Below are 60,948 nucleotides of genomic sequence, written 5' to 3' on the forward strand. Positions count from 1 at the left end.
CAAAACCACTGAGTAAGTGACAGTCAGCTGGGCCTACAGTTTTATCCTTGTACGTCTTGGAAATGAAGAAATAGTAAAAATATGGTACTCAACTTCTTTACTGTTGTGAGTAGTACATAATTTGTCCTCAACTTGGGAATACCAACTTTCTGCCAGAATTCATGAAGTAGTAAGAAGAAACTCCCAAACTTGTCATTAGGGTATAATCAACAGACACACCACACACAAAAAGTATCTGTTCATTCACTGAATGCATAATTTTTCCCAATTGTTTTGTTTCTTCTTTCGCTAATATGTATAACTAGGGACACGTATTATTGTAAGGATCCTCAACTTTCTGTTTCATTTCCTTTCATAGAAAGGTCCAAATGATATGAAGAATGCAGCTTTCCACCAAATCTGAAAACTCTACGGTTTTCCCATAACAACTTTCTAATGACTTCCCTGTTGTGTTTTCTTTCCTAGTGTCGTATTTCCCTAGACAGACTACAACTACTAAACCTACTCAGTGTCCCCAGCTGTGGAGCAAACATTCAGATGCCTGGAAATATGGGGGATATCTCATCAAATCACCTTATCATCTATGTCCTGGCTCTTTGCAAATGTATTGTGTTTGTGCAGGTTAAAAATAATGGTCTACACCTGGCCCATGACCTGCTCTGGTAGAGCATGCCTGTCATACTAAACAAAGCCACACATCACTTGCAATAAATTCCAGTTAACAGGCTTGATAACAGGGTCCATGCTGATCTGCTTTCCATACTTTGACATTATCTTACACACTAAACACTAGCCACAGAGTTCTGCATTCTGTGCCTGAAGCATAGCTGAGCTCTTCTCACCTATATATACTTATCCAGCTATTGCTTTGGCTAGAATTCTCTATATTCATGGCAGAGTTACAATAAATGTCAGCCATATTTCATGCTGCCCACATCCATGTGCACCTGGTTTCCTATCAACCACAAGCTCATGCTTATAATTTATCACTTATGTGATACTATGGCCATTTTCTGTTTAGCAACCTCTTCCCTTCTATAAACCAATCATGTGCTATTATATAACTGGCTTTAACAGCTGATGTAGTACATATCTTCTTTCAAGTGATAAATCTCTGCTACTGTCATACAGCTGCTGCATTTTGTTCATGGCTGTTTAGTCCCCAGAGCCAGCAGAGCACCTGTTACTTAGACAACACAAGAAATAACTGGAAAATGAAGAAATTACCAGAGGCACAGAGCTAGAAATCACACCTCCTCCCTTCCCATTATAAAACTCTATGCAACACTGCCCTTTCTGGATCTAGGTGTTTCAGTTTGGAGAACTATGTGCAGGAACACACACACACACACACACACACACACACACACACACACACACACAGAGAGAGAGAGAGAGAGAGAGAGAGAGAGAGAGAGAGAGAGAGAAGAAAAAGAGAAAAATAAAAGCTTCTCACATCTCACACATTGAAGGCATATTTGAAATTCATAGTTCCTTCATATTTTATTCAAAATGTAAGAAGCCAAGTTTTGTTTTGCTTGTATTTTCTTTTGTATTTAGGTTCATTACAATCTACTGTTATCCAAATGAGAAGAAATGTTATTTTGCCTCTGAGTAAGATGGCAGTTAAACAACATTGTAATGCATACTAATACCTTATTCACTTTTCCTTAGATTTCATTCTTTAACTTAATTATTTAAACTTAAGTACTTTTATCTTTAGCTTACTTGATAAATGAAAGCTTGTGCATAGAAGCTTGTTTTTCAAAATGTATGCTCAGCTAAAAAAACATATACATCTAATTAATTTTTATTGTCTCTTCAATCCCCTTGGACCCAAATCTGCTACTTTTCCCAAAGTTCATTCTTAGCCCTAAAACTTCAGCAAATTCCATAGTGGTTGTTAGATGTCAGCATGTCTCCACACAGACAAGCACCCAGAGGGATTTCTGGTCCAGTCTTCAACAATCTAATATGAAACCACTGTTTCCAAGAGCTGAGACTACTCTTCAAACCATGTGGCCTCTGCTCCCACAAGCACTGCTTAGGACTAGGCATGTTTGCCCGAGGAAGGAAAGCATAGGAAAGTATTACACAGTAAAATGTTCTATTGCTCCTTGAAGGTAAAGCTCATATTAAGGGACACTTTATTTAAGAATATACATTTTAAATGCTGTGATTTGATTACAAATGGCATTTAAGAAAGCTGTTTATTTAGGGTGATGAGATGGCTCAGTAGGTCAAGAAACATGCAGCCAAGTGTGAAGACCTGAGTTCATTTGCAACTGTCATTGAGGAAGAAAAACCTCAACCCTAGGAATGGTCCTCTAAACTCCACATGCCAGCAATAGCATCTGATTGCTTCTTCTATAGACACACATAAAATAAATCAAGAAAATGGGTTTTTTTAATTCAAAAACCACCCTTCCTTTCAGACAAGTTCTCCCAGACTGCACTTTCAATGCTTTCTGCAAGCTTCCCTAAAGGTCAGCAGCTAGTTTCGTAATATTTGCTCTTTTTCACTGACATGATGAACTGTCATTGTGATCACTTCAAACTCCTCCTCGGCATGAATTCTAAACAACACACAACATGAAATAACTGTCAGAGGCACAAGATTTTTTACCTTGTTAATGGGACTCTTGTTTTTCACTGAACATGGGACACCAGGATGAAGAAAGAAAGAAGAGAAAACTACCATTTACAGAGGACTCAGAACATGTCAGACGCCTTTTCCATGATTTTATATCTCATTTGCTCACAACACTATGATAATAGGTCGACAAACACAAGGTTTGCCTCAACCCTTTTAAGGTCTCTAATTGGGCAGGGAAAATAATTTGAAATATGAAAACAGGAGACAATCACACACATTCAATTTTTCAGGAAACAAAAGTCTTCACAATGAAATGAAGATCCAAAGTAGCAGCCCCTAAATATTTATGAGTTGAGGTTGAAAAGAAAGGCATCTGTGAAGTAGCATATACAATAAACAGAGAAACAAAGGAAAATAAAAGGTATTTCAGGAGTGCATCCAAGTACGTGTGGATGCAGGCTTTAACTTCATGTTTAGTCACCATTCGTGTGTGTGTGTGTGTGTGTGTGTGTGTGTGTCTGTCTGTCTGTCTGTATTTGACTGTGTGTGTACATATGTGGCCCAGTGCACCTGTGTGCAGATGCATGTAGAGGCCAGAAGTTGGCATATGTGTTTTCCTATACTTTTAGATATTTAAAAAGTCTTTGCACTGAACCTGAAGAGGATGTAATTAGGCTGGCTGACTGATCCTAAGCACCCTGGATCCACCTGTCCTTGTCACCTCCATTAGGGATAAGATTGCAGATTTGTCCTATGATATCCAGCTTTTATATGGTTTCAAGGATCAAAGTATGCATCCTTGTATTTGTGTGGCAAGTACTTTTCACATAATTTACCTCATGAGTTATTTTGAGCAAGGTACATTTTACATAATTCTCCAGCTCCCTTCTCTAATACTAAGAACAATTCTTTGCTTCTAGCATGGAGTGAGCAATACTCAATTGGGAGTTCCATCTTGTGTAGAATCACAAGCTTTTTTCCAAGTGTCCTTTAGTAAGAAGCCATCATATGCCAAGATGAAATACTGTGTGTTGGTATTTCCTGGATGACTTTTAACAGAGTCATATTATCTAATTATAGATCTTTTTTTAAAAAAATAAAGATAGAACAAGAGATTTTAGGTAAACAAGAGATTCTGTCTACCCAAAATCACTGGATAGATAAAGGGAAGTTTGGGACAATGGTCCAGTTCTATCTGATTCACATTTCTTAACTTTCTTTAGCCTCAGACAGAAATCTACTGAAGATGATGACCTACATGTTCTCGTATCACTAGAGTCATAATATTTTGTTTGTTTGTTTGTTTTTTGTTGAGCTGTGGATCGAACCCAGGGCCTTGTGCTTGCTAGGCAAGTGCTCTACCACTGAGCTAAATCCCCAACCCCATAATTTTTAAATTTTACTTTGTTTCTTTCATTTTATTTTGCTTTCCTGCTTTGCCCTAACTTTGCTGGTTACTTGAGATTTAGTTAAGTAAATAAAGCTTTATCTATACCACAGGAAACTCCTGAATGTGGTGATATTTTGTTTGTAAGCTAACAAATGAAGCTTGCCTGAAGATCAGAGTGCAGAGCTAAGCCACTAGCTAGCCATAGAGGCCAAGCAGTGGTGGCACACACCTTTAATCCCAGCACTCAGGAGGCAGAGGCAGAAGGATCTCTCTGAGTTTAAGGCCACACTGGGCTACACAAGATTGATCCAGTCTAAAAGAGCAACAGAACCAGGCTGTGATGGCTCACACCTTAAATCCAAGTACTTGGGGGTCACATGACTTTAATCCCAGATGGTCTTTCAAAATTCCTGATTCTAAAAATGGTCTGTCAGATATTCTAGGCCTGGAGCCAATAATGGATGCCCCAATGTTGCTGAGAAACATTAGGTTACTGTCCAGGCTGCCAGCTGTCTCTGGCTATTCTGGGTTTTTTTTTTTTTTTTTTTGGTTTTTTGAGACAGTGTTTCTCTGTGTAGCTTTGTGCTCTGTCTATTCTTGGAATTTTTCAGAAATTGCTTGCTTGCACTTCTTGTTTTCTTAGGTAACATTATTTTCCTTCTCGGGTCTTTGACAGGGTTGAAGATTAGATAGTTATTTAGATTGAAAGCAATCTAAAGTTGACAAGAACACATAGCTGAGATCAAAAATACAAAGTATCCCAATTGTTACTAGCTACTTTCCTTACTAGGGTTGGTTGATGATCAACCCACTCCTGCCCTCAATCTCCTGATATAAGAAACTATTGATGACTGGGTATGCACCCTAAAGATTTAAAGTACAGCTGACTGTTTTTTATATATAAAAGTTTAGGTTTGTGATTCCTTATAAGAATACCTATAAGTAATAAAGTGATTCTTTCTTTTTAACCACAATATGCAGCCTGCCAACAAAAAAGTTAGCTGAGAAAACAGACTCTGCTTGCTCATATTCTGCTAATCTGTAACAAGTTACTTAGATGTAAATGTATGTGGGTTTTTGGGGTGACTTTGTTTTAATCGTGTAAGGGACATAAAAAACATGTTTTTACCTGTATTCATTATAATTATTCAATTGAAGAATAGAATGTAACCACACTGCAATTCTCATATTACCTGAAAGATTTTGCTAAGGTATATAAGTTGTAGAAAAATGTACATAGTAGAAAAATACAAAAAAATAAAAAAGGAAATCATCAAGAGAGAGTGTGAGTGTCTTTCCCTAACCCCCTCAGATAGAAAAGTCTAGTATGCCAACTCCATGGATTCCTTTTGAGCCCTGTGCTACTGGAGACTGGCCCCCCAGGCAGCAATAGGTTCATGGATGATGGAAGACTCATGACCCACCCAGCACTCACCATGCATGTATTATGGGAGACTCAAACCCATAACCCAACACTCATGGTGCACATACTATGGGAGACTCATGCCTCTATACCAGCACACAGTATGGATGTACAGTGGGAGGATCCTACCTGTAAATGAGCACCCACAGTGCATGTACTGTGTAAGACTGTAACACAGAAATCATACTGCTCATACTATGGGAAGCTGATTCGTATTACCCAGCACATACTATGAGAGGCCTCTGCTTGTAACAGCACTCATGGTGCATGTAATGTGGGAGGTTCATGCTTGTAACCTAGCACTTGTGGTTTCTGTGCCATGGGAAGCTCATGCATGTAATACAGCACTCATGCTACATGTACTATTTTAGGCAAAAGCCTGAAACTTAGCACTCATTATGCATGTACTGTGGAAGTCTCATGCCTGTGTTCCAGCACTAATGGTGGATATACAGTAGGAGGCTACTGTATTTAGTCAGGGTTCTCTAGAGTAACAGAACTTACAGAATGAATATAGATAGATAGATAGATAGATAGATAGATAGATAGATAGATAGATAGATTTATTGGGATGGCTTACAGGCTGCAGTCTAGCTAATCCAACAATGGCTGGCTGTAAATAGAAAGTCCCCAAATCCAGTAGTTGCTCAGTCCACAAGGCTGGATGTCTCATCTTGTCTTCAGTATATTCCAGAATCCCAAAGTTGACTTTGATGCCAGTGAAGAATGGGTATGCTAACAAGACAAGGGAAAGCAGGCAACAAGCAAGTTTCTTTCTTCCATGTCCTTATATAGGCTTCCAGCCAAGATGTGGCCCAAATTAAAGTTGTGTCTTCCCACCTCAAGATCAGGATCAAAGGTATATGTCTTCCTGTCTCAAAGGTCTGGATCCACCTACTTCAAAATAAGCACAAATAATCTTTCACAGGTGTACCCTCCATTTCTGGATTATAGTTCATTCCAGATGTAGTCAAGTTGACAACCAAGAATAGACATCAGAGCTACTATCTGTAACCCAGTGCTCATGTTCATGTACTGTGGGAGACTCATGCCTGTAACCCAGCACTCAAGGAGTATGTATCTGTTGGAGACTCAAACCAGTAACACATCATTCATGTGCTCTGGGAGTTTCATGCCTATAACTCATGGTGCATGGACTGTGGGAGACTCAAACCAGCACTGTACATGTACTAGCACTCATGGTACATGTTCTGTGTGTTGTAGTTTGTGTTATGGGAAAGAAGTCTCACCACGCAACAGGATTCATATGGGAGATTTATTAGGGGAACAGAGGCAGGCCACAGAGATGGCCTCTGGGATCAAGAGCTGAGGAGAGAGGGGAGGAAGACAGGAGGAGCTTATCTTTTATAAGGGGGGACTTATCTTTTATAAAGGGGGCGTATCCCATGCACACAGAGACTATTGTAATCGATGACGTATTCTATCAGGACCATGAGCAGGCCTGCGGAACTGCCTTAGTACTGACAAGCGCATGCGTACAGGGGGTGCTCTTAGTAGCTGCAGCTAAGAATCCTGAGGGCAGGCCAGAGCAGATGCCTGAACGCTAACACTGTGGGAGGCTCATACCTATTACCCACAATCATGGTTCATGAACTGTGGGAACCTCAAACCAGTGACCCAGCACTCATGGTACATATGCTATGGGAGGCTTAGTCCTGTATCTCAGCACTCACTGTGCATGCACTTACACCACTCATGTTTTATATATGTGGGAACCTCACACCTATATCCAAGAAATACATATTGGGGGAGGGGGAAGGTTGGCTTCGCATGGGTGGGGACCCTCCTAGCCACCTCCTTTACATCTCAGCTACATCTCCACAGTAAAGAAGTCAGAGTCAGGGAGAAATGGCTGCCAGCTTTCCGCTAATGTGGCCAGCTCAGGCATACTTCTAGGGAACGGATCCTCTCTCCTCCAGATGACCAGGCCCAGAGACCTCCAGACCAGCACCAATTACCTGTTGCAGCCCTGGATCAGCCTGGACGTAGCCCCACCCCCTTCCCCAGGCCCTCTGCAGTCCCCCAGCAGCAGCTGCCTCTCCAAACTAGTCAGAGCGGCCTGGAACCCTGAGTACTGGTTGGCATACCGTTCAGTTACTCCAATTCCTTGTTCATCCCTTAAAGGACTAGTAGAGTTTGTTACGGCAGTCGTTAGTAGTGACTTCTGATGGGGAGGCGTGGCCTGGAACTCATTATGTAAACCAGGCCCACCCTGAGTTCTGCTCCAGCCTCTTGAGTGAGTTTATGTGCATGCTCCTCAGGCCAGGCTTTGCCTGTGCAGGCTTCAGGCTGATTCAAGCTGTGGCACTTAAAGAAGTTCATTTCCATGATTGCTGTTTGTGGTTACTGATAGATAATTACATGTTCACACGGTTGGGCTTGCCCGGTGGACCGCCTAACTATTTCCGGTTCAGAATAGCCATCTCCAGGTCAGACATCTCATGGGAATGGGACTCTGTAGCCTTACGTGGTTGCGTAAAGCGCGCGCGCGCAGCCATGTAATCTACGTGCTTGCGTGGAGTACTCACAGGAGTCCCTGTACGAATGCGCGGCCCAACCTTTAAAAAGCCAGCACCATCTTGCATGAGCCCCCTTATCTCCTCACCCACGTGTGTTTCACGCAGGCCTGTCACCTCTATCCTCTTTAATAAAACTCTTCCGTGGTCTTGTCGTGTTTGGGACGTGTTCCTAGCGCCACTTAAATACTAACAGTTACAGCATGTTCCAGACCACAGGCCCTTTGTCTTGGGGAGCTTACAGGCTGAGCAGAAAGATTAAACACAACAACTAGGGCCTATTGTGAAGGGTGGGGAATAAAAAGTTCACTGAGACTGTATGATCTTGGGGAAAGTTACTAATACTTCAGGTGTATTCTCTCTGTAACAGAGAAATCATAAGATTTCTATAGGGATTGTGGTCGGGTATCTATGAAGCCCAGAGCTGGTCCTCTGTAAAGACCATGATTACTTCTATCTATAAATGAACAACCTTCTGTCGGCAACTTCATCTGCATAATCTCTGATCTATGTCCTAAAACAAAGTGACTCGCCTGTGCCTATGTGTGATCAGAGTACCACACTCAAGCTCACTACAATCAGAACTCAAAACAGACTAGACACAACAGGTCTACTTACTGCATTTATGGGGAGAGGGCAGACAAACTTGGCTTCAGACACAAGCTCCAGCACCTAACAGGGAGCTCTGACATCTGCCAAGTCAGTTCCCCTCTCTGAACCCTAGTTTACTCACATATAGAATGAGGACAACAGCAGACAGATGTTGAGAGAATGTACTAATGTGAGTGAAAGCAAAACTTGGGTTTTAATTTTGAGACACGGTCTCATGTGGCTCAGGCTTGTCTCAACTCACTGTGTAGCTAAGGATGACCTTGAATTCCTGATCCTCCTGTAAAGGCTCCATTTTAGGCTCTATCCCAGTAGAGAAATGTATTTCTGCTTAGTGGAAAAATATTCCTGCTTAGCTCGTACAGAAGGCTTCCACGTTGTAAAGCTAGCTCACAGCTCTTGGAAAAACAAGCCGATGGCTGAACTCCGAGCGAACCTCACTCCCCAAGCCATGTGAGCCAGCCGGATGGCTGAACTCTGAGTGACCCCACTCCCCAACCCATGCGAAACTGCCCTATAACAAGCCTGCGAGCTTGAGCTTCGGGGTCTTCAGTCCCAAGCTTGACTGATTGACCTGTGTGCACGCATAAAATAAACTGTTTCTGTGTGACCCGATATCGGAGTGAAGCTTCTGGTTTCAGCGCCGACTCTAACATTGGAGGTCCCACCGAGATTGTCTTCATGTCTGGTGGTGAGTCGGCTTGGGAGGGTGAGCAGCTGTCCAGGCTGCCCGTGAGGACTCCTGGACGGTGGGGGACAGACGTGTCCGGAACCCACAGGCTGCAACTCTGGAGGATGCTCTAGAGTGTGGGGATCCTGTAAGAGGGACCCCTTCGGACACCCTCCTGCCTAGGAGATTTTTTAGAAGGCCCGGGCCGCTAGATACTCTTTTGGTTTCGTTTTCTGTACCAATTTGCCGGCTTGTCCTGTCTCTGTGTGTTGTGATTTCGTTTGTGTCCTTCAGTGTCTTACTCTATCTGTTCGGTATGGGACAAACTGCCTCTACACCACTTTCTCTCACTCTCTCTCATTGGTCAGAAGTGACGGCTCGTGCATCGAACCTGGCAGTTCGAGTGAAAAAAGGGAAGTGGCAGACTTTCTGCTCATCTGAATGGCCCACCTTCGGTGTGGGGTGGCCCGCTGATGGCACTTTCGATCTGAACCTTATTAGGGCAGTTAAACAAAAAATCTTCATTCCAGGTTCACATGGGCATCCGGACCAACAAGCCTATATTTGGATTTGGGAAGATTTGGTGGTGGACCCGCCTAAGTGGGTCCTGTCATTTCAGGTCAGCCCGTCTGCACCACCTACTGATCATACCTCTCTCCTTCTAACCAAAACCTCTGATTCGCCTAAATCTTCCCCTCCCCCATTGATCCCGACACCTGCACCCCTGCCAGAGTCTCAGGCTGATCTCATTTCTCTTGACCTAGACCCCCCACCACCTTACAGATCGCCGCCGCCAGCGGGGGCAGGATCCGGACCGGTCCCAGTCTCCCCTTCGGGCCCCGCACAGGGCACCCGCCAGAGAAGGGCACGCCCTCATGATGAGGCCCCACCGGCAGTCACACTGCCCCTACGGCCCGTTGGGGGAACTATTGATGATGGGGCTGGAGGAGACATGCCTGCCCTCCAATACTGGCCATTTTCTTCCTCAGATTTATATAACTGGAAGAATAATAACCCACCCTTTTCTGAAGACCCCTCCCGCCTAACTGGACTCCTAGAGTCCATCATGTTTTCCCACCAGCCTACGTGGGACGATTGCCAGCAACTTCTGGGGGTCCTTTTCACCACAGAAGAAAGGGAACGCATCCTCCTGGAAGCTAGGAAGTTGGTCCCTGGACCGGACGGGCGGCCAACTCAGCTCCCCAATCTCATTGATGAGCACTTTCCCCTGCGGCACCCAACGTGGAATCCGAACACTCCGGAAGGTAGGGAGCATCTGTCCCTCTATCGCCAGACTCTAATGGCAGGTCTCCGTGCAGCGGCCAGAAGGCCCACTAATTTGGCTAAGGTAGGCGAGGTTCTTCAAGGGTCTGAAGAGACCCCCTCTGCCTTTCTTGAGAGACTCATGGAAGCATATAGAAGGTATACACCCTTTGACCCACAGTCAGAGGAATTGAGGGGGGCAGTGAGCATGGCCTTTATAGGGCAGTCTGCCACAGATATCCGGCGGAAGCTGCAAAGATTGGAGGGGTTACAAGGGATGAGCCTGAGGGACCTGGTTAAAGAGGCAGAAAAAGTCTATTATAAGCGGGAGACCGCGGAAGAAAAAGAGGCTCGGTTAGAAAAACAAAGAGAGGAAAAAGAAAAAGAGCAGCGGAAACGCCAAAACCGGGATCTAACACGGATTCTTGCAGCCGCGGTAAGAGACGGGCCGGGGCCGCGGGGGCGAGGAGGAGGAGGTCGGGGAGGCCGTCCTCCTTTGGGACCAAATCAATGCGCCTACTGCAAAGAGGAGGGTCATTGGATCAGAGAATGCCCGAAGAAGCAGAAAGGGCGGGGCCGGCAGGTCCTCGCCCTTGGGGACTGAGGGAGTCAGGGTTCGGACCCCCTCCCCGAACTCCGGGTAATGTTTGAAGTGGAGGGGACCCCAGTGGACTTTGAGGTGGACACGGGGGCAGTCTATTCAGCCATCAAGCATCCACTAGGCCCTCTGTCTACCCGAAAGTCACTGGTCCAAGGAGCAAATGGAAGCAGAGAGAGACCCTGGACCACCCAGAGAACAGTCAACTTGGGAAAAGGTACTGTGCAGCATTCTTTTCTGGTCTTACCTGACTGTCCGGCACCCCTATTAGGTAGAGACCTCCTGACAAAACTGGGAGCTCAGATCTCCTTTACCTCTCGGGGCCCAGAATTAAAATTTGCCCACCCGAAAGTAGGGGACCTCCATCTCCTCACGCTAGAACTTCCAGCTGCTGAGGAATACCGTCTGTATGGAGTAGTGGCAAAAGCCTCTGTAGCCACTGTTTCACCGTACAACGAGGAGTGGATTCATAGGTTCCCTAATGCGTGGGCAGAGACGGGGGGCCTCGGACTGGCTAAGGAGCAACCCCCGGTGGTGGTCACCCTCAAACCCACCGCGGTACCCGTGCGAGTAAGACAATACCCGCTTAGTCGAGAAGCCCGAGAAGGCATAAAACCCCACATCAAGAGGTTTCTGGAACTGGGCATACTGAAACCATGTCAATCAGAGTGGAATACTCCGCTCCTGCCGGTAAGGAAGCCAGGAACAGATGACTACAGACCAGTCCAGGACCTGAGAGAAGTAAACTCCCGGGTAATGGACATTCACCCTACAGTGCCCAACCCTCATAATTTCTTGAGTACCTTACCTCCAGGGCGCAACTGGTATACTGTTCTGGATTTAAAGGATGCCTTTTTTTGCCTCCCCCTCCACCCTGATTCTCAAAAGCTCTTTGCCTTTGAATGGTCAGACCCTGAGGGAGGGGGGACAGGGCAACTGACATGGACCAGACTTCCGCAAGGATTTAAGAACTCTCCAACTATCTTTGATGAGGCTCTACACCGAGACCTTCGGGAGTATCGAGAGACCACCCCTGATGTCACCCTCCTCCAGTATGTAGATGATCTACTCCTGGCAGCTGAGACTCGGGACACTTGCAAACAAGGGACTGAGAAACTTCTGGATACCCTGGCCAGCCTGGGGTACAGGGCGTCCGCCAAGAAGGCGCAGATCTGCCAAAACAAAGTCATCTTCCTCGGTTACTCCTTGGAGGGAGGGAGGAGGTGGCTCACCGATGCTCGTAAGCGAACCGTGGCCAGCATACCTGCTCCAACGGACCGCCGGCGGTTACGTGAATTCCTGGGTGCAGCTGGGTTCTGTCGGCTCTGGATTCCAGGGTTTGCTGCCATCACAGAGCCTTTTCTTCCCTTGTTAAAAGAAAAGACCCCCTTTGTCTGGCAGGAAAAACACCAGGCTGCATTTGAAAAGTTAAAGAAGGCGCTCTTATCCGCTCCAGCACTCGCTCTCCCGGATGTGAGGAAGCCATTCACTTTGTACTTGCATGAAAAGGGTGGGGTGGCGGTCGGCGTCCTAGTACAAGCCCTCGGTCCGTGGAAAAGACCAACTGCTTACCTATCCAAGCGGCTAGATCCTGTGGCCAGGGGATGGCCAATCTGCCTAAGGGCGGTGGCCGCAGCAGCCATGCTGGTGCGGGACGTGGACAAATTAACTTTGGGACAGCATCTGACTGTTATAGCTCCCCATGCATTGGAGAGCATTGTCCACCAGCCGCCTGACCGATGGCTTAGCAATGCTCGGGCCACATATTATCAGACGACTCTTCTGGACCGGGACTGCATCACCTTCGGGCCCCCAGCTATCTTAAACCCGGCCACCCTCCTCCCAATTGCTGAACAAGGAGAGGAGGGAGTGCCGGTTCATGACTGTGGTGCCATTCTGGTGGAAGAAACCGGGGTCCGGACAGATTTAATGGACCAACCGCTGGCCAACCCTGACCTGATATGGTATACAGATGGCAGCAGTTTCCTAAATGAGGGCCAGCGGAGAGCGGGAGCGGCAGTAGTGGACAAAAATAAGGTCATCTGGTCTAGCAGCCTCCCAGAGGGAACCTCGGCTCAAAAAGCCGAATTGATTGCACTCACCCGAGCACTTACCATGGCAGCCGGAAAACGGGCTACCATCTACACAGACAGCCGGTACGCATTTGCAACCGCGCATGTGCATGGGGCCATATACAGGGAGAGGGGACTGTTAACTTCAGCCGGAAAAGAAATTAAAAATAAACAAGAAATCAAGGCATTATTAGACGCTGTCATGCTGCCTCGCGCACTGGCCATCGTGCACTGCCCAGGGCACCAGAAAGGTGACTCCCCAATTGCGGTCGGAAACCGGAGGGCTGACCAGGAAGCAAGGGAAGCAGCTCTCCAAGGCACCAGGCACCTGGTAGTCCACCTATCACCCCCTGAAAGCCCGGTCTCTGAAGAACCCTCGTCCCCCAAATCCCTGAAGGACATGCTGGAGTGAATCCACAAGCTGACCCATCTGGGTAGCCAAAAGTTAGTTCAACTCACTGAAGAAAATAAAACTCACTCCCCGTCTGAAAGGAAGCGGATGGCGGAGAAAGTGATAGCGGACTGCCAAGCCTGCCAACAGGTTAATGCCTACCCTAGTCGGTTGGCTCCTGGAAAAAGGCTACGAGGGAGTCGGCCTGGCCAACATTGGGAAATAGATTTCACTGAAATACAGCCGGCTAAATATGGCCTAAAGTATTTACTAGTGTTTGTAGACACCTTTACAGGATGGGTAGAAGCCTACCCCACCAAAAAGGAGACTGCAGCGATAGTCGCTAAGAAAATCCTGGAAGAAATCTTCCCAAGATTTGGACTGCCTCAGGTAATTGGGTCAGATAATGGCCCAGCATTCGTGGCTCAGGTAAGTCAGGGACTGGCAAAAATATTGGGGATCGATTGGAAGCTGCATTGTTCATACAGACCCCAAAGTTCTGGACAGGTAGAAAGAACCAACAGAACCATTAAGGAGACCTTAACAAAATTGACCATGGAGACTGGCTCTAGAGATTGGACGATGCTCCTACCGTATGCCCTCTTTAGAGCTAGGAATACCCCTTCCCTTAAGGGCCTTACCCCTTTTGAACTACTCTTTGGTTGTGCTCCCCCAGTTAAGGACCTAGCTTTCCAGAAAGGGGAAATCATGCCTTCCTTCCTATCTGACAGACTGCGAGCCTTGGCGGTGGTCCAGCACACCCTGTGGAAACAGTTGTCTGCTGCGTACCAGCCCAGTGGAGATGGTCCTGCCCACCGGTTCCATGTAGGGGACTTCGTGTACGTCCGCCGGCACCAGCATCAGACCCTAGAACCTCGGTGGAAGGGTCCCTATCAAGTCCTGTTGACCACCCCGACGGCAGTTAAAGTTGACGGAGTTGCTGCGTGGATTCATGGCTCCCACCTTAAGCCAGCGCCTGCTCCAGATGTGGATTTGGACTGGACTGTGGAACGGACTGACAATCCCCTCAAGCTTCGGATCCGATGTGGAAATCAGCCGAACTAATCCGCACCAACCTGTGAGCCAAACATGGCAAGTACTGTCGGGGGCAGGGGATGTGGTTTGGGAGAAAACCGGTAGGCACCCTCTTTAGACTTGGTGGCCTGCCCTGGAACCCGACCTCTGCCACATGCTGGCAGGAGCAGAAGACTTTGACATCCCAACCACTGACCCGGCAAACCCAAGTGAACCAGAAGTGTGCACCCAAAGTGGACGCTGCCCCTGTTCGCGTTACCCGGCAGGGTGCCGAGACCCGAGGGCCCGGGCGGCCCTGACAAAGAGACCGTTTTATGTGTGTCCGAGGGACGGGAGAAGCAGGTCGCTAGCGCGCTCTTGTGGGCAGCATGAAAGTTACTATTGTAAGTCATGGGGATGTGAAACTACAGGAGACGCTTGGTGGAAGCCGAGCTCATCCTGGGATCTGATCCAGGTAAAGAGGGAGACAGGTGGGAATGAACCCCCACTCTCTCAAGATTACTGCCGGAGCACACCTAGGACAGTCACGACCCTATGGTATGGGTCGGGACCTTGTACAGAGTTTGCCTGCAACCCCTTGAACATCACTTTCACCCAGGCAGGAAAAGCATCAAGGGATTGGATAAAAGGTAGACTGTGGGGCCTGAGGGTGTATCACCAGACGGCCTATGATCCAGGAGTCCTATTCAAAATCAAGTTAATAATAAACGCCAACCCTCAGCCGATAGGCCCTAATAAAGTATTACAGGACCAGAAAGCTCCTCCTCCTAAAACAAATAATAAACGGGTACCCCCAAGGCAAATACCCCCATCTAACTCAACCCGCCAGAACCCCTCCATCTTCCCGCTGACCACACCGGCTGTCACGAATCCCACTCTCCCAGGGTCAGGAAAACGGTTGATAGACCTAATCGAAGGGGGATACCAAGCCCTCAACTCTACTCAGCCCAACCTTACTGAATCCTGCTGGATTTGCCTCCAAGCAAGCCCCCCATACTATGAAGGGATAGCTGTTAATGGGAGTTTCACCTATAACACCTCCAAGAGCTGCGACTGGGGAACAAAGCATATGCTAACCTTACCTGAAGTGACTGGTTTAGGAACATGCCTAGGACACTCCCAAGTGCTGGGAAGCAAGCTCTGTGCACGTACAGTGAGTGTGTCCTCTTCTGACACATCCCAGTACATAATCCCCTCATCAGGTTTATACTGGGCATGCAATACTGGGATCACACCGTGTGTCTCAATTGCTAGCTTTAGCCAATCTAAGGATTTTTGTGTGTTAGTCCGGATTTACCCAAGGTTAGTTTATTATTCAACAGAAGAATTTGAAGGACATTTTCTGGGCAGAACTCGGTTCACACGAGAACCTGTCAGTGTCACCCTGGCTGTTCTATTAGGAGCAGGTATATTGGCGGGGGTCGGGACTGGAACTACAGCTTTGATTGAGGGCCCTAGACAGCTAGGGATTTTAGAAGCCGCAATACAGCAAGATCTAAGGGCAATAGAAACATCCATAACTGCTCTGGAAAGGTCCTTAACCTCCCTGTCAGAGGTAGTCTTGCAGAACAGACGCGGCCTAGACTTACTATTTTTAAAAGAAGGAGGACTTTGTGCCGCCCTAAAAGAAAACTGTTGTTTCTATACTGACCACACAGGGGTGGTAAGGGAATCCATGACAAAACTCAGAGAGAGACTAGATGCAAGGGAAAGGTCCATACGCGGCTCCCAGAGCTGGTTTGAGGAATGGTATGAAAAATCACCCTGGATGACCGCCCTGCTCTCAGCCCTCACGGGGCCCCTGATTGTCCTGCTCCTAGTACTAATGATTGGACCATGTGTCCTGAATCGGATTTCAGGCTTTGTTCGGTCCCAAGTAGATGGGGTTAAAATGATGGTCCTGAGACAAAGGTATCAGCCTATACCAGAGACCGACCTTTAGGATTAAAGGTCAGTACAAGGAGAGGAGGGAATGTAAAGACTCCATTTTAGGCTCTATCCCAGTAGAGAAATGTATTTCTGCTTAGTGGAAAATATTCCTGCTTAGCTCGTACAGAAGGCTTCCATGTTGTAAAGCTAGCTCACAGCTCTTGGAAAAACAAGCCGGATGGCTGAACTCCGAGAGACCCTCACTCCCCAATCCATGTGTAGTCCAGCCGGATGGCTGAACTCTGAGCGACCCTCACTCCCCAAGCCATGTGAGCCAGCCGGATGGCTGAACTCTGAGCGACCCCACTCCCCAATCCATGTGTAGTCCAGCCGGATGGCTGAACTCTGAGCGACCCCACTCCCCAATCCATGTGTAGTCCATCCGGATGGCTGAACTCTGAGCGACCCCACTCCCCAACCCATGCGAAACTGCCCTATAACAAGCCTGCGAGCTTGAGCTTCGGGGTCTTCAGTCCCAAGCTTGACTGATTGACCCGTGTGCACGCATAAAATAAACTGTTTCTGTGTGACCCGATATCGGAGTGAAGCTTCTGGTTTCAGCGCCGACTCTAACACTCCTGCCTCCTCCACCTCCCAAGTGCTGGGATTTACAGATAAGGGCCACAATGCCAGAACTCCAACTTAACTCATTTAGGTACTTGAAAATATAACCAAAATTCATGGACAAAGTGGAATTTGGGGGCTGCAGCTGTGGTGGGTATTGTGTTCCCTGAAATATTGTATGTTCCCCGAAATAAACATATCTGGGGTCAGAAAACAGACAGCCACTAGAACAGAGCCAGAAATGGTGGCTAGAAAATGGGAAGAGTAAGCCATAACAGAAGTTGGGCGGTGGTGGTACACACCTTTAATCCCAGCACTTGGGAGGCAGAGCTAGCCAGATCTCTGAGTTCAAGGCCACTTTAGAAACAGCTAAACCTGGTGACCCACGCCTTTAATCCCAGGGAGTGGGGGCAGAAAGAAAAAGGTATATAAGGTGTGAGGACCAGGAACTAAAAAGGAAAAAGCATGTAGTTAGTTAAGCTTCGGAGCAACACAGTTCAGCTGAGATTCATGTGGAGGAGGACTCAGAAGCTTCCAGTCTGAGGAAACAGGACCAGCTGAGGAACTGGCAAGGTGAGGAAGCTGTGGCTTGTTCTGTGTCTCTGATCTTTCTGCATTCACCCCAATAACTGGCCTCGGGTTTGAGTTTTATTAACAAGTACCTTTAAAATTCCTACTACATGCAGTTCTCTTCATTACTTTGCCATATGTTTCTAACACCTGGACCCTATAACTCCCTGAAATTAATAGATATTTTCCCAGTGACTGCCCAAGAAGAATTTAGAGGTATACACTTACTTTGCTTCCCTTCTGGAGAGAGAACCAAGGCCAGGTTGTCCCTGCTATGTGCCTGGCATGTATTTAGACAGCAATTACTGCTCAGAGCTCTGAAATGCTTTGATTACCTCAAGATGCCATGCTAGAGGAGTATGTTAACAAGAAAAACTGGAATATCAGATAGTTTACATTGCAGGAACTAATCTTTTAGAATAGAAATCACATTCCTGAATTCTTGTAGAATGTATGAGTTCTGTTTTTAAAATGGGAGTCAAGGGTTTCCTAAAGAGATAAGCTCAAACAAAACCAACCAACCAAAACAACAACAACAACAACAAAAATTCAAATAAGTTTGTATCTCTATTTAAAATCCTACAATAGTTACCCATTACATCAAAAGAAAAATAAATCGATGTTTTCTTTTTTCCTCTGATCTCCAGCCACTATGGTATGGCTCTTCCTCAAAGACTCTAGATATGCTTAGGAATGCTTCATCAGCTATCTTCCTTAGAACTTTCCAGTTTCCCAACTTCGTTGATTTTTTTTTTTCTTGAACAGGGTCTCCTGGTTGGCCAGAAACTTGCTACTTAGACCAAGCTATTCTAGAACTCACAGTTATCCATGGGCCTCTCCAGTGTTGGGGTCAAATGTGTGATCCACTATGGCTGGCTGATTGGTTAATTAATACTGTGTCAAAAAAAAGAAAAATGCCTGTAATCCCAGCACTCGGGAGGCAGAGGCAGGTGGATCTCTGTGAGTTCAAGGCCAGCCTGGTCTACAGAGCGAGCTCCAGGACAGGCTCCAAAGCTACAAAGAAACCCTGTCTCAGAAAAAAAACAAAACAAAACAAAAACAAAAAAGTACTCAGGTGCTTGCATATGATCAGAAAGAGGCAGAACAACCTGCCAAGGACTATGTGGCTCAGTTAGAGGGCTAGTATCTGCACACAGAGCTCTCTGACTCAGAAATCTCAACTTTTTTTTTTAGTACACTACATTAGCAATGGTGTATGACATGCAGTAATATTTCCCAGGTCAATACCATGTAATCATTACTTAATGCTTTTGAATCTTCTAATAATATGTTTACTAAGAATTTAGTGCTCTCTGTAAGTCAAAGACACAAAAGTAAAAAGATATAAAATATGCAACTCAATCCCTGGTTTTCAATTAGGTGCTTCTTCCCAGAGGGGGAAAAGAATCACAACCTAGAAAAAAACCCCAAGAAACTCAGACTAAATATAGCCATCAGATACTCTTTAACTTTTCACATTTGTGTGGAAATGTGTGATTTTCTTTGTGCTTCAAAATATTACTTCAAGCTACAATTTCTTTTCTTCCCATATGATATTTACCATGAGATTAAAAAATTATTTCCTCTCAATTGTATATAAAACATTATTGGGCCAAGTGTGGGAGTGCAGGCCTTTAATCCCAGCAAAGGCCAAATATCTCGGTGAGTTCAATGCCAGTCTGGCCTACACAGCAAGTTCCGGGCCAGCCAGGGCTGCATAGTGTGATCTTGTTTAAAAAACAAAACAAAACAAACTCCTACCATTCTGTTTCAACCTTAACTTTTCATGGCTTGCGAAGGATACACTGCTCTAAAATGACAGAAAATTCCTTATCACTTCAGATTATCCATTAAGTCTATAAAATCCTTCAAAAACTTTACCCCCAATATCTGTTAAACATTCATTCTCAAGCCAGAGACATTTTTAGTTATAGTAACATTTTAAACCACACCATTCTTGCTGTTAGCTCAGGCTTTTGTGTTGCATTGATTTTTGATGGATCTCAGCTGTGGATGCCTTGTTGTGCTGGTTCTGGCATCCACCATTCTTAGCGGCTTCTGGAGCTTTTGAAACCATTCAGACTGCCTATTTTGCAGTCTACTAGGACACTATCTTCTGTGTCTCTGGTTCTTTCACCATATACATTAAACATAGATTCACACTCAATATTTATACTTTTTACAAATTCACATATAACATATTAACATCTACTTATTTATACTTATGGAAACTATAGAACTACTTAGCAAATAGTTTTCTTATTTACTTCTTATTTTCATCTTTTACAACTAGAATTTTTACTTAGTTACTTCTTATATTTAAACTTACATTTACAAATTATTATTTAAACTTACATTTACAAGTAGCATCTTTACTTCTTACAAGCTTATTACTATATGTCTTAAGACTACCTTAGATACTTCTTGCAAGCTTATATTCTTAAAGGAACTCTATAGATCTTTACAAACTTATATAGGGCTACCATTAGCAAATATCTAACTTAGCAAACACCTAAAGATTTCTTAACACAGATCTAACAAGACAGAATAATTTCTACAAACTCACATCTTATTTTCATCTTTTTCTGCTTCTTACTCTTAATTATTATCACATCTCTATTAGAAAGATTCTCTTAACTAGACAGGAAGTACATACATCAGAAACACTAATCAAGCCACTTTCATTCTGGTTCCTTTATAGGAAGGTCACTGGAGCTGGAAGGTCATTGGAGCTGGGTTTCCTTAATTCCACTCTCTTTACCAAATGCTCTGGTAACCACTGGGCTTCATTTTCCTCTTGTGAAAAAACACAAACATGTACTCGACCCCATATTAACACAGGATCGGGACCCTTCCATAATCTTGAGCGGGGATCTTTCATTTCACTTGAGCAAAAGTTGTTTGGGTGCCACTGTGCCAAAATCTATCTGCAACAGACAGCTCACGGACATCCATATTCAAAAAGTTCTGAACAAAAAGAGCATGACTGAATGCATTATGTGGCAATTGAATTTCTTCCTTTTATATTTATTTTTTGAAGTTGTATTTTAAGACTGCTATGAGCCCTTTCTACAATACCTTGTCCCTGAGGATTATAAGGAATACCTGTTATGTATGATTTCCCACTGGGTACAAAATTATTGAAATGCCTTACTATATCCAGAACCATTACCAGTTTTAATAATTTTTGGTATACCCATATATGAAAAACACTTCAAGCAGTGCATAATTACATGTTATGTAGCTTCCCCAGTCTGTGCACTAGCCATTAAAAATCCAGAATAACTATCAATGGTCACATGTACATATTTTAATTTGCCAAATTCTGCAATATGATTAGGAAGACCTCGAGGGTTTACCCCTAAGTGAGGGACAGGAAAATATTTTGGATATACCCCCATGTCATTTAATATTTGACAAGCAGTTTCTTTGGTAAAATTGAATTGCTTTCTTAAGCTTTTGCTATTTTGATGATGAAGAGCATGTGACTGTTGAGCCATTTCCCCTTGGGATAATGCTACTATCTTTGTTAATTTATCAGCTATTGCATTACCCTCAGCTAAAGGACCAGGAAGATTGGAGTAAGCTCTAATATGGCCCACAAAGCATGGCAGCTTTCTTTTGTGAATAGCGTCTTGAATTTGTTGAAACATTGTAGATATAAATAAGAAACAGAGCTAAATGCAGAGGTAATAGCCCAAGAGGTAAGAGCAATAGCTAACAGCTAAAAACCTTACCCTTCACTGCCGCTGCTGTCCTTCCCTTCAGACACTTCCTGTGTCTGTGTGTGTGTGTGTGTGTGTGTGTGTGTGTGTGTGTGTGTGTGTCCCCGTCCTTTTTATTGACTTTCTGTTCTGCCTTCTCATTGGTTGTAAGCCCAACCACATGACCTCCTCGTCACGGCCTGTCTGTACAGACCTCCAGGTCTTCTATGGTTGGTATTGAGATTAAAGGCATGTATCTGCAGGCTGGCTGTATCCTTGAACACACAGAGATCCGCCTAGCTCTGCCTCCCAAGTGCTGGGATTAAAGGCATGTGTCACCACCACCCGGCTTCTGCTATGGCTTGCTATTAGCTCTGACCCCCAGGCAACTTTATTTATTAACATACAAGTAAAATCACATTTCAGTACAAATAAAATATCACCATAAAACATTTTGACTTGATTGTTGCTAGTTCCAATATTTGCACCAAAACTGTTACTATTCAAAGGAGTCAAGAACATAGATGTTCTTTCATGAAACATATCCTTCATTAGCTTACTTTGAGAAAAAGCATTTTCAGGATTTAGTATTTTCATTTCATTAGCTTTAACTCATTAGAAGCTGTGATATTTAGCATTGATTTCTTATAAGGAACTTTAGGTGAAGCAACTCTTTTTGTTTTGTTTTGTTTTTTGAGACAGGGTTTCTCTGTAGCTTTGGAGCCTGTCCTGGACTAGCTCTATAGACCAGGCTGGCCTCGAACTCAGAGATCCACCTGCCTCTGCCTCCCGAGTGCTGGGATTACAGGCGAGCACCACCACTGCCAGGCGCAACTCTTTTTTTTTTTTTTTTTTTTTTTTTTTTTTAAAGACAGCTTTTCTGAAGTTTGTTTCCAGTCTATATAAAGTGGTCATTTCTTTTTGAATGCCTGTTTCCTTGTCTCCTTATTAGCTTTGCAAAGTAATCATTCATTGCTGGCTGTTTGTTCAAAAGGCAAAGAACTTCTTTATTTTCCCATAAGTTTCTTCATATCTAAAACAATGTTCAGTTTATGGACTGCTTTCTCTTGTTTTCTTAAGGATTTTAAAGTGGTTTGTTTGCTTTTGTTATCCTACTAGTGTAAAAACTTCACACAGCTATTAGGGTAGATAAGGCATTTTACCAATGGAGCCCCAAACCGCAAAGCTCCTAGTTCCTTATCCTTTCAATTTTTCACTGGAACTGATATTTAACAAACTCTTAGTCGATTTTCCTCCTTCTTATTCTTTTAAAAGCTGTATTTTAAGTTTACCATGAATGTATTTTCGAGGTGACAAAAGTGTTTCAGGGCAATTTCACTATTTTTAGCGGAAAAACTACCTTTCCCCGAATGCATTTTCCTTATATCAGTCCCTTGTTCCAAGCTAGCTTTCGGACTTCATTTCCCATTATTCTTTTTGGGCCTGAGAGTCAATTGGCTCTCTTTTACCAGACTTGCTTACAAATTCTTGCCCAGGAGGTTTGAACCAAGTTTTTTGCTTTTGCAATGGGAGATATGAGCAAGCATTTTACATTTTCAGCTATGGGACATTGGGAGATTTCTGGTCTCTCCTCAGCTGGCTTCAACAGGTGTTTCTCTTTCATTTGACACTGGCCCTGGATCGTTAGCACTCATTGAGGCTGGCATTCCTGATAGCAGCTTTCCTCGGGGCTTGTGTTTGCCTTAGCCAGTCAGTGAAAAACAAAAACATTTACAATAGAGCTTTTCCATAGCTCCTTCAGAGATTTTTCTCCCACTGATCTTTATCTCATTTTGCTTGTTTCTTCCCTACCCCCCCCCCCCCCCCCCCCCCCCCCCCCGCCAGATGCAGAACTTCAGATATCTTCTGCTGCTCTGTTCCTCTACTGCCTTTGGAGATAGGGGTTTTCTTCTCCCCCCAATTCTGCCTCAAATTCTAGCAGCTTTTTAAGATCATGCATTTTCTGGGGAGGATTATGTCCCTTCATGTTTCTTCAGAGTCTTTCTCCCAAACAGTTCCCAGTTTGGTCTCAATTTATCTCCTCTGCCCCAGAAACATTTCCAAATACCACAGTGACAGTTTTTGGTGTTTTTTTTTTTTTGTTTTGTTTTGTTTTGTTTTTTTTTTTTTTTTTTGCTACTGAAGGTAAGGGCTTTAGTCTGTTTCTGTTTTCGGGGGCCTTGTGAGGTTTGTGTTCATAAATCAAGCTTAGCAAGGGAGGTTTTCAATATCTCTAAACTCCCATTAGGACAGGTGTTTTTCCCTCGGGCCTTTCACCTGACCCAGTCCCTTAGTGGGTTGCATTTCTTTGTCCAGGTGCTCTAGGACAGAGGTTATGCCAGAGGCAGTCACCCCTTAGGGCTACACTCCCTCATCTCACTGAGAGTCAGTTGAAACTAAGTTTTTCTCAAAGAGATGCTTTCTCTGACAGAGAAGAAAGCTTTACTCCTGGATAGTTCTCCGGTTTGCCCTGGCTGGGCTCTTTCCCCAGACAGCGTTCTGGCTCAGCAGCACAACTGCTTCAGACACAGTTCAGCTTTACTGTTTTCCCAGAAAGGTCCTTTCTCTGATAGGAAAGCTTTTCTCAGATTTCTTTTTGCAGCTGTCAACCTATCAACCCAGGACTTGTAGGAAAGCCGGCAATAATGCTGTTCCCACCGGCTTTAGCTTTGTTTGTTCATTAGCAATCTTCCCCTGGGTCCTGCACCTTCCTGCCTCAGCTCTATGCTCCAGGAAGTTTACAACCGCAGGAACCCTAGTATCCCCGAAATGCACTCCAACTCAGAGCCACTGGCCAGTTGCCTCTGGGTTTTTTGGTCAGAATCAAGGATACAATGCTAACAGAGTTTGCATTGCTTCAGGGGATCTTTGTGTTATGGCAACTAGGAGCACCTTTTCATTGATGCTCAAAACAAAACCCTTGATGCCTCAGCTCAGCTGCAACTGAAAGGCTTGGCTCTTTTGATTTCCTAGTAAAGAGTTTCCTGCCATATTGGGCTCTTTGTGGCTCTTTACCCTTACTCTCCCAAGCATTTCTCTCAGAGAACTGTCTTTTAGTAGCTTGAAGAGACAGAGCTTAGAAGAAAGGTTTTTGGGACTCCATCCCTCCTGTATTGCAGGGAGGATTTTTTTGTTTTGTTTTTTGTTTTGTTTTGTTGCTGTTGTTGTTGTTGTTTGTTTTTCAAGACAGGGTTTCTCTGTGTAGCTTTGCACCTTTTCCTGGAACTCACTTGGTAGACCAGGCTGGCCTTGAACTCACAGAGATCCACCACTGGGCTAAATCCCCAACCCCCAGGATTTTTAAAGCTTGAAAGACAGAACTTGAGAGGTTTTGCTGTCTTAAGAGGTTTGTTTCCCTTAGAGCTAATCACAGGTGATTCCCATTCTAATTTTTGTCCTTATGAGAAAATTAAAGGCTTTAGTTTTTAAGTTTTTTAAGAGAGCTTTTGAGAAAGATTAAGGCTTTTTAGAGATTTTTCCCCCAAGTTTTCCAAGAAAAGCTTTATAGTTTAAGAGAAAGATTCTCCCCCTCCCCCCCAGGACAGAGAAAGACCAACTTTTCCCAAACCTTCTGAACTTTAAACTTTTTGGCTTCTCACACACACACACACACACACACACACACACACACACACACACACACTTTTGCCTCAGGGAGAAATCACTTTCTCCTGCCACTTGGACTTAGTATTTTAGCTGTCCTCAGGCCAAAAGCTTCCATGGGAAACTTTTTTATTCCGGATAAGCTCAAAGAAGAGCTTTTTTACTACCCATAAAGCTCAAAGATAGATTTTTCCCTCAATTTGCTTTCATAGCTCCCTAAGTCAGGAAATTGAGTTGTTCTGTCTAGTTGCTTTTAGTCATCTTAATTTTTTTCTACACAATCTTACATTTCTAAGTTTTTACTATGCTATATTACTACACTATACCTTATACTTATTTTTCAGATAAAAATTGAGAAAGGGATAGAAGATAGAACATTTTGACAGAAGAGAATTTTGCGCTGCAGCATTGGACATCCTTCTGGTCCATTTTTCCTTTTCTCTCGAGAATAAAACCCTTGCCCCTTAGTAATATATATTCCATAACACTTGGCATGCCCCTTTTTCTACTGGCATGGCTGACTCAGCAATTTTGTCAAAAGCTGTACAATAAAACTATTATTTTCCTTTATCTTTAGTTCCTATTACTTTGTCTTTGGTCCTTGTTCATTTGTCTTTAGTTCCCCCCCCCCTTTTCTTCTTTCTTTTTTTTTTAAGTCCCTCAAAAAAAAGTTTTCTTGAGTGCAGCAGCAGGAAATATGTTAGATAGAAGGATTTAGAATGTGGAGATAAACAGATAGAAAATAAAAAGCCTCAAGAGGGCCTGAAAACTATTCCAAAGAGTCCTGAATGTCTCTGTCCCAGGGTATTTATAGAGACACCAAGGGGTGGAGCAAAAGACCTCCCCTGGGCACAGCCGAGTGCAGACCATCTCAGACACCTGCACTCAGGCCTGTGGTCCCAATCATCCTCTCTATGCAGACCTGCTGGGTAAAGCCATGAGAAACCTGAAAACAGGCTCCCACGGGTAGCCTAATTACCTACAAGTGTATCTATACTTAGTTGCTGCTCAATATACAGTTGTCAAATGAACCAGTGTTAAAACTACATTAGGTGTCAAGAACTGTTTTTGGTGTTTTGTTTTGTTTTGAATTTTTCAAGACAGGGTTTCTCTGTGTACCTTTGGTGCCTGTTTTGGATCTCATTCTGTAAACCAGGCTGGCCTAGAACTCACAGAGATCCGCCTGGCTCTGCCTCCTGAGAGTTGGGATTAAAGGAGTGTGCCACCACCCCCTAGGCCAAGAACTGTTCTTGACACTGGGATACGACAAAAACCAAATAAAGTAAAAACAACAATAACAACAACAACTCTTCCTGCTCTCTAGTCAGTAGCCTATTTTCCAGTCTAGGCTCCACCTTTGTTGTTTCCTTTGATATTTGGGCCAAGTAACGTGCAAGCTTTGCACTCCTATCAGTCTTACAAGAATTAAAGAGGAAAAACAGCGCACCAGTATTTGTACAGAATTTAGCATAAGTGCTTTAATTTTTTTTTTTTCCTTTTCTTCCAAGACGGAGAATTGGGGGTGTGAAATCTGTTTCACACGTCTAGGTCAGGTCTTCACTAGCCCTGGAAAGTCGGCAACAGTTATCCTAACTTTAACTGAAGATACTGGCAGGGTGCTTTACAGGGAAGGAATGAGAGCCAGGGAATACCTAGTCTAAGTAATCTTCCCTGGGAAAATCTTCATCTGGTTTCCTGGAGGTGAAGAGCTGGAGAGGAGGAGCATTCGGTTTCACTAAAACTACAAATCCCAGCACGCCCCACGGCAGACAGCTACGGGTCCCAGCAGGTTTCGTCAACAGGACCCCCACCCCCACCCCACCCCACCCCCACCCCACCCCCACCCCACCCCAACCCCCACCCCCACCCCACCCCACCCCTACCCCCACCCCCGAGTTCTCTTAGAGACCCGGTGTTCCGTCTGAGAGGGCGCGGGGCGTGTCACCGCGCGGAAAGAAGCGAGTTAGGCTTCGACGTCGCTGCGCAGACGCCACTCACGGGTCGGACGTGACGTAAGGAGGGTTCCGGCTTCGGCCTCCGCCGCTGCCTCCGGCACTACAGCTGCTGCTGCTGCCGTCGTCGCGTCTCGTTCTTCCTAAAATGGCGCCGCTAGATCTGGACAAGTATGTGGAGATAGCGCGGCAGTGCAAGTACCTTCCCGAGAACGACCTGAAGGTGAGCCGGGCCGGAGGCCGTCCTGTTTGCGAGGCAAGCCCCTTCCGGCTTTAGGGCGCCAGCCAGTCTGCCCTCCTCCCTCGGCCGGACCCCTACCAGGCACCGGTCTTGGCGCGGCGGAGGGGCTCCGCGGTGTAAGGCGACCGGGTCCGACGCGGCGAGACGCCGAGAACCAGGGCAGCCCGAGTTCCCTGAATGCTGGAGCGGCTCCCTGAGGGGAGATCCCAGGGATGTGCGACCCCCTGGCTCCCTGAGGACTCCGAGCCCTAGCAGCTTTGCATAAAGACTCACTCTTACACGCTGGGTTTCCCGGAGACGGAGCCCGGCCGAGCCCCAGCGGGCAGTGCTCTGGGGATGGGGTCCTCCCAGCAGAGGTGACAGGAGCTGCTGTCTGCTCCAGGGACGCGGGTGGCCGCAGTGTGTTTTAAGGCCCTGAGAGGTGGGAAGCCGGTGGGCGGGATCGATGTGACAGTAATAGGAGTGTGTCAAGTCGCCTCTGCTTCACCACTCCCCTAAATTGCTTCTTAGGCGTGTTAGCGTTCTTCTGATGATTCGGATGTGGGTCCCAGTTCTTAGTACGTTGTTGAGCTATTTAAGTGAAGAAGCGATCGCTTATCAAGAAGTTCAAATGCTTTTATGATCAGCGAGCTATTCCTGTATTCCCAAAGTGTCGTATTCTTGGTTTTCCAAGGAAGTCTCAGTTCAAGTTAAGAGCGTTAAAGGAATGAATGTAAAGGAGGCAGGCCGTTCGTGTACCACTGTCTTTAAACGCATTTTGCTTTTGCTAAAGCTAGTGCTTAGGTCCCCGTTGGTGTTTATCCGATGGTTGCTATTGAAGTTTTGTTCCATTAACTTTGATTTGATGTGTAATAAGTGCATAAACCCTCCATCATTTGAATTCTTTAATGCTGTTTTTGTAATTTTAAGTCAGAGGCTTAAAACTATTTTTTTCAAGAAAAAATATCATTTTGTTAATGAGTTATATTTCTCCTAGGCAAGGTTTTGCTCAGTGTGTGTTTTCTTGTTTCATTTGGTACATGAAGTTGATCAGTCAACAAGTATGCAAAAATGTTTAAGACCACATGTGTTGTTTGTAAGAAAGTACCTAACTTGTACTTACATATTGATGTTATGTGTTACATGGTTGGTATTCATATTCAGCCACATGCATCTTTCAGTCATTTGTCTTTTCTTTCTGCTTGGTAATTTTCTTGGTTTTGTTTTCTTTCTGAGATAGGATTTTAAGATAGATATCTCAGTGGTTAAGAGCATCACTGGCTGCTCTTTAGAGGACCTGGAAATTCTATTCCCAGCAAGGACATGGCGGTTTGTAACCTTCAGTAACTCCATTTCAAAGGATGTGGTGCCCTCTTCTGGCTTCTACAGGCACCAGGCACACACCTGTTTCATAGACATACATGCAGGCAAAAGTCATACACATAAAATAAAAATAAATCTTAAAAACAAAAGCTCATGGTGGCCTCCAGCCCACTATGTACCTGAGGATGACCTTGAATTCCTGATCCTTTTGCTTCCCTTCCCAAATGCTGCAACCTAAACTATCATGGCTGGCTGCTCTGTTCTTTTTCTTTCCTTTAAAAAAAATTAAATAAATTTTTATTTTTAAGATTTATTTTTAATTTGTGTTTGTGGAAGTGGGGAAGAGTATGTGCACATGGTGCCTTTGGAGGTCAGAGGCATCAGGTCACCCTGAAGCTGGAGTTACAGGCAATTGTGAGCCACCGGTGTAGGTGAGGGAAACTGAACTCTGGTCCTCTGTACAATCTTAAGTGCTGAGCCATCTCTAAAGTTCTTAGTGCTTTGCAGACATGCACACACGCACGCACGCACACATGCACGCACGATATATAGCCCAAGCTTGCCTTGAACTCCTGGTGCTGCTTCTACCTTAATAGTAGTTTGCTTTATTTTATTATGGTGTGAGGGTTGAAAAGATTTGTTATTTTTATTTATGTATTTGTATGTGTACCTGTGTGAATTTATGTGCACCATGTGTGTGCTGGTGCTAGAAATCAAACCTGAGTCCTCTGCAAGAGAAGTAAGTTCTTTTAATGGCTGGGCCATTTCTCCTATTGTGTGACTTATTTGTTTTGTTTATCAAGACAGGGTTTCTCTGTGTAGCCCTAACTGGCCTGGAACTCATTATAGACCAGACTGGCCTGGAACTCAGAGATTCACCATTTGTCTCTATAGGGGTATGCACACATGAATGCAGATACCCTCAGAGGCTAGAGGCATCAGATCTCTGTGGAGCTGCAGTTACAGGTAGCTGTAAGCATCCTGACATGGGTGCTGGGAATAGAACACAGGTCCTTTACAAAAGTAGTATGTGCTCTTTTTAACCACTTCATCATTTCTCTAGCCCCACATGTATCTGTTTCTCACTAGACTTCCACACACTTCCCCTAAGTTTTTTCTTAACTACCAGGAGGAAAAATTTCTAAATTTTCTGTATATCCTTAGAATTCACCCTCCTCTCCTTTCCTGGAAACAGTTTTATCATATTGATTTGCTTGTGCTTCCAGTCTCTGGTATATTTTTTGTTTGCTTGGTTGCTTATTTGTTGAGGTTTTACCCTGTAGTCCAGTCTTGACTGGAACTCAACTATGTAGCCCAGCCTAACCCTGAGCTAGCTGCAGTTGCAATCTTCCTGCCTCAGTCGCCTGAGTGTTGGAATTACAAAGGTATGCCAACATTCCTGACTATCTCGTGTTTATGAAATTCAGTTTTAGTCATTCTTGGTGGCAGATGTGTTTAATCCCAGCATTCAAAAGGAAGAGGCAAGTGGATCTCTTTGAATTTCAGGCCAGCCTGGTCTACATAGTGAGTTCCAGCCCAATGAGGGCTGCACAGTGAAATTCTATCTCAAATATAGATAGATAGATAGATAGATAGATAGAAAGAATGAAAGAAAGAAAGAATAAAAGGGAGAGAAAGAAAGAAAGAAAGAAAGAAAGAAAGAAAGAAAGAAAGAAAGAAAGAAAAACTCAATTTTGTGTTCTTTGGCATAAAGTACAAACTAAAAATAGGTAAGCCAAGGAAATAGTCTAGGGGAGTTTATGTTATGTGTATGAATGTTTTGTCCCGATGTATGTATCTGTATACCTGGTGTCTGAGGGAGTTAGAAGAGGGCTTCTGGAATGAATTTCTGGGTGGATGCAAGCCACCATGTGGGTGCTGGTAATTGAACCTAGGTCCTCTGGAAGAGCAACAGTGCTCTTAATCACTAAGCCATCTCTCCAGCCTTGATTCTTAAAGAAAAAAATTTGTGTAATTTTTATTTATTTTTATTTTATGTATGTGGATATTTTACTTGCATGTATGTCTGTGTACCATATGCATGCAGGGCATGAGAGATTCACTTGGGACTGGAGTTAGAAATGGTTGTGAACTACTATGTGGGTGCTGAGAATTGAAACCAGATCCTCTGGAAGAGCAGCCAGTATTCTTAACTGCTGAGCCATCTCTCCAGCCCCTAGCAGTGTCTTTTTTGAGGTCCTAATGCCAAAATAAAAGATTCTATCAGAGGGAAAAGAGAAATAATTGGGGACACTTAATATTACTGGAAAGATCCTTGTGCTTGCTAGGCAAAACCTCTATCACTAAGGTATAACCGGAGTCCTGTAAATTCTTAACTTTTTTACCCTTAATTTTGGGGAGAAGCTTAATTCTGGAGAGATGACTTGGAGGTTAACAACACCTAGATTCAAAACCAGCACCCACATGGCAACTCACAACCATCAGTAACTCCCCAGAAGATCCAATGACCTCTTCTGGCCTCCTTGGGCCCATGGCGCACAGATATACATTCAGGCAAAACACTCAAACACATAAAATAGAAATGAATAAAATCTCAAAAAAAAAGTATTTTGGGGGGGAAAGGGGCTCTTCAGTTGGTAGAATATTTGCTTAGAATAAATGAAGCACTTGACTTAATCCCCAACAATGAATAAAACCAGAATTGGAGGCAGAGGCAGAAGGTTTAGAACTTCAAGGCCATCCTTATCTATGTAACAAATGTGAGGGTATCCTATGTGTGGTACTTGAGACCCTGTCTCAAAAAAATAAAAAGTGAGGAAGGGTTCTGTAGCTATAATATTGAGATTATCTCCTCCCCCCCTCTCCCCCCCTCTCCCCCCCTCTCCCCCCCCTCTCCCCCCCTCTCCCCCCCTCTCCCCCCCCTCTCCCCTCCCTCTTTTCTTCCTTCCCTCTCTCTTTTTTTTTTAAATAATTTATTTGTATTTTATGTATGTATTTTATGTATTATATGTCTGTGTGGGGGTGTCAGATCTCCTGGAACAGAAATTACAGACAGGTGGGTGCTGGGAATTGAACTCAGGACCTCTGGAAGATCAGCCAGTGCTCTTAACCTCTGAGCCATCTCACCAGCCCTCCCTCTCTCTTCTCTCTTCTCTTCTCTTCCCTCCCCTCCCCTCCCCTCCCCTCCCCTCCCCTCCTCTTCCCTTCCCTTCCCTTCTCTTCTCTTCTCTTCTCTTCTCTTCTCTTCTCTTCTCTCTCTCTCTCTCTCTCTCTCTCTCTCTCTCGGTTTTGGTTTTTTTTTTTTTTTTTTTTTTTTTTTTTTTTGGACAGGGCCTCCCTATGTGGCCCTAGCTAGCCTTGAACTCACAGCAGTTATTCTGTTATTCTGCATCAGCCTTCCTAGTTCTGGGATTACATGTGTGCATCACCTTGTCTGGCCACCATGCCAGGGGCCACATTATGCTTTTTTGTGTAATGCTAGAAGAATATTTTCCAAACCCTTTTTTATTATGTCTGGTGTCTTGTTTGTCTTTTTGGCTTCAGAGTCATATTCTCCTATGTCATCCTAAAATACTCTGTAGTAATTCTGCCTAATATATACATAATGCCTTCAGTTTTATAGTAGCTACATTTCAAACATAGTAAAAAAAAGAGAGAGAGAGATTGGAGAGATAGATGCCATTAAGGGTGTGTGTGTACTGTTCATGTAGACGGCCTGAGCTTGGTTCTCAGCACCTAGGCTGTACTGCTTGCAACCATCTGTTGCAAGGGGATCCAACACTCACTTTGCCTTCCTCAGGAATCTGCGCTTATGTGTGCATACCACTTCTCAACATACTCACACGATTAAAAGTAAAATAAAGCTTAGCCATGATAGTGCATGTCTTCAGTCATAGCACTTGAGGCAGAGGCAGGCATATCTCCTGAGTTCAAGGCTAGCCAGGCCTTGTTTCAACAACACAACCTTGTTTCAAATAAATTAAAATGACAAATTAAAATAAAACATACTTTGGGGCTGGGGAGGTAGATCTGCAGTTCAGAGAGCTTGATGTTATTGCAGAAAGAAGACCTGAGTTTGGTTCCCAACACTTTACCCACAGTGGGTGATTCACAGCTGCCTATCGCTCCAGCTATAAAGAGACCCAACAACTCTTGACTCTTTGGGCACCTGCACTCACATGCACAGACCTATACCATACACATAATTTAGAAATAATAAAAATAAATCTCTTTTAAAAACAGGTGAAATGAATATTTATACCAGTTTCATTATGAGATGTATGTGTGATAGAGAGACAGAGAGACACAGAAACCAGGGCCTTGCACATACCAGAAAAGAACTCTTACTACCAAGTTTATCAATCTATCTTGTTTGTGTGTGTGTGTGTGTGTGTGTGTGTGTGTGTGTGTGTGTGTGTTAAGAAAGGTTTCCAGACTTAGGTTAGTCTTAAACTTTTGGTGTGGCTAATCCTGGCCTTAATTCCCCATATTCCAGTGTCCATCTTTCAAGTGCTGAATTTAGAGGTGTGGAACACCAGGCCTAACTATTTCCTTAAGCCCCTTGTGTCAAGTAGTAAGTCATGGGAGTACCAAGGCTAGTATTTAGATGCATCCCTCTTCTTTTGGACATCTGTCAATATAAAAGAAATTGGAAAGAGAAAGAGATCATTATACATTGTGGCAGGTGCTCTAATAGAAGGCTAAACACGGGGCCTTGAATGTGAGTTTCATTTTCTGTTTTTGAGACTAGGTCTCAACTTACAGCTGGCATTATTTACAGCAGTCTTCCTGCCTCTGCCTCTCTGGTACTGAGATCACAGGTATGCACCTGATTACATCTGTACCCTGTCCCCAAAATGTTTATGAATACTAGAAAAATGTAATTTTTAGATGTTATTAATATATGGCTAACTAAATGGAAAAGTCAACTTGGAGCAAACTATTACGAAGATACATTCTTTTTCTTCTTATTTTTGAAACAGGGTCTCATTATGTGCCATGACTGGCCTGGAACTTGCTAGGTAGCCAAGGCTGGCCTTGATCTCAAGAGAGATCTACTGGCCTCTGCCAAGTGTTGTGATTAAAGGTCTAGGCCTCTATACCTGGCTATAGAGATATACCGTTATATGTGGTAAGAATCTGACAAAATCTTGAAGATGTCTGAGTGGATTTTTCTGATTATTCTGAAGAAATACTATTGAAGGATTTCTTTTTCTTTTTTTGTTTTGTTTTGTTTATTTGTTTGTTTGTTTTTGTTTGTTTGTTTGTTTTTGTTTCTTTTTCTTCCAAGACAGGGTTTCTCTGTGTAGCCCTCAGCTGTCCTGGAACTCACTCTGTAGATCAGGCAGACCTCAAATTCAGAGATCCACCTGCCTCTGCCTTCTAAGTGCTGGGATTACAGGTATATGCCACCACCTGGCCTCTTTGGATTTCTAAAGGGAGGTTTTAGAAATAGTATTCTAGCAACATTGTGGACCTTGGATTGGAATGGGGCATAACTGTCATAAAAACGGGTGTAATGTCAAAGGCCTGTAATACCAGCACCTAGAAGGTAGAGGCAGGAAGGTCACAAGTTCAAGGTCTTCTTCAGCTACATAAAGAACCTGAGCCACATGAGACCCTATCTCCAACAGACAGAAAAGAGCAATATATTTGAGGATCAAGAGGGAACAGGGAGATGGGGCAGAGGATCGAACAGGTGTCCATGTATGTGTGTTTTGCGGAAGAAGTAGAGAAGAGAAATAAGATGTCCTGAGAGCGGGGCCATGACTCTGTTACTGTCTGAGGACTAAGAATGAACTGAATATGACAGGGAGAGGAACGTAATTTGCCCTGAACTTGAGATAAGACAGAGAATCTTTTTTAGATTGTGACCATTTTGAACAGTAAGAGAAACCATGTTTTCCACAAACAAAACACTATAAGCAAAGCTCTGAAGGCTTTGGGAGAAGGGCAGTCTGTGTCTTATCCACAGTGTGCCTGGGCTCTGTGAGGCCACTGCAAGTGCAGTTGCTGAGCTGCAAAGGGTATATACTCAAGTTTCATAGACTTTTCTTTATTTTGTGGGTACTTGGTAGGAACTTACATGCTACTTCTGTTATTTGTTCTGCTTTTTAGTACTAGAGATTGAATCCAGGGGTCCTTGATTGTTAGGCAGTTCTCTGCCACTGAGCTCCTGCTGAATCAAAGAGATAAAAGGCTTAGGGACATTGCTGTCTAAATGCTCATTTGGGTCTGCAGAACCAGCATTCATAGGAAGCAGTTATAATTGTACTCTAGTTAGCATACCTGGGTTGGATGAATAATTAAAGATCCTGCTTAAATAGTTGACATGTCTTCTCCAGACACTCAGCCTTTGAGATTGACAAAGTTTCTTGGTTGACATTCTTTAGTTTATGGTGCAGGGAGTGTGGACAAGTTACTAGTCAGGACTAGCAGTTCAGGAGTCATTACAGACTAGTAGATCCAGCCTCAGTTAGGCATAAATTCTGGCATATTAGAATATGGGAACCATGGAGCCTTTCAGGATTCCACTCAGGATTGTGATCTGTTTCAAAATGTTTATTAAATGATAACTTACAGAAAAGATAGTGGTGTTTTCCAAAGATGTGCTCAATGGAGCAGTAAAATAAAATGAATAAAGGAAAAGCAAGTCAGAAAATAAGGTAAGATGGAGACAGCAGTGAAAATATAAAAGAAAAGCTTCACTGACCAGGTCATTTCCTAAAGGTTAGACACAAGCACTCTAGAAGCTGACTAATTTTAGAACTAAAGGGTTTTTTTGTTGTTGTTGTTTGTTTGTTTGTTTTGGTTTTTCAAGACAGGGTTTCTCTGTATCTTTGGAGCCTGTCCTGGACTAGCCCTGTATACCAGGCTGGCCTCGAACTCACAGAGATCCACCTGCCTCTGCCTCCCGAGTGCTGGGATTATAGGCGTGCACCACCACTGCCCGGCTAATTTTAGAACTAAAGTTTTTAAGATGATAAAAACCAAGAACTACTCAGGAAATCACCCTGATAGAGGGAACAGAGGCATTCCTCTCCTAGGTCCTCCCTAAAGGCTACTATTTGGTCACAGTATCTTGTGTGTCTTGTTTATAATCCACACAGTAACAAGCTCCATAGAGGCTTTAGTTGATAATGAAAACTTGTTACTACAGATTGATTGCATGGTAATAAAATATAATTTGGGGGAGAAAAAAAAAAACAGTGGAAAAGGAGGGTAGTATGATGAGGGTAAAGACTGGGCTTCTTAAACTTTCTCACCCAATAACCCTTTTTTGTCCAAGCTTTATGAAACCCCAGGTATACAGGTCTATAAGTATAGCCGGACATGTTTGTTTGTTTGTTTTTCAAGGCAGGGTTTCTCTGTAGCTTTTGGTGCCTGTCCTGGATCTTGCTCTCTGTAGACCAGGCTGGCCTCAAACTCACAGAGATCCGCCTGGCTCTGCCTACCGAGTGCTGGGATTAAAGGCGTGTGCCACCACTGCCTGGCTAAAAATTACTTTTAAAATTACTTTAAAAGAAGTCCTTGGAAGCCAGGCAGGTGTGGTGGTGTGCATTTTCAATCTCAGCCCTCAGGAATCAGAGGCTGGTGGATCCCTGAGTTTAAGGCCAACCTGGTCTATAGAGCGAGTTCCAGGACAAGCAGAGCTACCCAGAGAAACCCTGTCTCAAAAAACAAAATTACTACTACTAATAATAATAAAATAAGTCCTTTGGTATCCATGTGATTTTATCACTTATTAAAATGGAAGGAAATTTGCATACTAATAAAATGGATGTGCTTGTTTATAAGTCTATAAGTTTACAAGTCTTGGCTGAATATTTGATATTGTAAGACAACATTTTCAGTATTGATGGACATTTTGATTTTATAATCATGAGAACACCACTATATTTTTACATATTACAGAATGACAGAACTGTCTCAGATATGTTGGAAATTCTGCCTTAATCCCAAATCAAAGTTAATTTAGTGACTTTAAAAAATGAAACTAAGGCTGGACGTGGTGGTGTGTGCCCTTAATCTCAGCAGTCAGGAGGCAGAGGCAGGCAGATCTCTTTGAGTTCAAGGCCAGTCTGGTGTACATAGGGTCTTACAGGACAGTCAGGGCTCTAAAATGTTCCTATCTTAAAAAAAAAAAAAAAAAGGAGGAGGAGGAGGAGGAGGAGGAAGATTTGAAACCACTCAAGCAGTGATTTTTGTTTATTCATTATTTTTAATTTTTACTTATTTTTTCTTTCTTTGAGACAAGTTCTCACATAGCCCAGGTTGATCTCCAAATATATAGTTGAGGATCCTTGAAGTCCTCATTCCCTGTCTCTGCCTCCAAGCACTGGGATTATAGGGTGCTGAAGATCAAGCACAGAGCTTTGCATGTGTTTGCAGATACTCTGCCTATGAGCTATATCCTTAGCCCTGCCTTAAGTATATTCTAAACTTTTTGTATTTGCATTTCTTTTTAAAATCTTATATTGTACTGATCACTTCATTCCTTTATCATACTACTTTAATTATAATGGCCTTAGAATATGCTTTAATAGCTGATGTGTCGATAACTTTAATTTCAGTATTATTTTCCAAAACTAGTCTAGTAAGTTTTACAGGGTCCCCCCCCCCCCAACAGATAAAGTTAGTACAGTTTTTAAGTCCTCCTGCAACCCAGTCCTGCCAAGGAAATCACTATGTTAACTAAAATTGTGTTAGACTTCCATATTAATGAAAAGAGGCAAAAGCAGTCTAATGTGTTAAGCAGTGTTTAGCAAGCAATGAACTATTCATAGTTCTATCTTCTGAAATGTGATCTCCCCTAAGAGGTGGTAGAGTGTTGCCCACAGTGAAAAGCACTTTCACTCAGGCTCTCCCTGTTCTGCATTCTTTCTTCTGCAATGTGTTTATGGCTACTTTGCCCAAACATTTACTTATGAAGAACGTTTTTTATTATGTTATTATTATCCTCTGTTTCTCTCTGAAACTCACTGTAAGCTTAAGCTACTTATGAGAGGTCATAGAGTGACGTCAGCAGTGAGACCAAGATCTGACTGCAGTTTGCTGTGCTGTTCTAGACTAAGAACTGTTAGCCAGATAAACTCCATTTACAGACTAGAGGTGCATACATGTTTTAAATGAGAGAGCTACTCTAGACCTAATGCTTTTCTCCAGTAAAAAACACCCCTTTCTGCAGTTAGAACAGAATCCATAGTTATGTTTATAAATCAGATTGTATAAAATTTAAACCAAAAATAATACAGGGTAATCCCAGATATGTGGAAAGAACATAAAAGAAAGAAAACATGTTGACGAACCCCAAGGCAGAGAACATATTTATCAGACTGTCCTCATTCCTTCTTCTTGGGAGCAAAGTACCTGTAACTGTGCCTCAGAGGAGAGTTTCTACTCAAGGATTGACACAGAGTTGTGAGGCACAAAGTCATCTCTTTCTTTGATGATTTTTATTTTATTTAGTTAATATTTTGAAACAGGGCCTTACTGTATGCCCCTGGCCAACCTAGAACTCACTATGTAGGCCAGGCTGGCCTCTGCCTCCCAAATGCTGGAATCAATGATGTGTGCCATCACCACCATTCCCAGCTAACTAAAACTAATTTATTTTTATTGTGTGTATACATGTGTCATGGTGCAGAGGACAACTTGCAAGAGTCAGTTCTCTTCTTTCCTCCATGTGGCTTCTAGGGATCAAGCTCAGGCCTGCCATTGTCCACTGAGCCATCTTTTCTGCCACCAAAGCCATATTTAATGATCCTAGAGACTTCTGGTGACACATGGCATTTAGTGTACAGCCATTTCCTATTTCTCCTTCAGTCACAAAGATGTCAAAATCAGACATGTTCACAACCAGTAGTCAAACTTCTGGAAAGAGGCTCCCTGCTGACAGCTACTGTTCTGCTCTCACATAGGCCAGACTCACCTGCTTCCTTCCATGGTGAGTGAACTGAGTCCCAAGACAGTGCCAAGAGCACCTCCTTACATAAGAACAGTCCCTCTTGTTGCCTTTTAAAATTTTTATTTTGTGTATATATTTTATGTATATATTTTGTCTTCATGTATGTCTGTACACCTCATGCATTCCTGGTGCCCTAGGCGTCCCTGGACTGCAATTACAGATGATTTTGAGATTGTGAGCTGCTATACAACTCTAGTTTTAACAGTTTATTTTGAAAATAAAATAAAGTAATAGGCAATTTAAAAACAAAGTTATAGGCAATTTGAGAAGAAAGTACACAGATGATAGTCATTAAATAAGTATACTCATTAAGTAAATATAATGATTAAATGAAATCAGGGGAGGGGCGGGGAGGGTTTGTACTTTTCTGTACCTCCAAAGATGAGATCTGTCTTGCAGGTTCTTTAACTTCCAGAGTGGGGAGGAAAATCATGGCAATTAAAGCTACCTTATAATCATGTAAATCTACAGTAGCAACCAAATGCTGGAAACTTGATGGAATTTGGTGGTCTTTCCTTTGCAAGCACAGCAAGTCCCTGTAATAAAATAGGTACAGTTGTATGATCCACATAGGCACAAGTTAGCAATGACTGTAGATCCATTTTCTGGTTTTGGTGACTTTTTTGCATTACCTCATTTTTTACTATCCTACCAACATTGTCTGTGGGGCCATATTCTAAGGATTTTCTGCAGCCTGAGTCTGTGCTTCCTCATCTGCTCTGACTCGACAGTGGACCCTGTAAACCAGTCAACTGAATACTGGTCCACTCCAATGCTGTCAGTTCCTGGGAGCCCAACAACCACACCATCAACTCCTGGCCCCTTGCTTGCTTGCTTGTTTTTTTCTTTTTGGTTTTTGTTTGGGGGGGGGGGGATTGTTTGTTTGTTTGTTATGTTTATTTTGAGACAGGGTCTCTCTACATGGCTGTGGTAGTTGAATGTAATTGGCCTCCATAATTTTATAAGGAGTGGTACTATTAGAAGGTATGGGTTTGTTGGAGGAAGTGTACCACTTGGTGGGGGGGGGGGGGGGGCAGCCTTTGAAGATTCTTATACTTGGAATACTGCCCACTGAGTCAGTCGACTTCATATTGCCTACAAGGTGTAGAACTCTTAGCTATTCTAGCACATCTGCCTGCACGCTGCCGTGCTTTTCATCATGATGATAACGGACTGAACCTCTGAAACTGTAAGCAAGCCACCTCAATTAAATGTTTTCTTTATAAGAGTTACCATGAGCCGGGCAGTGGTGGCTCACACCTTTAATCCCAGCACTCAGGAGTCAGAGCTAGGCGGATCTCCCTGAGTTCGAGGCCAGCCTGGTCTACAGAGTTAGTTCCAGGACAGGCTCCAAAGCTACACAGGGAAACACTATCTGGAAAAAGAAGAAAAAAAGAGAGTTGCTGTGGTCATGGTGTCTTCCCACAGCAATAAAATCCTTAACTAAGGCAATGTTCCTAGCTGGCCTGGAATTATCTGTATAGACCAGGCTGTATTGGGACTTCCTGAGGTCCTTCCACTTCTGCCCCTAGAGTGTCAGAATTAAAGGTGTGTGCTACCACACCTGGCTCTTTCTTTTTTCTAATTATATTTTTAGTTATTTATTATGTGCTTATGTGTGTTTATTGGTCCTCTCCTTCCATCATATGAATCACAAGTATGGAACTCAGGTTGTTAAGGTGGGTGGCAAGTGCCCCATTTTGCTGAACCAACTCTATGGCCCCTGATCTTTAGGCCCCTGTTCTTCATTTCTGTGATTTTTTTCCATTAAAGAAATTCATGTAGGGGCTAGAGAAATGGTTCAATGATTAAGAATGTAACTTTTATAGCTAGGTTTGGTGGTACACTGTAATGTTAGTGCTTGGGAAGTGACGGCAGAAGATTGGTTTATAGTCTGGTTCACAGCTAATTGAGGCTAGTCTGAGGTACATGAAACCCTATCAAACAACAGCAGCAAAATAATTGTATGTAAATGGAATCATATAGTATGCTTCACTTACTTTTCTGACAGTGTAAATCCCTTGAAATTAATTCAGGTTATTGTGTGGCAGTAGTTCATTTTAGAGTAGTAGTCTATGTTATACAAATGAATCACAATTTTTATATGAACTTAGGTCATATGATGAGTACACACTTTTAATTTACCTTTTTTTTTTTTAATTTGGAGGTGGGAGATAGGTCTAGTATATTACAGGCTGGCTGGGAGTTCTCTGTGTAGGCTGAGGAGGGCCTTGAATTTCTGATCCCCCTGCTTCTTCCCACAGTGCAATTTACAGGTGTGTGCTTTTTTTAAAAACTTAGTAATTCTTTGTGGTTTTCACATCATGCATCTCCATCCCATTCATCTCCCCATCCCTTCATATCAGCCCTTTGCCCTTGCAATCATCCCCACACACAAAATAAAATTAAGAGAAAAGAAAAAAAATCTCATCATGGAAGCTGTAGTGTTACACAGTATACCCTTTAGTCCATATCCTATATCTTTGCTTGCAAGTGTTCATTGCAGTGGGTCATTGGTCTGGTTCAAGGCCTCTAGTTTCTGCTACGTTATTGAAACTGGGTTCTTACTGGAACTCCTCTTGGATATCCTGTTGTTGCCCTGTGTTGTGGAGATCCTGCAGCTTTGGAATTTCAGGACCAGTCCCTTCACGTGCTCCAGCAGATCATAGATGGGTGGGTGCTGGGGTGGGCCAACTCATATCCCTGGTTCTGGGCCTGGGTGGTTGTAGGGTTGATCATCCCACCAGCTCTTCCCCCATCCTCACCAACAGGGTGAGCTCTTCAGCATTGCCCCAGCTAGTTCACAAGCAGCAAGGGGCATGGCCAATTCTCCTGCTTTCATACCCTCAGGGCCTGCTCACCCACACCTACACCACCAGGGCCAGCTCTTCTGAGTGCTGAAGCTGGTGAGAGGCTGGGTCAGCTCACCCGCCTGCCACAGGTGGAGGGGGTGAGGTGGGGAGGGCATCTTTCCCTCACCTGTGCCACCATGTCGGGGAGGGGGACCGGCAGAACCAGCTCTCTCAGTCTCATGCTCTCAGGACCAGGTCCCTTGCACCTCTGTGTAAGGGTCAGCTTCAGAGTGCTGCTGCCAGTGAGGGCAGGGTCAGCTCTGTGCAGCCCTGTCCTCTCCATCTTCAGTGGTCACAGCAGTCATGCACCTAAACACAGACAACCACTATGGTAGGGCCACGTACCCAGGCAGGTGGCAAGCAGGTCACCCTCCTCAGTCTCCTCACCACCTTCACCTCTTCAAATCTGCCTCTCTCCACAGGATATGAATTCTGTCTCTCTCCCGTACCCCACCATATATTTGCTCACCAGTCATGTTTCCTCTTAGCTGTCCCAGGTGGGCAGCTGCATGAGTGTCTTTCTGCTGTTCAATCTTAATGGTGCTGGGCAGGGTCCTGTTTTCTCCCCAGGCATGTGCTTTTATCTGCTAATTTAAAAAAAAAAAAAGTCTCTTTTTATTGTTGTTTGAATGTATGATACAATTTTCTTACCTATCAAAAAGAAAGTACTTGAGGTTGGGGGAGCTGGAATGTTGGCTTAGTGGTAAAGAGCACTTGTTGCTCTTGTAGAGGCATTTTCTGACTTCCTTGGGCACCAGGCATACAAGTGGTACATGTAAGCAAAACACTCATGGCACATAAATTATTTTTTTAAGGAAGACTTAGTTTTTCTAAATATTAGTCCTTTTATTTTTTAATTGACCCTTAGTTTTAATATTATCATGAAAGTTGACATTTTCTTCCCTCTCTCCTTTCAGCGGCTGTGTGACTATGTTTGTGATCTACTCTTGGAAGAGTCGAATGTTCAACCAGTGTCAACACCAGTAACAGTGTGTGGGGACATACATGGACAGGTAAATTTCACAAGGAAGTTTTAGGGTTTGTAGGTCAGTGTCCATTTGTTTCTAACTTATGTTGCAAAATAAAATCTAGCTGGTGATTTAGGTGGTGTTAGTTTTCATGCCATGTGTGGTTCTTGGTTCACTGTACTGGCAAATAAAAGCAGTAGTCAAATATTTCATGAACTTTGAATTTCTCTTGTAAAATGTATAGACTGCTGTGTTGTTCTATGGAGCAGTGTCAGGTGTTCCATTATGGTGGAAGATGTAAAATATAACATAGACACTCATAATAATTATAGTTAATAGGAGATGGTTTGGTTTTAAGTGCTTTCCTTGTTCATTCATTAATGTCTTATTAGAATCTGATCATTTCTTTAGTGAGAATGAGAATAGCAAAAGCTCAGAAAAGTAAATTATTGCAAGATTTTTGTAGCAAGTCACTGATAGAATGAGATGAAAAAGATTTAGTTCATTTTTTCATTGGCACTGTAGGACCTGGAATACCTGCTGGGGTTTTTTTTTCCATTTTTTTTTATTTTATTATTTTTAAGTGTGTGTGTGTGTGTGTGTGTGTGTGTGTGTGTGTGTGTGTGTGTGTGTGTTATGTAATGTCCATGTGTGTGGAGGCGCCCATAGAAGCCCATAGAAGAAGTTGCATCTCCTGGAGTTGGAATTACAGGTGGTAATTGTTGGTTTTAAATATGTGGTGCTGTTAGCATGCGAGGAAAGGTCAGAGGGATTACAAAACCCAGTATCAGAGCTTTATTAGGAGAAAGGGGACAGAAGAGAGCATGGCCAGGCCTGGGGCAGAGACACATGTAGGAGGGGTGGAGGGAAGAAAGAGCAGAAGAGAAGGGAGGAGTCTATGTCCAGTTTTTTAAAGATTCCCCTGCACATGTGCAGGTGGGCTTACAGAGCTACACCACACATGCGCTGATTGCGTGACTGCTCCGCACATTTGTGCAGTCATGCAGCACACTCATGATGTAAGACGTAAGACCCCTTACTTAGCTACTGAATGACACATGTGTGTGTGGTCATATAGCTGGAGTGGCAGAATCCTAACATTCTAGAATTTTTGCTTATTATAAAAAAGCAGGTGAACAGGAATAGGGGCATCGGTTCTCCCAGAAAACTGCTTCCAGCTCACTCAGTGGGCGTCGGTTGACTCTTGAGGGGGTAAGGAATGGGAGGCTTCTGAGGTAGACTGGCGTCCTGGGATGGTGGGCTGTCATCTGCTGCCTTGGAGCTGTTCATCTTTCTTGGCTTGGGACTCAAGATGCTATCTGAAGCAGATCCGAGCTGTCCAGGTAGATTCTCTGTAAACATATTATGAAGCAGCCATGGGAAATTTAAAATCTTGAGCCAGTGACCATATTATTGTAATGTTTTAGTACTCTGCTTATATTGGTTAGTATTAGTGAGAGAGAGACCTGAGATAAACCTTATCAGAGACAGATTATTTTAAGGCACCTGTTTCCTTTATTAGTTTAGCATACAGGAGACACAGGTGATCAATTGTTGAGAGCATTTAACAGTAATAGATTGTTATATTAAAGTCTGTTTTTACAGGGCCCAGACACTTTTTGGTCTGGGGGTATAAATACCTTTGAACTGTTACTGTTCCTTATCACTTGATGGTCCTTGAACTCCAGCTCTATGGTGATCCTATAACAATTGGCCGAGTAGTTCATTAGAAGAGGGAATCAGGAAGGGAAAAGCTTGAGGGGTGAGTTCTCATTCTTCTGGAATTGGTGACAAGGATCCTGATGTCCTCTGGAACTTGAGAGAGAGCAGGGCCTTGTCTGTGTCACTGTGCATGAGGAGGAGAATCACTGCTGACCGGTCTGGAGTGAGCAAATGAAACAAAAGCTCCTACCTCAGCCGGAAACTCTTTTCCTATTAGGTACACCTGAAAGGACAATTAAGTCTGGTGAGGTGGGTAAGGCTGTCTTCCTACCCCAACAATAGGGAAATGAGGAGAGGTGGGACCCCAAAACTCCCTCAGGACTGAGTAAGTGGCTCGGTGTCCAACAGGAAGGAAATGGATCACCCCATTGCATCCTGGGTTCCCTGTGGTCCGTGGCCAAGCCTAGGAGGTCTACTGGAGGTCTTTGTTTGATGTCCCTATGCCACCAGGTGCATGAGGGCAGTCAGCTGACCAGTTATCTCTCTAGGTGGCACTTTGAACAAGGCTCAGTTGATGGCCCGGCAGGGCATGCACTAGCCTGCATGGCCTTTTCTAGCACACATTTGAAACAGGGACCTGGAAGTCCTTATGCAGTAGCCTCTCGGATAGCGTGTGCCAGCATTTGGCAGTTTTTTGGGGGGCTTTTTCATCTCTCCCATGGCGCACCTTAAATGCCACAGCTGAAACTTCCACCTGTGGGGTCAAAAGCCTTGCTCTACAGATGCTTAAGTTTAGCCCTGGGAGACAAGAGATAGATTTTATTCCATAACTTGAATTTTTTTTTTTTTTTTTTTTTTTTAATAGTTTGCTGGCTTGAAGACAGCTTTAGGAAGACCTGCCAGGAGGCAGGTTGTAAACTGATCTCTGGCTAGAAAGCCATCCAAATTATTATGATCCTAATGTGGATTCTGATTGTAAACTTATTTGCATGCGTCCTAGCCTGCTTCCAGACCTGTCCATGTTTAGCGCCCCACCCAGTACCAGAGAACAAAGTGAATGTCAGTAAATGAAGGTTCTTTTAGAGTCAGAGATTCCTCACTCGGGAATGCAAGTGGGCAAGAGAGAAAGACTCAGAAAGGGAGGGTTCAGAGTTTAGGTAAAAGTGTGGGGATAAGGTAACTCTTTTCATTTGCCTGTTCGCTGGCAGAAGTTAGATAATTCCCGTGAAATACCAGGGTTAAAGCAGCCATTACAAGGCCAAATTTACTGGTATCTGGGGATATTTAAGGCATTTCTCAGAAAAGGTGTGGGACCAAGAGGAAGAAGCCTCTGTGTCCAATGACAGCAACCAAGTGGGAAAAAAAATAAAAAGTTAAAATAACAAATGGGATCCAAGACTCCCATCCCAGGCGTCCCTAGGGTAGGTAATCTGTGGACCAGCATAAATTAACAGCACAAGTTACCCCACCTGTCATCACAGGAGGGGCAAGGGCAAAGGGTCATGCATACTGGAGGACCCCCCCCCAGGAGTCCAGACAGCATTCAGTACTTCATCAAGAGAGAATATGTTGTGGTACACAGCCCGAGAATCCCCCCAGGGGTCCAGCACGAGAAATATATCTCAGGCTACGGTCTCGGGAAATGGCGAGGGATCAGAAAGGGAAAACTCACCAATCTGGTTAGCTAGTGTGTTGTGCGGAGCAGTCCCGGCGGCTGAGCAAATGAAAAAAGCAGAGCAGGCAGTTGTAGGTCCAGTAACCCCCGTTACAGGGTCTTGGACACAGAGCGCTGGAAAAGCCCATTCTGTCACAGCACCAATGTTGGTTTTAAATAAGTGGCACTGGGGCAGAGATACATGTAGGAGGGACGGAGGGAAGAAAGAGCAGAAGAGAAGGGAGGAGTCTATGTCCACCTTTTTAAAGATTTCCCTGCACATGTACAGGTGGGCTTATGGAACTATACCATGTATGCGCTGATTGCATGACCATGCTGGGCGCATTTGCGCAATCACACAGCACACTGATAATGTAAGATGTAAGACCCCTTACTTAGCTACTGAACTGCATATGTGTGGTCATATAGCTGGAGTGGCAGAATCTTAACAGTAGTGAGCTACCTAATATGGGTGCCAGTAATTAAATGCTGGTCCTCATGTTCATGCTCTTAACTACTAAGCCATTTCTCCAGCCCCTACCTGCTGGCTTTTGTTTGTTTATAGGAATTCCAAAGCACTGACTAAAGGGTACACCTTAACATTAGATAGACCCTACTGTTAGTGTTCCATCTCTGTGTTAACTTTACCTGACTTTGTCACTGGGAACTAAAAGCTGAAAGGCTTGTTCATAGCCTGCTGTGTACATACAGTGTAGTTGGGACAGTAGGACCTAGAATATGCTGTGAATAATCTCTCTACCACACAATTGACTGACTGCAAGTTCCCTCCCTGATGTGATGGTATATAGGAGCAGAAATGTATCTAAATTGGCCCTGAGTAGAGGCTGCTTCATAAATAAAAACCATTTTGGCTACTTATAAAACTATTTCCTTTTTGCTTTTTCAAGCAGTTTTCTGGATGATGAGGTTATATTAAGCCTGATATCTGTAATGCCAGCTCCTAAATAGAAGCCTCATGATATCATCTTTGATGTGTTAGCATTCTGTAGAGTAAACTTTAGAGAATGGATTTCTTAAGTTTCCTTGTAACTCGCCCCCCCAATATAATTAACATTCATATTTTGTTGCACAAAGAATGTTAATTTAATCAGTACCTTATCATATGTGGGGGTTTTTTCCTTTTTTTTTTTTTTTTTGTTTGTTTTGTTTTGTTTTGTTTGTTTGAGACAAGGTATCAGTATATAGCTCTGGTTGGCCTGCAACTCACTATGTAGGCCAAGCTGTTCTCCAGCTCAGAGATAGCTCTGCCTGCCTCTGAGTGCTGGATTAAAGTTGTGTGCTACCACACCCGGCAGCATGTGTCTAAAATGTTAAATAAGTCAAGTAATCTTTTTCCCGGGTTTATATTAAAATTGAAGGGTTAATTGTATTGTCAAGGCCTTTTATTTTATAACCTAGGCTGGCCTTGAATTTGTGTTGGTTCTCCTGCCTTAGCTGCCTAAGTACTAGAGATCATCAGTATGAGCTTCTTCTATTTTATTTTGTTTTTTTTTTTAATTAGATTATATATTTTATGTATGGGTATTTTCTGCATGCCTCATGTAGACCAGGTTGGCCTTGAACTCACAGAGATCCCCTTGCCTCTGCCTCTGAGTGCTGGGATTAAAGGTGTGTGCCACCACACCCGGCAGACCAGGAACTTTTTATGAGAATTGCAATTGCGTTCTTTAATTTCAGGATCAAGTTGAGTCTAAATGAACATACTGGCAATAACATGATGAGAAGCATTGACATTATGACCTAGGGAAGAGATTATAGCCTTCAGGACTCAACACAACTTGACTTTGGCTAAATACTAGCTACTTAAAAAGCCACTTCAATTTGCACACAGATTCTCTAAGTGTGGCCTACCGACCTTACAAGTAGTAAAAGCAGTGGTGTGTGTGTGTCTGTCTGTCTGTCTGTCTGTCTAAAATGTGTGATGGAGTGTGCCTTTGATCCTAGCACTGGAGAGGCAGAAGTGAGTAGTCTCTTGTGAGTTTGAGGACAGTATCCTGGTCTATAGAGGACAGCTAAGGCTACACAAGAAAAGCCTGTCTTGGGAAAAAAAAATCCAATACTACTTTTTACTTGAGAGAAAAGTGATAAATTGTCATTACTTAAGCTTGGATATTTGCAAAGATGAAGAAAGTAAGCTACTTATTTCAAAGGAAATAGTGATATTTTTGTTGCCAGTGACAGTATTTGAGTTTACTAATGGAAAATTTGGATTTGGGAAAGTTCAGTTTAACTATGAACCAAACTTTTTTTGAGATAGGGTCCCACTACATAACTCCAGCTAGCCTGGATCTTGCTATGTAAACCAGTCTGGCTTAAACTCCACCTGCCTTTGCCTCCCAAGTGCTGGGATTTGTGTACCACCATGCCTGGCCATTTCTGATGCTTTTAAAGACTTTTCTGATTAGTGATGATATTTACAAATTTTTTATGACATAAAAAGTATCATTTCAGGAGGGGAAAGGACAGGGGAACCCATGGCTGATATATAAAATTAAATTAAATTTTAAAAGTATCATTTCATATTCCTAATGACCATATCATTTACTCAAAGCAGATAGCAGTAGTCTATTTTTATATATTGTGGTATGATGTTAGATTCACTCAGATATGGTTTTAGATTTTATATTGAAAATTATTCTTTATTTTTCTTAAGCTGCCACTTGCTGGATTTTAGCATAATATTAAAAGTAGAGTATGTACAGTAATGTGAGAATGTTAACATATACTTCTTCCAGCTCTTGGGAAACAGAGGCAGAAATTGCAAATTCAAGGCTAGTCTAGGCCCCATAGTGAGAACTTGTCTCAAAAGACAAAAGACAAAACAAAAAAAAACAAAACTATCCCCAAACCATTAATCTGTTTTGTGTATATTTGTATGAAGCTGACATTGTATAGTTTAATCAGTGTATCTCAGTAGTACAGAGAAAGATTATGGGCCTCTAGATATCTTTTAGTAAGGTAAATGTAAAAAATTGCCAAATTGTATAGCAGTGCTTATTCTCTTAATTCACTTAGTTTTATTTTTTTAAACATGGTTTATTTTTATCAAAATAGATTTATGTTACTATATGATCTAAAATTAAATGTTAAAAATCTTTTTCTAATGTGTTACATATATAATTTTTCCTTTGTTTTTATATACGTGTATGGCAGTTTTACAAGCATATATGTCTGTGTGTCTGTGCACTACATGTGCACAGAGACCGGAAGAGAGTGTCAGATCCCTTTGGTAAACTGTGATTCCTAATTAGTCTTAACAATAAAAACCCAGAATCAGATATTGAGGGTGAAAGCTGAAAGATCAAAGAAGCAGAGCAGCAGCCACTTCTTACCTCTACGAATCCTCAGACTGAATGAGCCAAGATCCTGTCTCCACGTCCCTGGTGCTGGGATCAAAGACATGCACCACCACCACCACCTGGCTTTGTTTCTCTTTTAGACTGGATCAATCTCTTGAAGCCCATGGTGGCCTTGAACTCCTGATCTTCCTGCTTCATCCCAAGTGCTGGGATTAAAGATGTGTGCCACCACTGCCTGGCCTCTATAGTTCAGTGGCTAGCGCCACCCTCTGATCTTCAGGCAAAATTTGTCAGAACATAAACAAAATATCACATAACACCTGGGACTGGAGTTACAAATGATTGTGAGCCACCATGTGTGTGCTGGAATGAGACTAAGTTCTCTGGAAAAGCAGCCAGTGTTTTTAACATCTGAGGCATGTCTCCAACTTTTACCCATTTGTTGTTATTGTAACATGAACTAAAATTTTTTGAGATCTCCAAGAGCTTTTAAGGTTTGGAAATTAAATCTTGGCAGTTTTGCTTATACTTTATTTCTTCTTACAAATGTAACTATTTGAAGTCTTTTTAACTGTTTCTTTATATATCTCATTCTCAGTTTTTCTTAACTCTTTCACAGGAGTTTGTAATCAGCATAATAATATTGCTTTTCTTTTACAGTTCTATGATCTTTGTGAACTGTTCAGAACTGGAGGTCAGGTTCCTGACACAAACTACATATTTATGGTATGTAAACACTAGTAATGCCTAGTGTTTATTTAAAATCAAAAGGCTTTAAAATCTGGCTTATTAGATACAAATTCTATAATAACTGCTATTTAAATGTGAGAAAAGGTGAGTCTGTACTTTTCTATATTTTGTCATGTCTTCTACTTATGTATAATTGCTGTGTTTGTAAACTTACTGTACAAATAGGACTGGGTTGTGACTGCCAGTAATGGCAGGAGGACCACATTGAACCTCTGGTTTAGTTTATGAATGGATAAATACATGCAGGTATAGTTTGGTATTTCATACTTTTCCCTAGTACACACTTGCTATTGTGGTGGACTTTTTTCTTTTTCTTTTTTTTTTTTTTTTTCTTTTTTACTTTACTTTTTTAATATAATGTTGAACTTTTCTGAATCATGTGTGTGTGTGTGTGTGTGTGTGTGTCCCCACACGCACACGCATTGGACAACCTTGGCTGTTGTTCCTTAGGTGCCATCCCCCTGTTCTTGAGACAATGCCTCACATTACCCTGGAACTCCCTAAGTAGGCTAGGCTGTCTCTCTGAAAGTCCCAAGGTTCTGCTTGTCTCTGCCTCCCCAGTACTAGATTATTACCAGCACCTGGCACCATGCCTTGCTGTTTCTTTGTGGGTTCTGGGGATTGAATTTAGGTAGAGGCTCATTCCTGAAAGGCAAGTACTTTACCCACTAAGCTATCTTCCCAGCCCATTGATTAGAAAATTTTTGACAATTTATTTATCTTATTTTATGTGTATGAGTGTTTTGCTTGAGTGTGTGCCTGCACCATGTGTGTGCCTTCTGCCTAGGGAGGTCAGAAGAGGTCATTAGATCCTATGGAACTTGAGTTACAGATGATGTGAACCACCGTATGGGTCTAGGAATTAAACCCAGGCCCTCTACAAGAACAAGTGCAAAGTTCTCTGTCACCTTCCTAATTAGTAGTATTTTAAGTTTTTTTAAGTTTATTATTATTGTTTATGTATATGGGTATTTTGCTTTTATTTATGTCTATATGCCACATGCATGCTTGATGCTCATGGAGGCCAGAAGAGGGTGTCATATACCCTAGAACTGGAGTTACAGATGGTTATTAATAGACCTTGGGTCCTCTAGGAAAACATTCAGTGCTCCTAACCATAGAGTCACCTCTCCAGCCCTGTATTACTGTTTTTTAAAGCTGTTTTCTGAATATTGGTATAATATTAGCCCAAGGCAGACATTAATTGGAAGGGTAAATAGTATTTCATACATGTAGAGTTGTGGGTTTTGTTTTTTTTTTTCTGATTTTTTTTCTTTTCTTTTTTTATGAGGGGGTCTCACTGTGTTATCCTGGCTGACCTGAAGCTTGCTAGGAGGACCGGGCTTGCTCTCCACTTTATTGCCTTGAGAACAGAGTCTCTCATTGAACCAGAAACTCTCTGGATTTCAGTAGGTTTCACCAAGGCTTCCCCTGTCTCAGTCCCTCAGTGCTTGGGTTATAAGTGTGTGCAGCCATCTTTTTACATAGGATTCGAAGCCCCTCATGCTTGTAGAGAAACAGATCCTGTTTCTAAATAAGTTTTAAGAAATTAATTCTTTAAAACAATGTACAGCTCCTTATTGTTGTTCTTTGGGCTATTACAACTATTTTATGGTTTGTAACTGTAAACTTTTACTTTACAGGGTGATTTTGTAGACAGAGGTTACTATAGTTTGGAGACCTTCACTTACCTTCTTGCATTAAAGGCTAAATGGCCTGATCGTATTACACTTTTAAGAGGAAATCATGAGAGTAGACAGATAACACAGGTGTATGGATTTTATGGTAAGACCTTCTTTTCTCTGATTCTGAGTAGTATTTTACTTTGGGGTGCGGGGGGGCGTTGTATATGTACTTTGTTTTTGTTGTTTTGTTTTTTTCTACTTTACTCCACATTTCTCCCAGTCAGCCAAAAATCTTGCATATAGTGGAAGACTGACTACTACTACTACTAAGGCTTTAGTGTATATCTTTCCAAATCTGTGTGAAAAAAATGTAATCTTAAATTTCCCACTTTGGAATCACTTTGAGTGCTTGTTTAAAATGCAGATTGTGGGCCTGTGAGATGGCCCGCTGGGTAAAGGCACTTAATAAAGCCTAATAGCTAGAGTTCGTTTACCAGGGCCCACATGGTGGACAAAGAGAACCTACTCCTCCTGAACATTATTCACTGACCTCTACACACAGGTGCTGCTCCAGCATAACTCCCAATACACACACAGAATGAATAAATATAATACAATTTTTAAAAGATTATTGTTTTTAATTATGTCTTGATTTGTGTGTGTCTACATGTGGGTTATACACGTGAGTTCAGGTGTTCTTGGGAGTCCAGAGGCATTGGATCCTCTGGAGCTGGAGTTACAGACAGTTATGAGTTGCCTGAATGGGTACTAGGAATTGAACTCCAATCTACAGCAAAGGATCTTAACTGCTGAGCTATTTCTCCAACCCCAATTAAAAGAAAAAAAATTTTTAATGTAGATTATTTGCCAGATGGTGGTGGCACATGCCTTTAATTCCAGCACTGGGAGGCAGAGGCAAGCAGATGCCTGTGAATTTGAGGTCAGCATGGTTTAAAAAACAAAAATAAATAAATAAATAAAAATTTAATGTAGATCGCTGGGTCTCACTTCAAACTTCGTAATCAAATTCTGTTGGCATAGGAATCTACTGAAGGTGGATGTTACGCATATTCAAGACTGGACTTTTATCTGTGCATGCATTCCCCCCCCACCCTCCCACCCCCGTTCCCTCCTTCCTCCACTCTTTATTTTGGTCAGTGCTGGAAATGGAATCCAGAACCTATGCATGCTAGGCAAGTACTCTACTACTGAGCTATATCCCCAGACCTTCCTTAATGCTATGTTGTGTGCTTAGCCTTTTTACTTCCTCAATCTTTTGGTTGGTCTATTATTTTGTTTTTGACAGGATGTCTCCATAGAAGCCCAAAGTGGCCTAGAGCTCACTGTCATCCTGGCTGGCCTTGATCACATGATCTTCCTGTGGCAGTGTCCTGAGTGCTGGGATTCTAGGCATCTACCAATTCCTTGTTGTTCTATAGCTATATCATATTACAATGTGTAGATGTACCATATTATTCAGTCTGTTTCTCATTGGACATTTAGTATGTTTGTTGTTGTCTTCTTTTTTTTGAGATTGTCTTGCTACATGGTTCTGGTCTGAACTCTGTAGACCAGTCTTACCTTAAATGTGCTCCCATCTCCCTGCCTCAGCCTGTGGAATGCTGGGATTACAAGCATGTGTCACTGTACCCATCTGAATGTTTTGTTCTTTTCCAGGAAAATCAGTATTTTGGGTAGCATACTGTGATGTTAGCTCAGTGAAGCAAGACTAATATAAATTCTGAGAAATGCTTTCTTTGGTAATTTTATTAAGATCTGCCTGCCTCTGCCTCCCAGTGCTGGAATTAAAGGCATGTGCTAAATATCTGGCAAATAATCTACATTAAAATTTTTTTTTTCTTTTAATTGGGGTTGGAGAAATAGCTCAGCAGTTAAGATCCTTTGCTGTAGATTAGAGTTCAATTCCTAGTACCCATTCAGGCAATTCATAACTGTCTGTAACTCCAGCTCCAGAGTATCCAATGCCTCTGGACTTCCAAGAACACCTGAACTCAAATGCAGACACACACAAATCTAAACATCATAGAGTATTGCACAGTATAAAATGATTGTGGAACAAGATGCCATGATGGTATATAGATCCCTTATCCAAAATACTTAGGTCTAGAAGTAGTTTAGATTTTGGATTTTTTTTTAAAGATTTATTTACTTATTACACATACAGTATTCTACATGCCAGAAGAGGGCACCAGATCTCATTATAGATGGTTGTGAGCCACCATGTGGTTGCCAGGGATTGAACTCAGGACCTCTGGAAGAATAGCCAGTGCTCTTAACTTCTGAGCCACCTCTCCAGCCCGATTTTGGATTTTTTTTTTTTTTTTGAAATATTTGAAAAAACATGAGACTTCTTGAGGATAAGACACAAATCTAATCGCAGTTATGTTTTATTTATATATGTGTTACATTTTATGTATATATGTGCTATATTTTATGTCCTGAGTTCAATTCCCAGTAACCACATGGTGGCTCACAACCATCTGTAATGAGATCTGGTGCCCTCTTCTGGTCATACATGCTGTATACATAATAAATAAATCGTAAAAATAAATAAATAAATAAATAAATAAATAAATAAATAAAAAAATGTGTGTGAGCACCATGGCCGTGTGTGGAGGTCAGACAACAATTTATAGGAGTTGGCTCTTTTCTTCAACCATGTGGATTCTGAGAATTGAACGCAGGCTTGATGGCTTGTGTGGATTCTGAGAATTGAACACAGGCTTGATGGCAAACCTGAGATTGCCATCCTAATCTTTATTTTATTTATAATTATATTTTTAAATTTCTCTTTCATACTCAATATGCATCCCTGACTGACCTAGACTGAGCGTGGCTTGAGACCTCAAAGCTCGCCTCCATAGTGACACACTTCCTCCAACAAGGCCATATCCACTCCAACAAAGCCACACCTCCTATGAGCTTAAGGGGGCAGTTACCTTCATACTACCATAGCTCTTACACTCCAACCTCCCAGTTATTTTGCAGCCTCCCAATATTTATTTTTAATGTGTTTCCATTTTGATTGAGGTCTTTTATAGAATTTTTCGTGTATGTTATCATCTTGATGCTTAAAAAGTTTGGGTTTTTTGCAGCATGGTAAATTTTAGACATTTAGATTATGGATACTCAAAAATACATGTCTGAGAGATAAGTGGTTTGTGTGTGTAATTATACCACATTCTTCAATGTAGGGCAAAGGAGCAAAAAAAAGGGGCAAGGACATAGGACCTACCTTTTGCTCAGTATGCTTTGGCTGAAGAAATAACAGTACAGAATTAGGTATTAAATTTTCTCTTTCCAAGAAGTATGTTCACACTAAGTTTTTATAGTTTTATTTAGCAAGATTAGTAGCTACTTAGGAAAAGGATAATTTTATTTACCATGGCATTTACAGTGATTTAAAGCCTTAGGTAGCTATTAATTATATTGGTTGCTTAAGTCACACTGATAAACGTACAATGGGGACTTGAATTTTTTAATTACATATGTTTGTGTATGTGTATATGTATGCACATATGCTCATGTTCTCTCATGAATGTCTGTGAGAATGTATGGAGCTGGGCTGTGGTGGCTCATGCCTTTAATCCCAGCACTCAGGAGGCAGAGGAAGTCGGATCACTGAGAATGTATGTGCATGTCTGTGGAAGTCAGAGGAGTTAGTTCTTTCTCTGAACCATGTGGGTCCTGGGGATCAAAATCAGATCATCAGGCTTAAAAGCAGTGCCTTTAACTGGTGAGCCATTTCCCTGGCCATTCGTAATATTCTGAGTTTAATTAGTTCTACCTGTTAGAATTTGACTGGATGTCGGCATTTAGTTGCAGTTTTCAGATCTCATTTAAAAACAAAACAAAACAAAACAAAACTTTGCCCTGAGAATGTTGGGATAGGAATTATTCATGCTCCTCTAATTAACGATCCTTTATTTGATTTGATTATCTTCCTATATTAATGAGATGCACTACTTTATAGAATTACTTGGCATTAACATAACTGACCAAAGCATTTGGTTTGCCTTATGTGACACCAATAATTTCCTTCTACATAACATTTTAGTTAATATTTCCAACTTCATTTTAGGATCATTCCTGGAACGAAAAGGATTATGTTTTTTAAAGATTTGCTTTTATTTTATGTATGTGAATGTTTTGCTTGAATGTTAGTATGCACTACATTTGTGCCTGGTACCTGCAGAGGCTAGAAGAGAGTGTAAGATCCACTGACTGGAGTAATAATTGTGAGCTACCATGTGGCTGCTGAGAACTAAGCATCAAGTGCTCTTAACTACTCAGCCATCTCTCCAGTCCCATCTTATTTGTATGCATGTATATACGTACTGTGGATTGAGCTTGGGCTTTACACATGCAAGGTAAGCATGTGCCTGTAGATGGATTTTTCTTTGGGCCTCCAGCTCACAAAAATTGACATGGAGTCTTATTATTAATTATGAAAGCTTGGCCATAGCTTAGGCTTTTTTCTAACTAGCTCTTATAATTTAAATTAACTCATAGTTTTAATTCTATGTTCTTTAACATGGGCTCAGTTACCTTTACTCTGTATTGCCCATCTTGCTTCCTCTCCATGTGGCTGGCAACTCCACCTCTTTTCTTCCCAGTGCTCTCTCTATGCAGAATTCCCTGCTATACCTCTTGCCTAGCTTTTAGCCATTTTAGCTTTTTATTAAGCTAATCACAATGACACATCTTCACACAGTGTAAAGGAATATTCCACAACACCTGCCACTGGATATATCCCAGGCTTCCTTAGAATATGTGTATTGTTAGACAGTAGACTTCTTTTGGTTCTTTATGAAAAATCTGTTAGGGATAAATATGCACCATAATTTTCTAGATTAATGTGAATTTCTTTTCTAACAAAGGTCACTATAGCATTAATGAGAACATTTCTGTTTTCTTTACAGATGAGTGCCAAACCAAATATGGAAATGCTAATGCCTGGAGATATTGTACCAAAGTTTTTGACATGCTCACAGTAGCAGCTGTAAGTTTGTATGAATCTCCTTAGAACCTCAAGTATTTTTCTTGCCAATAACATTACTTATATAGTTTTATCAGTTGTAGCCATTTATTTAGTTTTAGTATTTATTGTTGAATTTAGACATGACTGAGTTTATTGTTATCCTTTGTTACTCTTTTTTGCTAGTTAATAGATGAACAAATTTTGTGTGTTCATGGCGGCTTATCTCCTGATATCAAAACACTGGATCAAATTCGAACCATTGAACGAAATCAGGAAATTCCTCACAAAGGAGCATTTTGTGACCTGGTGTGGTCAGATCCTGAAGATGTAGACACTTGGGCAATCAGTCCCAGAGGAGCAGGTTGGCTTTTTGGAGCAAAAGTCACAAATGAGGTAAAGCTAGCATTTTTGGAAAAGTAGTTTTTTGATTGATAAAAGAATAATGATGATCTCAGATATTAAACTTACAGCCTAATTTACTAAAATTGTTGTTGCTATGTGTATCAGATTTCTACTATAGTTGATTGAATTATGCTTCCTAAATGATTCAGTGAGATTTTATAATGAAAGCACCTATTCCAGCTTTATCTGCTAATATTATTAAAATAATAGTTAAGTAACAGGGTCACCAGAACAAAATAGGTAAAATTTTTGATTTTTCAAGACAGGGTTTCTCTGTTGCTTTGGAGCCTGTCCTGGATCTCGCTCTGTAGACCAGGCTGGCCTCGAACTCACAGAGATCTGCCTGACTCTGCCTCCCAAGTGCTGGGATTACAGGTGTGCGCCACCACCGCCCAGCTTGACAGTCTTCTAATCCCAGTTGATTTCACATTTTATTTTACTTACTTACTTTTTGGGGTTTTGAGACAGGGTTTCTCTGTGTAGTTTTTGTGCCTGTCCTGGATCTTGCTCTGTAGACCAGGCTGGCCTCGAACTCACAGAGATTCACCTGCCTCTGCCTCCTGAGTGCTGGGATTAAAGGCATGTGCCACCAACGCCCAGCTTTACTTTTTGTTTAAGTGAAATTTTTAACTTTTTTTGTTTGTTTGTTTGTTTGTTTGTTTGTTTGTTTTGAGACAGGGTCTATGTAACTCTAATTGTCCTGGAACTCGCTATGTAGACAAGGCTGGCCTTGAACTCACCTGTTTCTGCCTTCCCAGTGCTGGGATTAAAGGTGTGCTACACTGCTCTGTATGGCATAACCTTTATATTTTATTCTGTGTCTATGTACCATGTGCATGAAGTTCCTGCAGAGGCCAAAAGAAGGTATTAGATCCCCTGGGACTGGAGTTACAGGTGGTTGTGAGCTGCTATGTGGTGGTTAGGAATGAAACTCTTATCCTGTGGGAAAGCAGCCAGTGCTCTTAACCACTAAACCATCTCTCCAGCCTGAATTCAAAATGTAAAGTAACATACATGCGCTAAGAGAATTCAATATTGTTCCATAGCACTTACTAAATCTCCATGACTAGATGAAAACAACCATTAGGATGAACAATTAGACAGTAATAATATAAAAATAACTTCTTGCTTACAATTTACAAAATATAATTATAGTCTTTGATCTCTGATCATATACAGTGCTGGCTGCATGAATACAACAATTTTAAAATTCAGAAACTATTTGCTATAAATCTTCAGGGTAAATAATTTACAAATAAGATACAACCAGAAATTATGATATCTGCTGCTGATACTTTATGACTTCAGCTTTATCAAATTATGTATCTATTTGCCCTATACATATACAAAATAATGAATACATCAAAACATCCATAAACAAATATATGGGCAGATAACATTCACTCACGCAGGGATGATGTTCTGTTGAGATGTGTTCCAACATTATGGAGTCATGGAACAAGGTGCTAGGACCATTGGTTTATCCTCACGGAAAGACTTTACCCATTCCTTTTCAGGTTACAAAGAAGAGTAATCTCTTTGTGGCATATACTAAGTCCTCATATAATAAGGCTGATATAATGTTATTATTATATCATTAAATAGAAATCCTTTGTTTTGTATCTGGTGGTAATTATGTAATTTCTTTCCCTCTAGAAACTTTTTTTTTCCTTGATACAGTTGTTACTAGGTGGCCCAGGCTGACCTCAAACTCTTGATTCTCCTGACATTTTCTGTAATGTTTATTTGCTTGCTAGTTTGTTGTTTTTTTTTCCTATATATATGTTGGAAGGATGAGAAGAGGTCATAGGACAACTTGTAGAAGTCAGTTCTTCCCACCACGTAGGTTCTGGGATCAAATTTTGGTCATCAGGCCTGTTGACAAGCACCTCTACCAACCTAGCCATCTATTATTACTATTACTATTTTAAAGATATGCTGTCTCTGTGTTGCAGAGGTTGGTCTCAAACTTGTGGACTCAATTGATCCTCCTACCCAGCCTTCCAAGTAACTGAGAGTACAGGTGCTAATTACTATTCCTGGCTTGAAAACTTGAAATTATGGGCTATGTACTTCAGAATAGACTTGGGCCAAAGTGTTACTGGAAATTTGGGGGGTGATTATAGAGTGGGATTTAGAATCATGATAACTTCAATAGTGATATTTGCTGCTTGGAATGGTTATTAAGCTGTTGAATGGAATACTCACAAAGCCTTTCTAAATTGCAGTTTGTTCATATCAACAACTTAAAACTCATCTGCAGAGCACATCAGCTTGTGCATGAAGGCTATAAGTTTATGTTTGATGAGAAGCTGGTCACAGTGTGGTCTGCTCCTAACTACTGCTATCGCTGTGGAAACATCGCTTCCATCATGGTCTTCAAAGATGTCAATACAAGAGAACCAAAGTTATTCCGGGCAGTTCCAGATTCAGAGCGTGTTATTCCTCCCAGAACCACGACGCCGTATTTCCTCTGAGGCCATTGCTGTCCTGCTGGCCCCTTTTTGCCCTCCTGTACCCCAACTTTCTTGTACCCTCTACAACATACTTTTTATCGAGCACTTTGCTGCTGAAATGCTGCCTCTTGCCTTTTTTTTTTTTAACTTTAAATTATCTAAATTTATTGTTTGTTATGATGTCAATAGCAGTGTTTTTCTATCAGTTTCGTCTTTCATTCCATCCCCACCTTGGACTTGTTTGAGAAGACTTAAGAAATGTCTTAATACTCACATTGCTGCATGTAGCTCTTGCTTATTTGCTGTTCTGGGGAAACAGGAAGCATTTCCTCTTTTAAAAAGCCAGTTGACAATTACATGGAAATCCTCCTCATTTGTATCAGCCAGCCTTCTGTTTTTGTTTGGTAGGGTTTAAGAAATTTCAGCAGCAAAGTTGTCCAGTGGGCAGGATGGACTGCAGATGCCTGAGTCATGTACCCTTGTCCCAGCTGTAAACTTCACTGTCCTTTGTTGGATGATGATTTGATGTTTTAAAAGGGTATAAAATAAATTGGTCTAAAGGGCTGCCCTCCTTGTTGTGTTTTTAAATTTTAGTTAAAAACTGCTACAGCTTATGACTTTGTACATTAAGATAATTGTACTGATCTTTTTTCAGATTTCTTGTATTTTTTAATAAAGTAATCTTAAAACCCAGATAGGTTAAGTGTTAGAAATTTTAAACAACTTACTTTATTAGCTGAAAGTTACTTCTCCTTTCTTTGTTTTTCTTTTCTTTACTTCTTTTTTTTTTCCTTGTTTTCCTAAGAGTTTTTGACCCTTTGGTTATTGAGTCTAAAATTTTGATTGAAATTTAATATTTATTTTTTTAAGATATCACTAAATTGTGCCTAAAGAACATAACTGCCATATTAATGTTTTGATTTCTATCCTCTACAGTAGTAGAAAAACATCTAATACTTGTAGTGCTGATGTTGATTTGATATCAGTTGAGTAGAATGCTCAATCCAGTTTACACTGTCATGAGTATCATCAAGTAAACTTATACTTTTCAATAACAAGCATTCTCTCACTGTAACCCTTGACCTCAACTTTTACAAACTATTCAGTTTTTAACTGCAACTTTAAAGGCTGAAAAATCAGAACCCTTGTGTTTGTGAACTGTAATCTGAAGCAGATTATTTAAAGTGTGGAAAAAAACAGACCGTTCTCTTGTGAAGGTCTGTTATACCATATTTCAGCTTTGTATGTGTAATTTGACTATCAAAAGGGTTGTGATAATCAGTTCTTGATATGTAATTGTCCACTTAATAAGGACAAATATATCATTGTCTCTTATGACTGTTGTCATAGATGATTTGGGGATGTACCATCTTGTGAAATTGTTGGTATCCCTTTACAGTGATAATTAATTTTTGTCATCCCAGGAGATCCTTGTGAAGCAATTGATAAAGCACTTTAGCATCTGGTCAGGTAGTTTGAAGGAATGACTTTTCCCCTTCAGGATAAGAACTTCCAGGTTACCTAAAAATGCAATAAAATCTTAATAGTCTAAGTTTCTTGGCAAATAATCTTTCATCAGGGTTTCTTTTACTGAATGAGCACAATGTTGTTTTGATTTTGTTTGTCCCCAACCACCCAGCTCCTTGTACAGTTTTTAATTGTGTAGCTCTATGAAAGAAGTGACTGAGACATTTGCTGCACACACTTGAACTAATGGTGGGTCAGTAGCTTTGTGTTACTGTCCTAACCCCAGTGTAATTCAGGTGGAAAGGTATTTTTATCTCATAGGAATATGTAGCTATGTATTTTATTAATTGTGAAACACTGGAATTAATGATGCAGACCACTTAGTGTGGTTTTGAACAGCTCTCTGCAGTATT

At 42.2% G+C, this 60,948-nt stretch overlaps 1 protein-coding gene across 1 annotated transcript; it reads left to right on the forward strand.

Annotated features, from left to right (window-relative positions):
- Positions 1 to 26,946: 26,946 nt before the first annotated feature.
- On the forward strand, positions 26,947 to 59,635 carry Ppp6c (protein phosphatase 6 catalytic subunit). The gene is made up of 7 exons (XM_036184647.1): positions 26,947 to 27,129; positions 42,147 to 42,242; positions 49,494 to 49,559; positions 51,227 to 51,368; positions 56,152 to 56,231; positions 56,394 to 56,603; positions 58,841 to 59,635. The coding sequence occupies exons 1-7, from the start codon at positions 27,055 to 27,057 to the stop codon at positions 59,087 to 59,089; spliced, it is 918 nt and encodes a 305-aa protein (XP_036040540.1). The 5' UTR covers positions 26,947 to 27,054; the 3' UTR covers positions 59,090 to 59,635.
- Positions 59,636 to 60,948: the final 1,313 nt, after the last annotated feature.

Source organism: Onychomys torridus, chromosome 4 (assembly GCF_903995425.1).
Source record: "Onychomys torridus chromosome 4, mOncTor1.1, whole genome shotgun sequence".
Lineage (NCBI taxonomy): Eukaryota > Metazoa > Chordata > Mammalia > Rodentia > Cricetidae > Onychomys > Onychomys torridus.

Excerpts from the sequence above, each read along its gene's own strand:
- Ppp6c (XM_036184647.1), top strand. The coding sequence starts at position 27,055 with ATGGCGCCGCTAGATCTGGACAAGTATGTGGAGATAGCGCGGCAGTGC. Across the intron at positions 27,130-42,146 it reads TTCCCGAGAACGACCTGAAG|CGGCTGTGTGACTATGTTTG; the intron begins GTGAGCCGGGCC and ends CTCTCCTTTCAG. Across the intron at positions 49,560-51,226 it reads ACACAAACTACATATTTATG|GGTGATTTTGTAGACAGAGG; the intron begins GTATGTAAACAC and ends TTTACTTTACAG.